This window comes from Schistocerca serialis, chromosome 3 (genome assembly GCF_023864345.2).
Source record: "Schistocerca serialis cubense isolate TAMUIC-IGC-003099 chromosome 3, iqSchSeri2.2, whole genome shotgun sequence".
Taxonomy (NCBI): Eukaryota; Metazoa; Arthropoda; class Insecta; order Orthoptera; family Acrididae; genus Schistocerca; species Schistocerca serialis.
In genome coordinates, this window is record NC_064640.1 from 22,075,998 (window position 1) to 22,148,086 (window position 72,089).

Below are 72,089 nucleotides of genomic sequence, written 5' to 3' on the forward strand. Positions count from 1 at the left end.
ATGCTGTTAATGAGGACGCAGCACGAGGTACATCACGATATTGAGATTATAGAGAATGTGCTATCCATCTGGATCGTGTAACAACTCTAGTCCATGATAATGTCCACATGATAACGTCAACACATCCCCTTTTTTAGAGTAGGTGCAACTGATACACGATACAGCTTTTCTAGGTTAGTAGCTCAATGAACAAAGATCAAAGAGGGTCAAATTGGGGAAAAAAACTTGTGTAGTAGTAAATTTTTGTACTGTGCTAGAAGGGAGTGCTATGATCAACATACTAAAAATCCTGATCGGTGGAGTGCGAGCGTGGAGATGAGGGGGCATTTAAAGGCCGCTTTTTATGTTTTTCTTGAATAACTCTTTAATGGTATAAAATTTATGATTGTTGTTAAATGAGGTGGATTAAATGTGTGTGTGTGTGTGTGTGTGTGTGTGTGTGTGTGTGTGTGTGTGTGTGTGTGTGTGTGCAGTAGAGGCGTTGTTGTTGTGGTCTTCAGTCCAGAGACTGGTTTGATGCAGCTCTACATGCTACTCTATCCTGTGCAAGCTTCTTCATGTCCCAGTACCTACTGCAACCTACATCCTTCTGAATCTGCTTAGTGTATTCATCTCTTGGTCTCCCTCTACGATTTTTAGCCACCACGCTTCCCTCCAGTACTAAATTGGTGATCCCTTGATGCCTCAGAACATGTCCTACCAACCAATCCCTTCTTCTAGGCAAGTTGTGCCACAAATTTCTCTTCTCCCCACTTCTATTCAATACCTCCTCATTAGTTATGTGATCTACCCATCTAATCTTCAGAATTATTCTGTAGCACCATATTTCGAAAGCTTCTATTTTCTTCATTTCTGAACTATTTATCGTCCACGTTTCACTTCCATACATGGCTACACTTCATACAAATACTTTCAGAAACGGCTTCCTGGCACTTAAATCTGTACTCAATATTAACAAACTTCTCTTCTTCAGAAACACTTTCCTTGTCATTGCCTTTCTACATTTTATATCCTCTCTGCTTCGACTATCGTCAGTTATTTTGCTCCCTAAATAGCAAAGCTCATTTACTACTTTAAGTATCTCATTTCCTAATCCAATTCCCTCAGCATCAACCGTTTTACTTGGACTACATTCCATTATCCTCGTTTTGCTTTTGATGGTGTTCATCTTATAGCCTCCTTTCAAGACGCTGTCCATTCCGTTCAACTACACTTCCAGGTCCTTTGCTGTCTCTGACAGAATTACAATATCATCGGCGAACCTCAAAGTTTTTGTTTCTTCTCCGTGGATTTTAATTCCTACTCCGAATTTTTCTTTTGTTTCCTTTACTGCTTGCTCAATATACAGTTTGAATAACATCGGGGATAGCCTACAACCATGTCTCACTCCCTTCCCAACCACAGCTTCCCTTTCATGCCCTTCGACTCTTATAACTGCCATCTGGTTTCTGTACAAATTGTAAATAGCCTTTCGCTCCCTGTACTTTACCCCTGCCACCTTAAGAATTTGAAAGAGAGTATTCCAGTCAACATTGTCAAAAGCTGTCTCTAAGTCTACAAATACTAGAAACATAGGTTTGCCTTTCCTTAATCTGTCTTCTAAGATAAGTCGTAGGGTCAGTAATGCTTCACGTGTTCCAACATTTCTATGGAATCCAAACTGATCTTCCGCGAGGTCAGATTCTACCAGTTTTTCCATTCGTCTGTAAAGAATTCGTGTCAGTATTTTGCAGCCATGACTTATTAAAGTGATATTTCAGAAATTTTCACATTTGTCGACACCTGCTTTCTTTGGGATTGGAATTACTGTATTCTTTCTGAAGTCTGAGGGTATTTCACCTGTCTGATACATCTTGCTCACCAGATGGTAGAATGCTGTCAGGGCTGTCTCTCCCAAGGCTACCAATAGTTCTAATGGAATGTGGTCTACTCCCAGGGCCTTTTCTCGACTTAGGTCTTTCAGTGCTCTGTAAAACTCTTCACGCAGTATCATATCTCCCATTTCATCTTCATCTACATCCTCTTCCATTTCCATAATATTGTCCTCAAGTACATCGCCCTTGTATAGACCCTCTATATACTCCTTCCACCTTTCTGCTTTCCCTTCTTTGCTTAGAACTAGGTTTCCATCTGAGCTCTTGATATTCATGCAAGTGGTTCTCTTTTCTCCAAAGGTCTCTTTAATTTTCCTGTAGGCAGTATCTATCTTACCCGTAGTGAGATAAGCCTCTACATCCTTACATTTGTCATCTAGCCATCCCTGCTTAGCCATTTTGCACTTCCTGTCGATCTCATTTTTGAGACGTTTGTATTGCTTTCTGCCTGCTTCATTTACTGCATTTTTATATTTTCTCCTTTCATCAATTAAATTCAATATTTCTTCTGTTACCCAAGGATTTCTACTAGCCCTCGTCTTTTTACATACTTGATCTTCTGCTGCCTTCACTACTTCATTCCTCAGAGGTAGCCATTCTTCTTCTACTGATGCTCTCCCTGAAACTCTGTACAACCTCTGGTTTAGTCAGTTTATCCAGGTCCCATCTCCTTAAATTCCCACCTTTTTGCAGTTTCTTCAGTTTTAATCTACAGTTCATAACCAGAGTCCACATCTGCCCCTGGAAGTGTCTTACAATTTAAATCCTGGTTCCTAAATCCCTGTCTTACCATTATATAATCTATCTGAAACCTTCCAGTATCTCCAGGCCTCGTTCATGTATAAAACCTTCTTTTGTGGCATATTAAGGGATAAATTGTGTATTGTGTTCTGGGGGCGTAACAGAGTAGAGCTAGGGGTGGGGGAGGGATGGATGGTATACGTTTGAGGGAAGGCAGGTCGTCTATCAATGGTCATGTTCTTCCTCCCTCCTGCAAACGGGAGCGTAAGCACGTGATAACCCTTTCTATCCCACTACGTCACAAAAAGCAACTAAACGGTTGTTTAACCAAGTTATACTGACTGCACAGCGCACCTTATGATTCACTGGCGACACGGTGCGCACACATGCCCAAGAGGTACTTCCCACGAAGTTTGTTAACATTATGTGAATAATGAAAGAAACGCATATGGATTGAATCTTTGCACACTGATGTACACTGCCAAGAGAGAAGTGATAGTCATCCTGAACGCCAACCGCAGCGTTCTTCTGGGAAAGGCAACCTCCATCACGATGAGCGCTGCTCGCTTTGCAATTTACAGACTACACGTACCCAGCATTTCCTGCCCAATTCTCATATGTGAGTAGATAAAGTAACTTTATTAAGCTCTTACTTACGTAGTGGAGCCCTTTTTCGTTTACTAATGAGTATTTATTTGCACTTGTTGTGTGAGTTCCTATAAGTAATGGCTTAGAAGTATTTAATCCGTGTGATGTCGTCAGAGATGTCCGTAGTGTTGGTGAGAAAGACATTGAATTGGTAGATGTGCCACGTTGCTACTGACTATCTTTGTCAGCGAACTGTAAAGAAGTGTAAATCTGTTGTAATGACTTGGTGGTGAATTAATGAATGACCAGAAAAGTTACTGCACTTCTCTCATATTAATTGTGTTACTGACGAACTGGATAAATCTCGTCCATTCAGGAATTTCTGGCAATTGTAGACTGAACTGCACTGACTAAAGCAACTTTCCACACATCCCCTTTATATTTTGCAAGCTGGATTTTAATATGTCTGACGGGATGGGAACTATCGTGTTCGAGTCTATAAAATAATCAGTTGTAACGCATTGCTTCACTTATCTCAAGTTGCGCAACACCTAGATGATTTGCTACTGTTATAGAGAGAGCCAATTTAAGCCTCTGGGCCTCTTCAGATGTTGGGACACCTGAAGCTGTGGTGATGTGTTTGACACATCCTACGCTGTGAAAAGTATTCCAGCCGTTGATAGTGGAGGCAATGAAATCGATATTGTTGAACACGTAATGGCAACATGTTAAACCCGGTGCAGGCTATTCAGTGCGGCAGGCAACTGACATCTCCAGCTGTTGACCTTTCTTGCATAATAGCTCACTTTAATACTGAAAATACGCATTATAAGAGAGCTAGACAGGAAATGCTGGGAAGTATTGTCTATGAACTGAAAAGCGAGCAGTGCTCGTGGTGGGGGAGGTTGCCTTTGGCAGAAAAACGCTACTGACCATCTTTGTCAGCGAACTGTAAAGAAGTGTAAATCTGTTGTAATGACTTGGTGGTGAATTAATGAATGACCAGAAAAGTTACTGCACTTCTCTCATATTAATTGTGTTACTGACGAACTGGATAAATCTCGTCCATTCAGGAATTTCTGGCAATTGTAGACTGAACTGCACTGACTAAAGCAACTTTCCACACATCCCCTTTATATTTTGCAAGCTGGATTTTAATATGTCTGACGGGATGGGAACTATCGTGTTCGAGTCTATAAAATAATCAGTTGTAACGCATTGCTTCACTTATCTCAAGTTGCGCAACACCTAGATGATTTGCTACTGTTATAGAGAGAGCCAATTTAAGCCTCTGGGCCTCTTCAGATGTTGGGACACCTGAAGCTGTGGTGATGTGTTTGACACATCCTACGCTGTGAAAAGTATTCCAGCCGTTGATAGTGGAGGCGATGAAATCGATATTGTTGAACACGTAATGGCAACATGTTAAACCCGGTGCAGGCTATTCAGCGCGGCAGGCAACTGACATCTCCAGCTGTTGACCTTTCTTGCATAATAGCTCACTTTAATACTGAAAATACGCATTATAAGAGAGCTAGACAGGAAATGCTGGGAAGTATTGTCTATGAACTGAAAAGCGAGCAGTGCTCGTGGTGGGGGAGGTTGCCTTTGGCAGAAAAACGCTGCCGCTGCAGTACAGGTTGAATAAGAATCAATTTCTCCCCCATCAGCGTACATCAGTGTGCAGAGATTTACATACATTCAGTCCATATGCGTTTCTTGCATTAATATTATTAGTAACGCGTACCTGTATTCCACGTAGTCTTCGCGGAAAATACCACCTGGGCTTGTTGAAGCTACCTCTTTAATTATTTTTATTAAACACTGACCTACAGAATTTTCTCTGACAAAGACAACTCACACTTAACCTATTCATTTATTACCCTCAATGTACAAGCTCAATGCAATCTGACTGCTATACGTTGACAACATGACTTCCAATAATTAACACAAAAGAATGACCCTGAATTGTAATAAATCCTAACAATAATACAAATCAAAAAAATATGAAATTAAAGAAATATGAAACTACCTCCAACTCTGTTAATTGCCTAAACTCATTTCAATCACAAATCCCAACAGTGCAAACCCCATTCATTTTTTATAAGTCACTTACCTCTCAGAAAATCTTCATAACAAGAACTACAGCAATTACAGCAAGTAGCAACTACATCCAGCTAAATAAAAAGATTCTAACTGCTATAGACTCTAACTACTAGGAAGCATATAATTACCGAAAGAAAGATTTTGTTGAAGAACAAACAATGCACTTAGAAAATTTTACGTTATTCTTGTGACATCCAGCTGCAAAAATTCCAATTGCTCAAACATTATCAACCAAACATCCATCATCGTACATTTCCTTGGGTATTTTCTTATAAATATATCATTTCATTCACTTTACAATGCATGTCCTACCAACCCAGAGTCTCCACTAAGAAATCATGTTCAATCACATCCCTATCCATTCGCTAACCACAAGTCCGTCCAACCACAGAATCTCTTGCTGAGGGCGCAGACCATTGTGAGCGCTATTAACACACTCTATAGTGCTGCCACCGTACAAACAGGCTATTTACACTGTATGCACAATGCATCACCAGTGATTCATAAGGCGCGCTGCGGAGAGTGGGTAGAGAGTGTAGAGAATTGCCTACTCACTCTTCTGTTTACAGACATTCTGAGGTGTGGGGTTAATCTGTTATTCTGCACAACGGATTAATCTGAGATGTACCCTTTACCCTGTGGCTCCTGCAAGATGCAATTTCCACCCCCACACTACTACAGAAGTCAGACAGACGCTCCTAACGTTGTAAAGAGAAATGCCTAAAAAAATTACAGCAATAAATATCTTCTGGAGTCGTCCGCTGTAAGGAAATGACACAAAAATTCACAAAATTTCTTATGTAACTAGTAGGATACTTGGGTACTGGAGTAGTGCTAGTTAGTGTAAGAGAAACATGAAACTAACGAAAGTTATTATTTATTTTGCAAAAATTCTGAAAAATCACAATGGCACTTTTAGTTATGAATTGAACAAGTTATATCCTGGTTCTTTTCGGAATGTGAAGTTACCTCTCAAGGATAGGATTCGCTAATGAAATTTCTATACGAAGTTTAAGATGGTTGTTGACGTGGCAGAATGGTTGAGAGGCGCACCCACTCAACTTGAATAATTGTCATTTAGAATGTTGCTAGGTACGGTCGAGACTGTCGTGTGTGAAATGCAGTGAAGTGTACTGTTGTGGAGGAAATATGGGGCTCGCAATAGCTGCAGCACACAATACCGTAAGCTGCGATGATTGCTGTCTGCACCGCTCGCTGCTGACAAATAAGATAACTCTCGTTCTATCTGGATTGAGCTTTGCCAATCAAACTCTCCCTATGCCTTGATGAAGTCAGGGATTCCTATTCGCCCATAGTCTAACTATTGGCGTGGTATACCAGTCAGAAAACCAGTCCACCGCGATGCCACTCAAAATTCGCTCCCAGGCGTTTAACCATGTCCGTCCGTTCACACAGCACAATAAGTGTGTCAGCCAACACAGTGAACAATGCTTAATCGCAAGGACTCAATATAGAGTAGCACTTCGATTCGCTCTCTACAGAGGTGCTCTCCCAGTGAAGTACTGAGGAGAGACTTGTTCCTCGCTCCAAGAGCGACAACGGAGTTACGCCTCTCCACGCCAGACATGAAGGGGTATATCTTTCGGTCTCTTCCATTATTCCTTCAGCTCAAGGCGTCAGAAATATCGTCTGCCAATCAGCATTGCTCTTCTAAAACGGGGGAATGACGTTTCGTTTAAAGCGACCAATCCGGAAACCTGTAACATTGGCGTTTGCTGTCTTCCTGTGAAAATCTCTGAAACTGCGTGCTACATGTAAAGAATGCGTAGGCTGGCCACTCCCACACAATGTAGCGGAATTTACTTTTAAGCCGAACACGAGGTCGTTCCCCCTTTTCAATTGGGCCCACGCTGTCCACTACACGGGCGGTCACCGGCCGAAATAGGCTGGGTCGTCCTCTGAAGGGACTGGTGTCCCATTGTGCGGTTTCTCTCCCGAACTAAAAGCTTCTGTGACCGTCATGTCTGGAATGTATGTGTGTATGCCAGCCTCGAGCATTTCAACCACGGTGTGCTTAAATTGTTAATTGCATATCGTTTATATGAATTCATACAACTTTGACTTTATCTTATCGAGTTTGGGTTTGAATGAAGTGTCTTGATCTGCGGAATATGATTGTGAGGGCAGAATATGTAAGCAATGAAGGTCAGGAGACCATGATGTCTTACAACATAAGAATGAAGGGAGAACACGACCACAATCTGATGGCCTGCCTTCCTTCAAGTATACATCTTCCACTCCCCAACCACGCTGTTGCACCCCCAGAACTGATTCCTCTACTGTACTTAGGTGTGGTACATACATTTAATGTTTGTTCTTAACCAACTTAGCTTAACAACAAACATTAATTTTATACTATTAAAAGAAATTTTTAATAATCTGCTATCTTTCATTCCCGCAACGTGGAAAATATTAGCCCTAGAGAAAAATGAACAGGGCTTTTTGGAGGAAATTTAATTTACGAGTCAGTGCTGGAAAGTAATGCCTCCAATTTTTATATGAAAACTCTTGAAGCTTTTTAAATAAAACAAACGTTTTTAAAATTGCAGATAGTTGTTCTTCATGTCTACATATTTGTTTCATAGTATGCACTACCAGTCAAAGTTTTCGATCACCTGTCACAACCGATTTTTGGTTAAACCATGAATTTTGATTTGAATATTCTATTATATCTCCATTCTGACAATAAAACACCTATAAACATGTAAAGACTGAGCACCTATGTTGTGTATTTGACTGGCTGTTTTGTATAGGGGCGCTAATGGGTCTCCACAACAGGACTGACATGTCTTTGCCTAAGACGGTTCTGTTCAAATAGGCATCATTCCTTCAGCTGTCTCTGTAGCAACCAGTCTTCATTAGTTTACAGTACATTGTGTGCATCTGATCAGTTTCATACCATATTACCGCGTATTGGGATGGAAGGAGGAAATTGGAATTGAAAAACGTGCTGTAATTGTATCTCGGCATGAGGGAGGATATTCTAGTAGGATAATAGCAACAAAGTTGGTTAGTTCAATTATAGTGGTGTATACATTACAGTGATTCAAGCAAACTGATGCCAATGGAAAAGTTTCGCAATCTGTAAGACCCAGAGTAACATTATACAGTGGCGACCAATCGATGAGTATTATGAATAAACATCAGAGGACGCGTACTGCACCTGAAATTCGCGAGGAAGTAAATAGTATGTGAGCTGATCCAATCTCTTTCTCAACAGAACAACGCTGTCTTCGTGAACGAGGTCTCAAGGGGTGCATAGCGACCAAAAAACCCTTATTACGCAAAGAAAATTGCAGTTGGCATTATAACATAAAAACTGGAGCGCATACCAATGGTCCAAAGTGTTACTCACAGATGAATCTAAGTCTGAAGTACCTGGAAGCAACCTTTGAATGTTTGTTCGTCGATGTCGTCAAGAACGTATGAAGAGCCAGGGTATGACGCCAACCGTGAAGCATGGTAGAGGGTCGATCATGGTGTGGGAATGTGTTGTGGGTGGTAGAGTCGGTGATCTAGTAAGAATTAACGGAACATTAAGGATATCATGGGGTACTGACCAGCAATACATTTAAGTCTGGAAGAGATTTATTGGTCGTGGGTTTGTTCTGCAGCAGAACAGTGATCCCAAACACGATTCTACACTGTGCAGAGAATATGTCAATAGAAAAGAGAAATATGGGGAACTGAAGAACATGATCTGGTAAACTCAGTCACCTCACTTAAATCTCATTGAATTATTCTGGTATGAACTTGACAGTGACGTCAGACAACTGAGATCATGTAATCATGAAGATCTATAGAACGATTTACAGACGCGTTGGACTGCTATATCTGCAAAAACACTACAAAATCTGGTCTCCAGAATGTCAAAGAGTTTGTGCAGCTGTTATGAGGGCAAATTTTGATTACTTTGAAGGGGCTAAAATCTAAACCATATTGTACTGACTTAATCATAGAGAAGCTATTTATTTTCTGGGACTATTTAGTTAGTATATGTTTGTACATTGAAATAAAATACATGATTTTTAAGCGTGGGTAATCGAAAACTTTTGCCCAGTAGTGGAGTCACCCTGACGATAAACACACTCGCATCTCCCAAAGAAAGAACAGTTTGTTGATACCATCAGTGTAGAATGTTTGACTTTACTGACGGAGCTACACCCTCACCTCTGCATGCACCGCTGCGCCACTGTCAAAGTAAAGTCCTCGAAAGTGTTCCTTAAGTTTGGAAACAGATGAAAATTGGATGAGGCCAAGTCGGGACTGTATGAGTACATCCCATCCTACCAACATTATAGAAGAATCTAAATAAAATACGAAGTAATGAGCAGCTAAAAGTTATCAGTAACACTTACTTTAACACGGAGGATTCCAATAACATATGGATGACTCAGAAACCGTTTTAAGTAGAAGTGAGAGGAGGTTTCTTTCATAAAATAATACGGATAGTTTAATTTTAGGCAGGTAAAAATTTTGTACACAGATCAAAAGCCTTTCTTACCCTCCCCCCCCCCAAAAAAAAGCATCTACAAAGGGAAAATTCAAGATTGTATATTTTTATAGTAGAAATTTTTTTAAATTATTGGTTTTCCCTTAATTTTGCCTTCAAATAGACTGTTTAACAAATTTTAACTGCATGGAACTAGCTAACAGCACACACAAAGTAGTGTAATAGGCCTCGGAGTTTAAAACTGAATTTCAAGTACAACAAAATTTAGAAGATCCCTTTATCGTAAATGTTGCCATCTCTGATTTTTAAAGTATAAAAAGAGGCTTAATAACCACGCCTGAACAGTCTCCTGTGGTAGTGGAAAGTGTCAACATGGATTCAAAAAATGGTTCAAATGGCTCTGAGCACTATGGGACTTAACATCTGAGGTCATCAGTCCCCTAGAACTTAGAACTACTTAAACCTAACTAACCTAAGGATGACACACACATCCATGCCCGAGGCAGGATTCGAACCTGCGGTCCTAGCGGTCGCGCGGTTCTAGACTGAAGCACCTAGAACCGCTCGGCCACTCCGGTCGGCAACAACATGGATTCCCTCAAAGTACTAAACATCTTTCAGGCATTAGGGGGGAAGACGAGACTAACCGACGAATGTTTTGTTTTGTGATTATTACTGGAGACCCTGTGCAATCTTGTTATTGAACTGCTAACGTAAATTACACCTAAAGTGGCAGGCTTCTCAGCTAGAAGAATTTAAATTTGCTTACATCCAGCACAGAACCGCTTTGGGATAACATAATCATGATTAAAATCTGTGAACAAGTAGATTGTCAAGAACAATTAGAAAATACCAAGCCTGTAAAGTTAAATTCGTGGGTTATTTCATATTAGCTACACAGAACGTTCTCTGAGTTCATCTCTGCAGTACACTGCAGCAAGGGGAAGTTATCATTTCTGCTACACGGGAACGACAATGCGACAGCAAGAGGTATATTGGAAAAAGTCAGCAAGGAAGAAATATAAAAATTCTGTGGCTATAGCTTGTAAAGTGGAATTGACTGACGCTAGAGTGGATGTACTAATGGAAGAGCTGCATGGTATACTGCAGCAGTTTCTTGTTGAGGACAGTTATCTTACGGATCTATCCCAACGTAGCGTGACAATTCGTTCACTATGATGCGTCTGTCAGCAGTCACCAATTCATGAACTCTCTGCACATTGTCTGGAGTGTGTGCAGTACGAGGCCTGCCGCTGTGAGGACAATCCTCAATATTGCTGCGCCTGCTTTCATCACGTAACCTGCTTGCCCACCGACTAACTGTACTGCGATCGACAGCAGCATCTCCATACACCTTTTTCAACCTCTTGTGGATGTTTCCTACTGTCTCGTTTTCACAGCACATGAATTCTACGACAGCACGTTGCTTTTGACGAATGTCAAGTGTAGCAGCCATCTTGAAGACACGCTGTGAAGGCGCCACTCACGGGAACAGGGTGAACTAAGTTTGAAAACAAGCGGGAAGAATGTATCTACACACTGTAAGACTTTCACACATGCAGAATGAAAACTGTATTTTTACAAAAATAGTGTGCATTTCTTTTGGAGCGACCCTCGTAAAACTTCCTCGCCAGAGTGATTTGTGGTGGTGTGATCACATTAATCCAGCCATGGGGAAGGCAATACCAGACATATGGCGAAAATACCAAGCAAATACCAAGCAATACCAAGCAATTCTTCAGTATTTTTCGTTGGTATACCACACTTATCAACTTGGAGTAATGAAAATGAGAGTAGATTCTAATATGAGCACGAGGATTCGTCAGGGGTTTGTAAAGTGACAGTAACAGTGTCACAGAAATGCTCGGCGAACTACAACGAGCGACATTGTGCATCGTGAAGAGACTTGCTCTAAAAATTCCAAGAGCGTACGTTCGATAATGATACAAGAAACTTAACACTTCCTCCAACGTACATGAGTTGCAGTGGTCACGTCGCAAAAATTAGGAACATTAGAAGTCAGACAGAAGGGCTCCAACAATTTTCTTCCCGCAAACTGGATGGGATGGGCTTAAAATGCTACTGCTACACATTTACACCCCCCCCCCCCCCCCGCTCCCTATTTTCCCCCCTTCACATCGACCGTAAGGTGCCCTGTAGAGCAAAGATATAGTAGATTTATGTGTTGATGCAAAGACACAGACCAGTATATGGTTTGACTGTTACTGTCTACTGTGGCACAAGTGATTGTTTGGTCACAGGTAATGCTCGGACCTCCATACAATTGGAAATCTGGACGCGCCAAATAACGAGCACATCGACCAGCAATGATTGACTGTTTCCATGTCATGGACTAGTCACCAGTGCTGGTAGTAACCTTAATGGACAGTGTATCAATAGTCCCCTTAAAAGAGCAAAGTGGTCGCTTTGGAGCAAGGGATGGGAAAAACCGACCGGTTAAAATCGATACTGATATTTTAATTCTGAATAACCGATATTTTTTCGGTGTTCGCTTTGTCTCAGCTATAAGACATGTTTTTTTATTTTTAATATTAAGCGCGTAAACTACCAAAATGTCAATTATCCGTAGCAGCAATGCCAAACAAAATTTAAATAAACCTTTTTTTTTAAATGAGTAATTTTTATTCGTAAAATTTGCATTGGTTTGAAATATTGCATAATTATAAAATTGGCTATTTTAGAAACAATGTCGACAAAAAGAAGCAACAAACAAATGGCGCAAGAATTGGTTCAGTGTTGCTGAGACAATAAGGTTCCTACTGCTGTGTGTGGCGGCTTCAGGTACGCGAGTACGTGCAGTGAGCAAAACTTGCCCCCACCTGGTCTATACGGTACTTTCTCGTTGCTGTCGTCAGACATGCATTGTATTGCAGAATGGCACCAACCCTAGTCTGGAAGTATTTTTACGATTTGACGTAGCAATGAAGTACAACGCTTCATTTGTTTTAAAAGATTAGAAGTTTGTCTGCCATTTCTGTGAAATAATAAACGAGGAAGGAAAGTAGGGCTACAGTAATAAATCAAAACTTAACAATAATTCATTCGTAGCATACAATAAAAATAGAAAGTAACTGATATGCCTTCATTTGCTTGTAGCCCTTGAAAACGGAGAAATTAATACGAAAAATAGAGTTCTTCAACCTCAGTTTTCACCCTTCAGCACTGACTATTCGTAGTGCCCAAGTGGAATGATCTCCTATTAAAACATGAAATTTAATCATAGTTTCAAAAAATTTGAATCAGTAGGAGAATACTGGTGATTTTTTGTAGTGTTCAGTCACCTATCATTTTTCGAGAAAAGCAGCGAATGGTTTTCTTCTATTTACCTATTTAATTTAATATTTTGGGTCATTTATCTTGAAACTGAGTGGGTAAACATTTTTCAGTCTTTATTCAATTTCTACGTTTATTGCAGGAAATAATATGAATAAAATACCGGAAATCGCTGATTTCAGAATCCGGTTATTATGAGCGATTTAACAATCAGGTCAAACTCGCGTGGAAAAAAAAAACCGAAATAATCGAAAGTCGCTTGTTTCGGCGATAATCGCTATCCCTATTTGGAGCGCTGCAGACATTGTAGAACTAATGGCGAAGTCTCGGCAGTGGAGTGGTGGGTATGTGCCAGTCGGTCGTATGGAATCCAGCAATAACATGGGTCGACATGGAGACGTGATAGAATGGCGGAAAGGAGCTACTGTATTTGGACGTGCCCATAAGCACATCGCGACGAAAGTTGGCCGATTTTTTGGTTATCAACGTCCAACGTAACTAGAAGGAATGGTGTACCACTCGCAGCCATGTAAAAGCACTCCGTCTTCAGGTCACAAGTGACCCATCGGGAGTATCCGACCGCCGTGTCATCCTCACGTGAGGATGCGGATACGAGGGGCGTGTGGTCAGCACACCGCTCTCCCAGTCGTTATGATAGTTTTCTTTGACCGGAGCCGCTACTATTCGGTCGAGTAGCTCCTCAATTGGCATCACGAGGCTGAGTGCACCCCTAAAAATGGCAGCAGCGCATGGCGGCCCGGATGGTCACTCCATCCAAGTGCCGGCAACGCCAGACAGCGCTTAGCTTCGGTGATCTGATGGGAACCGGTGCATTTACTGCGGCAAGGCTGTCGCCGCACTACTTGTCACTGTCAGTGAATGCAGGTCGATCTCATCCAGTTTACGAGCAAATGTTGCGAAGGAAACGGTATGAAATGGACATTTGGAGGCGGGTATCTCGTAAAAGGCCACAGCTCACTGCTGCTTGTTATCAGTATGCAAAACATACAAAATGGACAGCAGCTGATTCCAAACCTGTGTTGCTGTCACCCGAGTGGCTTTTTAGCGTATTCTCAAAGGATGCAAGCTGTCGAGGGCACCGATGGCCAAATGAGGATTTTAGTCCACAGTGTGTTGAGGGTGTAGTTGAGGCTGGATTTGGCTCCTTGAGCTTTTGGTGGTGTTTCTCGTACAGTGACATGGCTCATTCTTTTGGGTAACTGTGAACATGAACCAGGATGTTTACATCAACATTCTCAGTGACTAAATAATGCCCTTTCATCACTATCTTCACAATGAGTATGCTGTGGACACTGTGGTCTTCTAAAAAAACTGCGATGTTCGCATATGTTCTTGGTTTGACGAACACTCAGGCACCTTATCGCACCTAGAATGAGCCGCTAACTCACCCGATCTTCATCCCATATAAAATGTCTGAGACCATTTGGGACAGATGGTGAGATGCATCAGTTTTTTTCTCTGGTGTGCTTTTTCTTTCGTAAATTCTGGCCATGGTTTATTGACAACCATTTCGAGCTGCACCTTAACTGCCCGGGTCTCACTGACTGTAAATACAGTGAGTTTCATTATAATGTATTAACAAGCCCTAAAGAGATTTATGACACATGTACAGGGTGCCCCAGTATGAATGGTCAATAGTCAGGGATATGACAGGAACGATCATTCGAAGCGAAAAAGTCTAGAAAACATGGGCTCCAAAATCGGTACCTTAAGATACTGTGATACTGTGAAACAAATATCTTCCACTGCAACTCTTCGCTTTCCGTATTTTGAGAGGTGGTAGTATGGTCTAAAGTAGGAAAAAATGTCCAGTAAACATGGGCTCTAAAGTGCATAACTTAACACCTATTAGCCCTTGTACATCTTAGTTACTGTGTAATATATCTCTTCAAACTGCTCGTAGCTCTTAAGGCATGCAGTTTAGAGTCAAAGTACTCTCTCGGTCATCCTTGAATATTGTCCCTTCCACTTGTGACACCTTGTATACAGGAAAACAGCGTCCCTAACCTTACAAAGGAGCATACACTGAGGTGAAAACAATCATGGGATACCTACTAATGTCGTGTCGAGCCTCCTTTTGTCTAAAGTTCTGCAGAAACTCGACGTTGTGAGGAATCAACGGCTCATTGCAAGTCCCCTGAAGTGATACAGACCCATGCTGCGTGCACACTAGTTCATAATTGCGAAAGCGTTGCTGGTGCAGGAGTTTGTACAAGAAATTGCCATTTGATTATGTCCTATAAATGTTCGATGGGATTCATCTCGAGTTATCAGGATGGTCAAATCATTTGGTCGAGCAGTCCAGAATTTTCTTCAAACCTATGGCGAACAATTGGAGCTCGGTGACTTGGCACACTGTCATCCACAAAAATTCCATCATTGTTTGGGAACATGAAGTCCATCAATGGCTGCAGATGGTCTCCAGGTAGCTGAGCATAGCCATTTCCAGTCAATGATCGGTTCATTCGGACCAGAGGACTCAGTCCATTCCATGCAAACACAGCCCACAAAATTAAGCAGCCACCACCAGCTTGCACAGTGCCTTGTAGACAACTTGAGTCCATGGCTTCGTGGACTCTGCACCACACTCTAACCCTACCATCAGCTCTTACTAACTGAAATCTGGACTCATCTGACCAGGCCATGGTTTTCCAGCCATCTAACGTCCAACCGATACCGTCACCAGCCCAGGAGAGAGGCTGCAGACGATGAGCTGTTAGCGAAGATACTCGCATTGGTAGTCTGCTGCCATAGCGTGTCGGAAACGGGCGCGCTGGTGTGAGACTGCCAGGGAGTGCACCCTGATGCCATCTATTGGCGAAACTGGGAATTAGCGCTGCCTCTCAGACAATGCACTAAGCTCTCGGAGTCAAATGTATTCTTTTTCTTGGTAATTATAAGTTATTACTGTATGATTTAATGTTATAAAGCGCTAGTAGTAAATTATTATGACTGGTATGAACTCCAGGGTAATAAATATAAATATTCTTAAATACTAAATGATTTCGGTGAAAAGGTGGTAGGGGAACGCCCCCACTCTTGGTGATACGAGCGTAGCTAGAGGTAGCTAGAGACACAGGGACTGAACAATGGAATGGCCTGGGGAGGGTTGACGTGACCGGACGTGCGTAACTGTGCTCACGCAAAAGTGATTGTGCAACAGCGAAGAGGCGAATATCGTCGCCGTTTGTGGAGTGGAACGCGACGAATGGTTGTCGAAGCCGTCTCTATGCCACTGGTGCTGATTGTAAGAGTTCCTGCGCCCAGATTTTATGGCGGACGTGCAGTAGCTTATACGAGTGCTACAGCTCGTAGTTCCAGCCGCCATTAAGGGCATGAGGCGTGAAGAGCTGCGTTAGCCACATGCATCTCACCACCAGCACCGACACGTCTACCCAAGGCAAGACTGCTTGCAATTGTTAAGTCGAACTTTGTATACATGTAAAAGGAGAATACCAGTTTTCTTTTGTGGAAGTGCAGAGGACAGAATATAGTAATGAGTAAAATTACGACGCATGTTGTTCATTGTAAAGTGTAGTAACCTGAAACATAGTGTAGTGAAATCAGACTGAGGCCACCATCGCCTCTTTCATTTACAATTCTTTTGGTTGTAGAATACTTTAGCGTATAAGAATGTTGAAAAGAGCAATGGTCACACCAGAATGAGTCGCCTATTTATAGTTACTTAAATTTTTCTGAGTAACCTTTCAAGTAAAGTCACTTAACTAATTCTATAGCAATTGTCTAAAGAGTAATATCCCAAAATCATTAAATAAGTTGAAGGGTAGAAGTTTGTTAACCTAAGTTGCTTAAATTGTCTTGGTGGTAATTACCAAGCCAACTCACAGAAATTGAGAGAGTATTTGCTTTGTAGAATCACCTAGAATGATCAGAAATAGTAATATTCAGAATTAAGTTTAAATTCAACTCAAGCCGTTTCACTTTGAAACGAGCCAAAAAATTGATTTATTCTTTTGCTCCTTCAGAGCTGGCGACCGTAGTTATAAGTATTTTCAGGAGGATTCGACGGTAAGTCTGCTGCTCTCGTCATGCTGATAGCATTATCCACTGCTGCTAGCAGTGGTGATTGGATACATAAGCTCACTACCAAGTTAAGTGGGTCAGGTAGGCAGTGTTACCGTGTGAACTGTAGGGCACTGTAGGCCGTGGATCGAACCCGTTCAATCATCACAGCTCTTTGGGAAATAGTCCGGTTAGGAGTGTACTAATCATTAGCTAAATACTGGCGAGTAACGGTCAAAAATGTATACGCAAGTGAATTTAGCAAGGTCCATGTAGCACCTAATTAATGTGGTGCAATGGCGAGGGTAGGAGTGGAGTAAAAGTGAGCTGAGCTTGTGGCAGCTGTGCTGTATTCAAAGATTAACAACGTGAATTCACTACTACCTCTTACCATTAGGACTGAGCTATTTACGGTTAAAATACGTAGCAGTAAGCGCAAAGGCGTGACAGCTACAAGTCCGTATTGGCTTTATACATACGGAATTAGGAAGCGGGTCATTCCGTCAGTGGAGAGGGTTAAAACAACCGAGTCAGTTGAGAACATACCCCATTTACTGATGGAAAGATTTGGCGGTTCGGTCGCATGTGGCGACCGTGACAGGACTTACCAAGTTTGTAGAATAATGGCTGCAATAAAAATGTTTTATATAAACTTGTAGTTTCAAGAAAATTTTAAATTTAAAATTCTGTTGTAGACAAATATACCACAATTGGTAAGTTCAAGACGACAACCTGCAAAGCAGCAAAAGAAAGTCCAATAGTAGGAGTTTAACAAGTAATACTTGGCTTAATAAACATTTCTATTAGGCACGAAATACAGCAGCATAAGATGGAGTCGAATAGTAACAAGCAAGACGAAAACATTACAAGGTCAGACCCAGAATTAGGGACCATAGATACTGTTGTAGGGTTGGAAAATCTTATAGATGAATCCACACCCACAAGACAGGAGGAACGGGAAGTGAAACCAAAGGTAGTGAAAAGTGAACCCAATGTATCTGTGGATGCAAGTCACAAGGGAGAGGATATGGAATTATCAAGTTTGTTAAATAGGATGATGGCGCAAATTCGAGAAGGGAATGCTAGTTTGAAAGCAGAAATGGCTAGTCATATATCCCAATTGGATGAAAACCTATCTGGTAAAATAAAAGCCAATTTAGATATTTTGAATACGCAAAGCCAGCGTATCACAGAGGTAAACAAATCAGTAAATAGCATTAGGTCTGAAATAACAAATGTTCAGAGAAAAGTCACAGAAATAGAGAAAAGATTTGATACCGAAATTCAGAGAATAGAGAAATCAGTGGAACCTTTGGTTAGTGAAAAATTAGAACCGATAATTGAAAGTAAATTACAGGTGATAGTACCAGTTGTAAAGAAAGAGATTGTTAAAGAAACAGCAGCTGATATTGATACACTGCGCAATACCATGTTGAGTTTTGATGCATCTGTGCAGGAGCAGGAAAATACACTGCGTAATGAGATAAAATTGATACGTCAGCAAGTTCAGAATCAGACGTTTCTTAACTGTCGTGGTATCCCATTGGTAATGCAAAAATCGGAAATACTGAGTAGGGAGGAAAAATACGATCCTCAAAAGAAACAAGGTGGATGGCATCCAATGGATTTTATAAAAAATTGTGAACGTGTCTTACCAACAGACATGTCGGATAAAGAAAAAATTAATTTAGTGATAGACGCTTTAGCAGGTCATGCTAAACGTTGGGGACTGAATGTGGATATCGACAATTTGAAGTTTACAGACTTCAACGAAAAGTTCCTTGAGGAATTCTGGAGCACACAACAGAGAGATAGGTTGTGGAGAGAATTCGTTGTCGCCAGAATGCCAGAACATGGGCGTGGGCTCATGAAAGAATACTGTGAAGGATGGTTCAAGCGTTTGGAATATCTTAAAGATTGTAGATCAGAATCGGAGATAGTGTGGGAGCTGTGGAAAAAGCTACCTGACGATTCAAAGCGTTATGTAGGAGGCACTCATCGAACATTCGATGAATTTTTAGAAAAAATCGAGAATGAAGATAGGTGTCGTGAAACTAGAGAGTTTCGAGGTTTCAGAAATCAGAATGGAATAGGAAAAAGTGGTAGGAATGAACCGCAAATTAACATGATGAGAGGAAGAGGTCGAGGAGGTAACTCTCAGCGAGGGAGAGGACACTATCAGGGAAACGGGATGCATTATCAAAATCAGGAAAACTAAATACCGCGCAGGTCAAGGGCCTAACGCGCGCGGAAAGAAAGAAATGGCCCAAATATAGGGAAGATCGGAGTAGTCAGTACTATAGTAGGATAGTGCGTCGTTCGCCTGAAGAGCAGTTACATAAACGAAACTTTGCGAAGTATAATGCAGGGATACAAACAGAGGAGAGAGAGCAGGGAGGAATTATTAAGGGAAATGAAGTAGGCAAAGAATATCGGTCGGATGTGAAGGCTCATGTGAATGAAATAAGTACAATTCGAGGTCAGAGTGACGAATTGATGAAGGAAGAGTCAGAGAAGGCGTTGTTTGTCGGTAGGGATGGCAACTGTGCAGAGAGGCAGGGGCAAGGTAGGAGTGATGTGACTTATGGTAAAAGGTTCATACGAATAGTCGACGAATCGCATCGAGAAGTAATTAAAGAGGAAAGGGTGGATAAGAAAAAGGGGCATAGTGCAGAGACATATGCCGATTCAGAAATTACCTCGTATGCAGAATATGTACATCAGCTCAAAAGCCAGCCAGCACAATTAGAAAGATCTTTCACTCAAGTGATTAATTTGGACCCGAATATGACAGTGTTAGAGAGCCATACCGATTATGATGTGTACCTAGTGACAGCAAGAGTACATGACTGTGATGAAGATTCTTTTAAAGAAATTAGAGAAAGTGTATCTAACCAAGAGAAAGAGTGTTGTGATCCCTGTAGTACTGAAGCAAATGAGTTGAGTGAGACTGGAATTCCATTAGTAGGGGAAAATAATGAAAGTAAGAGTGGCGAATGTACTATCCAACAAAGGGAAAGTAGCGAAATGGATTATAATTTGCAAGAATTATTTGAATCCGAAGAAGGTCATATTTCTAAGGAGGGGGAATTATCGTCAGAATCATCAGAAAGCATCCAGGGAGAAAAAGAAGTAGAGGAAGTTTCCGATTCTGCAACCGAGAGTTCAGGCATGACAGATTCGAATGAGAACGAGATGGCATTAAAGAGCCTAGACGAAGGACTATTGGAAAAAGTGGTGAAAGAATTTAGGATGAAAAGGAGAAAGAAACCTCCAGATGGAATGGTCAGTATAAAAACCGGAAAAATAATATGGCAAGACTTGGCGGTGGAAAAGGATTTATTATGGGAAGATAAAGAAAGTATGAAAGAGGACTTTGTTCCTTCTATCGTAAGTATGTGGATGATCAGGTGTTCAATAGCCCACATCTGAACAACCTACTTAAGAAGAACAGTGTGTATATATGGACTGAGGAATGTGAAACAGCATTCAACCGGCTAAAAGACAATTTGGCTAAAAACATAAAGTTATGGCACCCTGACCTGTGTGAACCATTCCACATGGCAACAGATAGTTCAGATTATGGATTGGGAGTATCCATATTTCAGGAGGTAATGATAGATGGGGAAAAAAACTCATAGACAAATAGCATTTGCGAGTAGAACCATGTCTAAGTACGAAAGAAACTATACGGTTTCAGAGAAGGAGGCTTTAGCTATAGTATGGGGTTTTAGGAAATTTCAACTTTTCTTATGGGGACATAAGACTGTGGTCCATACAGACCACAAAGCTTTAATATTTTTGAAGGACTGCAGATTGTTACATAACAGGTTGACCAGATGGGCGCTGTTTTTACAACAATTTGATATAGAGATCAAGTATGTTAAAGGGAAAGAACATGCAGTACCGGATGCTTTGTCGAGATTACCGGAAGGAGGTGAGACACTAGAAAGTGTAAAGAATAGGGAAGATGTTTTTGAGGTGAATTACTTCAAAAAAGCGGAAGGAAGAGAAAAAATTAGGGAAATATGTCGGAATATGCGAAGTTATCAAAGTGATGATGATGCACTCAAGTCGGTAAAGGTCAAGTTTGACAATCCGGACGCAACTAACATAAGGGCTTCGTATAAAATACATAAAGGTGTACTGTATCTTCAAAGATTAAATAATCCAGGGAAGTGGAGAGTATGTTGGCCGGAACAACACACTGAAGTGCTGATAGATTATGTTCACTTGGCATATGGCCATTGTGGTGCACAGAAGTGTACCGATAAGTTAGATGAATGCATTACCTTTAACAACATGGCACAAAGGGTAGCACAGAGGATAAGATCTTGTGATCTATGCCAAAAGGCGAAAGTAACAAATGCAACTAATCAAGGGCCCATGCAATCAATAAAACCTGATGAAGTATTAGAAATAGTAGCAGTAGATATCTTTGGACCATTACCGAAAACCATGGGGGGTTTTGTGTACATATTTGTAGCAGTTGAACTTTTCTCAAAGTATATAAAGCTATATCTCTTAATAAAAGCTACTGCCAGAGCTGTGTATGATAAAATGGTGTGTGATTATTTTGTGAAAGTAGGGAAGCCAAAGAGAATACTATCAGATAATGGAGTTCAGTTTTGCTCAAAAATGTGGAAGGATGGGATAACTGAGAAACAGGTAGAAGTGGTACATATCTCAGCTTATCACCCATCAAGCAATCCGGCAGAAAGATATATGCGTGAGATAGGTCGGTTATTTAGGACGTACTGCCATAGTAACCACAAGAAGTGGGGCATGTATGTGAGTGAATTCGAAGAAATCATGAATTCATTAACAAACGAGAGCACTGGATTTACTCCAGAAGAAATCCTGAAAAAGACGAGAAGTAAAAGTCTAGTAGAAGACCTACTAGAATTTCCAGATAGAGTTGAATTAGATTATGATAGTAAAAAGAACTTAGTAAAAGACAAGATGAGAAAACAAGCAGATGCGAGAATTCGTCGTCATGACGAAAAAGTAAGGAATCCTAAATTCAAAATAGGTGATCTCGTTCTTGTAAAAACACATGAAAAGTCAAGTGAAATTAATAACGAGATCAGCAAATTTAGATATATATATATAATGGACCATTTAAAATAGTGTCCATACCCAATGTGAATGCTTATTATTTAGAGTACCCATTAACAGGCAAACGCCTGGGAGTAAGAAACATAGTGGATCTCAAAAGGTATGAACCACGAATTCTACCAGATTGAAAATAAATATATAAATAACTATTAAAGTAAACCAATATGTAAATAGTTTTGTTTCTTTTGTTCTATGTGAAAGGTAAATGTTCACTAAAATATGTTGCAGTATTCTAATGAAACTTCTAGTTTAAGTAGAGACTAAACAGACTGGGAAAGACTGAGCTTCTAAGAAAGCCTTAATAGATGTGTAAATAAGTGTTGTGGAAGAGGTAGAAAAGTGAGGAGGTAAAGTGAAAAGGACGGGCTATAAAGTAATAGGCGCATAACGTGTGTTTTACTTGCCTGAGATAAAAGAAGTGTATTTAAAATTTTTGTAAAAAAGACGTTTAAAGTGTACTGTGTTTAGAAGTAAGAAAATTGGGAAGAATATATGTAAATCATTTATGTAATGTTTAGCAGGAAAGAGAGAAAGAATTGGTGTTTAATTTTAAATATGTAATATAAGTATCGAGGTGTATCAGTAAGAAAGGGAAAACCCTTGGTAAAAAGCTTAATGAACATTTCAGATTCATTATAGGAGAGACTTCTTATGGAATTATCACTGTTAGATACTTGAATAAGAAGTGGGGCATGTGTAACGGAACTGAAATGATGGTGGGCTGACAGTAATTTGGAGCCCGCGTGTTGGAAACGGGCGCGCTGGTGTGAGACTGCCAGGGAGTGCACCCTGATGCCATCTATTGGCGAAACTGGGAATTAGCGCTGCCTCTCAGACAATGCACTAAGCTCTCGGAGTCAAATGTATTCTTTTTCTTGGTAATTATAAGTTATTAATGTATGATTTAATGTTATAAAGCGCTAGTAGTAAACTATTATGACTGGTATGAACTCCAGGGTAATAAATATAAATATTCTTAAATACTAAATGATTTCGGTGAAAAGGTGGTAGGGGAACGCCCCCACTCTTGGTGATACGAGCGTAGCTAGAGGTAGCTGGAGACACAGGGACTGAACAATGGAATGGCCTGGGGAGAGTTGACGTGACCGGACGTGCGTAACTGTGCTCACGCAAAAGTGATTGTGCAACAGCGAAGAGGCGAATATCGTCGCCGTTTGTGGAGTGGAACGCGACGAATGGTTGTCGAAGCCGTCTCTATGCCACTGGTGCTGATTGTAAGAGTTCCTGCGCCCAGATTTTATGGCGGACGTGCAGTAGCTTATACGAGTGCTACAGCTCGTAGTTCCAGCCGCCATTAAGGGCATGAGGCGTGAAGAGCTGCGTTAGCCACATGCATCTCACCACCAGCATCGACACGTCTACCCAAGGCAAGACTGCTTGCAATTGTTAAGTCGAACTTTGTATACATGTAAAAGGAGAATACCAGTTTTCTTTTGTGCAAGTGCAGAGGACAGAATATAGTAATGAGTAAAATTACGACGCATGTTGTTCATTGTAAAGTGTAGTAACCTGAAACATAGTGTAGTGAAATCAGACTGAGGCCACCATCGCCTCTTTCATTTACAATTCTTTTGGTTGTAGAATACTTTAGCGTATAAGAATGTTGAAAAGAGCAATGGTCACACCAGAATGAGTCGCCTATTTATAGTTACTTAAATTTTTCTGAGTAACCTTTCAAGTAAAGTCACTTAACTAATTCTATAGCAATTGTCTAAAGAGTAATATCCCAAAATCATTAAATAAGTTGAAGGGTAGAAGTTTGTTAACCTAAGTTGCTTAAATTGTCTTGGTGGTAATTACCAAGCCAACTCACAGAAATTGAGAGAGTATTTGCTTTGTAGAATCACCTAGAATGATCAGAAATAGTAATATTCAGAATTAAGTTTAAATTCAACTCAAGCCGTTTCACTTTGAAACGAGCCAAAAAATTGATTTATTCTTTTGCTCCTTCAGAGCTGGCGACCGTAGTTATAAGTATTTTCAGGAGGATTCGACGGTAAGTCTGCTGCTCTCGTCATGCTGATAGCATTATCCACTGCTGCTAGCAGTGGTGATTGGATACATAAGCTCACTACCAAGTTAAGTGGGTCAGGTAGGCAGTGTTACCGTGTGAACTGTAGGGCACTGTAGGCCGTGGATCGAACCCGTTCAATCAACACAGCTCTTTGGGAAATAGTCCGGTTAGGAGTGTACTAATCATTAGCTAAATACTGGCGAGTAACGGTCAAAAATGTATACGCAAGTGAATTTAGCAAGGTCCATGTAGCACCTAATTAATGTGGTGCAGTGGCGAGGGTAGGAGTGGAGTAAAAGTGAGCTGAGCTTGTGGCAGCTGTGCTGTATTCAAAGATTAACAACGTGAATTCACTACTACCTCTTACCATTAGGACTGAGCTATTTACGGTTAAAATACGTAGCAGTAAGCGCAAAGGCGTGACAGCTACAAGTCCGTATTGGCTTTATACATACGGAATTAGGAAGCGGGTCATTCCGTCAGTGGAGAGGGTTAAAACAACCGAGTCAGTTGAGAACATACCCCATTTACTGATGGAAAGATTTGGCGGTTCGGTCGCAGCCTGAGTACAAATGGCAGCTCCGGCAGTGCACTGCCCTTTTGTACTTTGTGTATGCGATATTACATCCATCTGTGTACATGCATATCGCCAGCCCAGAGCTGTTGTCACCTCAGTATAAAATGAATTCTGTGATATTACATAATGTGGGCTTGGATACTCAGAGAATGAGAGTAGAAGAGTAGATGCAGGAATCCTGTGTCGCCATGCAAGGTACGTGTTGTGTACATAGTTCCATGTAGTCAGCACGTACACAACTTTCCCACTAGAGCGTGCCCCATTAAGCACAACAGCGCAGGCACAGCGCTCGTCCGTCTCCGCATTACGAGATGGCGCCGCCATAGAGACGGACTAAATTCTGCTTCCGCCGATCTGCATATTAATATTTAAGGCAGCCAATGAGATTGCTGCTACCGTAGGAACCCTTTCTCCTTGCGGATCACACTCGCGCAGTGATACACGAATGCGCGAGGTATTATAACGAGTGTACAGACCTCCGATTAGTCAGTCGACGGCCGCGGTGGTCTAGTGGTTCTAGGCGCGCAGTCTGGAACCGCGCGACTGCTACCGTCACAGGTTCGAATCCTGCCTCGGGCATGGATGTGTGTGATGTCCTTAGGTTAGTTAGGTTTAAGTAGTTCTGAGTTCTAGGGGACTGATGACCTCAGATGTTCAGTCCCATAGTGCTCAGAGCCATTTGAACCATTTGATTAGTCAGTCTGCATTTGTCTGCACCAGTCTACAGTCAAGTTTCAGTCTGTGCCTAATAAGATTACCATATTCCTGAACATAGCCATGAAGATAAATGTATAGACACTTTTGTGTATCAGGGATATATGTGAGAATAAGATTAACATACCTATACCAAAGGAACTTCAGATTGTCAATTGTAAATAGCATCCAGAACCAAGTTAAGTAATTTTTATGCTTGTTATTATTTTAATAAATGTGTGTGAAAATTAATCAAGTTCTGTTTAAAGTTGGTCACGGTCAATCTGCTATTCTGAGCGTGCAAGTGGCATTTCTATCGTCTGACCTAATGGCAGAAGACAAACACGCCATGATAAGACCACGAGACATATTGCTGACACGCACCTACTTCGTTAGAGCGACAAGTCAAATAATCTGATGGTGTGTGTACTGAAGGTCTTACAGTTCACACACCACAGTAACGTCCCAGTGGAGGTCGTTTGCCATTCCCTTCCTCCGACCCTTCATGAAGTACGAAGTATGTACATGCCTCGTGTGGGTGACTGTGATGAGTGTTAGTACAGCGTACTGCTGGCTTTGTGTTGTCGTGGATGAAGTGAAGGGTGAAGGTGAAAGCCAGAGGTATCACATAGCCTACTCCACCCGAACAGCAATAGGCGAGTCGTGACGAACGAATCACATGCCCTCACTTCATGAGACAGTGCGGACAGACTTGTAATTTAATTCAGGAAATTGTCGTAAAGACTGGAGATCTGGAACTTCACACCCTTCATCCCGTCTGCTTGCTGGCCAAATACTGGTAGTGAAAATTTTATGACATCATGATTCGAACCAGATAACCACCGAGGTGAGTGCCATAGAGTAAGCTAGGGTTAGCGACCTCCGCTACGGAGGCGGATGCTATGAAAGTGGTTCAGTGCAAATAATCATTACGCAAAAGGGATACCAAATGCAGCCTGACATAAAAAATGGGTAATATCAAATTGAGATAAGGAACTAATGAAGATTGGTTCTAAGCACTATGTGACTTAACATCTGAGGTCATCAGTCCCCTAGAGTTAGAACTACTTAAACCTAACTAACCTAAGGACATCACACACATCCATGCCCGAGGCAGGATTCGAATCTGCGACCGTAGCAACAGCGTGGTTCCGGACTGAAGCGCCTAGAGCCGCTCGGCCACAGCGGCCGGCGGACTAATGATCGTAAATGAGTATTTATTACTGAGAAACAACTTACGCTCATAGCATCTATTTAACGTCATTACCGGAAGAATGAAAACATACATTACAACAGTACATAAAATTCTGCTACGATGTCCCTGTTTTCTGTTGTACAGTGAGACATGCAGTTCCTCTTCAGATTCTGCTCAACATTCATCCACCGACTTCATGCGAACAAATTCACCATGGTCACAGATACATTGTGAACTATTTTTCGAGATGGAGTCACAAAACATACGCAGTTTACGAAAACGTGCGTCACACCCATTGCTTATTCGAGGTGATGTACAGCAAGAGATTTTCATTTCCGACCCTTGGTTCCCCCTCTCAAAATAGTCTTCTGTGGATTGTCGATCACCAGCGTAGTTGAAACGTCCCCTTAGAAAAATTATACATCACTGTGCTTAAACTGACACACAATATTTTTCAGCGCAACGCAATCTGACTTTCAATAATCCTTACAAAAGAATGACCCTGACTAACATTAACCTATACCTTTCACAAATCACTTACCTCACAAAAATCTTCGTTACTCGAACTACTGCAATACAGCGAGCGCCACTACTGTCAGCTAAATAAAAGATTCAAACTACTGAAGGCACTAACTACTAATAGGCATAGTTAGCAAATGAAAGATTTTGATAGAGAACAAAGAATGAATTTACCTTAATAGTGTTCAAAAGTCATAATATATATAGCAGTTCATGACATCCATTCTTACAAATGTACTGTTTCTGATGGACACACGTCCAGATCATCTGCTCTCAAAAATCCGACATCTCACTTCCCCACATCCACCACTGCTGGCGGCTCACCTCCAACTGCGCAACGCTACACGCTGTTAACATCCAGCTGCCCAACACTACAATAGCCAACAACAATGCAAACCAACCACAGACTGCACACAGCACAGCCAGTGATTTTCATATAGAGCGCAGCGTGGCGTTACCAATAAAAAAAACCTACACAGCCTACTTACATAGCCCCCATGCTCCCCACAAAAAAATTTACAAATTGTTTTGGGCAGTGGACAATAATAATTTGATAAAATTTTTCATAATTACAATAACAAAGATATCAAATGCACACACTTATTGATACAATGTTGGTCAAAAGCCAAAATTTTCTCACAGTCCATAAAGACAGTCCTGATCGTTCATCACAGTAAAATTGCAGTGTTTTTCTCAAAGTCTGAGCAGTAAAAGAAAATGCACATGGAAGTAGTGGATTTCCATGCAGTCTTGAAGAATAAGTGTTGTCCTTCCAATGGAAAGGCAGTGCTCTCTCTTAACATGCAGACAGGTAATGGGCCACAACAGAGCAAACCTACTGCAGAGTCATTCGAAGTTTTGAAGAATACTGGTAGGTAGGTCATCACAGAGAAGACCTGCTGTAGTCCTAGTAGAGATTACGGTATTGGTGGGCCATCAGAGGTGCAGACCCACTGCAGTCCTTGTAGAAATAATGGTATGGGTGGGTCATCAAAGGTGCAGACCCACTGCAGTCCTTGTGGAAATAATGGTATTGGTAGGTCATCAAAGGTGCAGACCCACTGTAGTCCTTGTAGAGACGCCAGCAGCCATCTGTTGCGACTGTGCAGGTGCACAATCACCATCAAAGAGTCTTGCGGAGAATATAGCAAGTCCATAACCACCACTTGTGCACTCACAAAGTTTTTTGAATTGTCCTTAGAACCAGCAATGCTGTTATCCAGTCCCTTGCTGAATTATTAACACACGTCCAAACACTAACAGTCCCAACTTCTCACATATTGTGCATTACTATGACCAACAGAAACAAGTGCAGTGAAATGTAACTTAATTTGAAGAACTGGTGTCTATACAATTATAAATTTACAACACAAGAATACAATTACAAAGGTACAAAATACATCATTAAAGAACATAATAGTACAGACAACATTTGTAGTAATACAGGCTTTACAAAAGAATAGAAATAGACATATACATCAGTGTTACAGGAATTATGACATAAGTAAATAAATAAAATAATGAGAATTTCACACATGATCATTAAAACAAAACAGAATAAATAATGTCTAAGCATCTTTACAAAGAAAATAACATATTATTAGAAAAATTCCACAACATAACTCATATCAGCTAAACACATAAAGACAGGAAAAACACAAATATACAAGAGCACACAAACACATAGCAGAATAACACAAGAGGAAAGGGCAGGGTTTGTTTTCAGTGTAACATTTGGTACTGCAGTCCAACTCAAAACTTCATTACATAGATTTTTTCTCTTATTTCAACATTTGTTTCCACCAAAAAAATCCTATCCAAGCATGCTTTCTGTATTTATATGTTCACATATTTCTTACCTCATTGTTTATTTTCCATTATCTTACCTCATCATTTATTTCCGAAAAAATCCTACCTAAACCTGTTGTCCCTAAACCCTACTTTTTTGTTCATATCCACTTTCAAAATACTTTTTTGGCCAAACCATTTTCTTATAGCTTCTCAAAGCATTTCATCCAATTCATCACAACTCGTTCTCTCATATAACCTACCCCATCTTAAGCTAACTTAAACCTACTGAGCTCAGATGCTAAACTAAGGAACGAGGCAATGCAGCAGCATAAAACAATTAACACAAACAGCAATGACAAAACAATGGAAATTGGCAAAGCAAGCAGCAGCAAATGCAATAAATTATATCTAAACATGACAAAGCTCAAGCAGAAAAAATATTACAGTAAAAATGGCCATGTTTAATACCTATGTCACATCTTAACACTAGGGTGATGCATCACGAGAACTTACGCTAGCAGATAAGTTACCAAATCGTAAAAAAATTATTTATGCAATTCCTGTGAAGGGAAATGTCTATTTGTGCTCTCTTTTCTAAGAAAGTACATCATAAACGTATTCTTTACTGGGTCTGTAGACAGAAAATAGTGATATTAGTACATCTATTAAATTTTATAATAACCAATGCTGCAGTGCAGCTAGAAACTAGATATTAAAGAAAATGAGCAAATATGTACAAAGGAAGGTATGAAACATCATTCATTAGCCATATGGCATTTCATAAGGTAGTAAAAAATTCTCTCAACTGGAAAGACAGTAGTCATAATCAGGTGTATAGACATAAAAATATTTCTCATCATTTCATTAGCCATTTCAGTACATATCATAAATTAAGAGCTCCACAGTGTTATCATATGTTTTCAAGTTTGCGCGTGTCGTATTTGCGATGCTTTCTACAAAAGAATGTCAATAGCGAGGATAATGCCCTCTTTTTTTTTCTCCACCTGTGCCTCTGAAAGGCACACACTAATGCTTTTTTCCAGGCGACTGTCGCGCAGCTGGTTGCCCACGACGCATTACGTGCAGGTGGTCACTTAACTTTCTTACCGAAATATTTACGACACCAGTTTGCACTACAGTGACAGTCTCATATAAAAATTTCACAGGTCGAGAATTTGTGTTTCAAATCTGTAGAAACAAAATCCTAAAATATAACAGTGTCCAAAAAATTTTCGCCAGCATAGTAATACATTCACATATATACACACATTTCATAACTCTTAAAGTACGATTCTCGGTTTCCAACATCCTTTTTCACAAACCAGAGTCCCTAACCACTACTCATTATTCCTTGCTTTATTACACATATACATATTTGTAGACACTTCTTCAATATTTCATCATTATAAATATGTAGCATAATCAAATTCCTCATATAGCTTCAGCTTATTGATCATAAACATACCTCAACAGCATAATACACATCATCGTCATAAAAATAACATCATAACACCTCAGTCAAATCTCAAAAACGTCGTAACTTTCTGCAATAATTTCAAAACCTAAAAAAAATTCTCTCCTCATTTCAATAGTGTCATCTACCTCAAACGCACTTTAAAATCATGATCCCATACCAAATACATCATTCAAAGCTCTCATAGTATCACAGTGGTTCTGAAAAAGTATGAACAGTTCACAAAGTACAGACAAAATACAATTTCGTAAGTGTGAAGTTATCCAACGGTGTAATTGCATAAACATGTATCACTGACATAGTAAAAAAACTGTTTGTCTCTCTCAGTTAAATGATCAGATAGCAGTGTAATTCTGTGTTAGAGAAATATGGTACCAATGTGTAAAGCTGTTTAAGCAAATACCATATTAGCTAGGGCTACTTGTGCTTGCCAGACACATGGTACACAAAGTAGGTGTGTACCCCCTTGAGGATTAATGTAATTATACCCTCAGGTCTTACAGATTACAGCAATGCAATGAAATGTATCACGGAAAACCTTTGTATCATTGTACTTCAAACATCTTTAAAAATAAATGTTTTAAGTATAAAATTAATCACTCAAATACGTGTACTGTAGCGCTAAACTGTGCGTATTGTTGTAAGATAATCTCTGTGGAAGTGTCGTAGTTATCGTCCTCCAAAAGCTAAGTTTTGCAGAAGTCAGTGTACTTACCTCATGATAAATAAAAGTGAAATGCTTTGCGTATAGATATCTTCGTTATTACGCTTATTGCCGTGATGAAGAAAGTACTGTGCTGTATCGTATTGTTGTGCTACGGAAAAGGCTGTCTCATTGTAGCTATACCACAAAAGTTACTACTAAAACATATTTTACCTTCCAGAATAATACAGAAAAACTGTGCAGATATAAAACAGATACACCGCAAAAGCAACATTGTAAATTGTCACTCATTAGTAGCGTCGTGATATAATTGTGTAGCTGTCACATAAACTAACCACTGTGCCATCTGGTATCTCACAGAAAGTACTTTAAATCCAGAATGTATTTTCAAGTAAATCAAAATGTTGCATTAAAATCTCATTAGCAGTACTGGTAAATGTTCTAAGTATGTGAGCCTTATAGTCGTTACGTAATCGTGCAACTAACAAGCAAGATTGTACACACACAATAACACTGGGTCATCTGTTCACTATAACAATGCATTCGTAATTACTGTCTAAATATGTTCCCTAGATTCTATTCTGGATAGTTAACTTTAAAACATAGTTGCATGTTGACAGTTGCTAAGTCTGACGAAGCGTACTAGTAACGTGAAGTGAAAAATTTTATAGTGAAGACTAAGTTAAAAAGCACATTATCTTTCAATAAACGGTTTTACATGCGAAATGTGGTGCAATCCTTTACTCTTCCTAGTACGCAGAGTTTCAACTTGAACGCAATTATCATGCGGTACACATCGGTAAAGAATACTGGAATTTTTCTTAAGGTTAGCGTCTATGTTATTTTTCTCTGAGCCAGCGGCGCACGCGGCTGCCTGCGGTGCGAGTCATTGTCTGTCTCTTTGTTGGCGCGTATCGTTATTGGGATTAGGAGGCCTAACTTCAACAAATTCACCTTGCCGAGAGGGTCCAGTACTGTTCGAATCCCGCCAGTTCTGACGAAATTCAGGTCTGTCGTTACGATTATATCGTCTGTCGTCAAGTCGGTAGTTTCCATAGTTTCTTTTTTGTCGGTCATGTGGTGGAGAATTTCTCCTGGAATCGTAACTGCGCACTGAACTGTTGCGTCTGAAGTCATTCCGTCTCCCTTGATAATAATTGTTTTGGTTCCGATATTGTCTGTTTCTATGGTTATCTCTGTCATATTCATTACTACGGAAATGCGATCTTTCTCTGTAACTATTATTATGCCAACGGTTGTCATAAGGGCGGTGTCTGTTTTCGTCACGATTTACGTTGTAAGAATAGCCTTGTCGTGTACAGTTATTGCTTCTGTCGTCACGGATTTGTGACGGGTGTGACCTGTAACGATTGTTTTCCTGTTTTCGCATCCCGCGACAGTCTGCGTCAAATTCTAATTCTTGTAAGAGTCCCTGAAAAGCTTCAATGTCGTCTTTGCAACGTCCTGCCAAAATAATATGTCGTAAATGTTCAGGTAATTTGATTAAGCAAATGCGGATGAGTTTTGAGGGGCTGTATGGGTTTGACAGGTACTGATTCTTGTGCAACATGTCTTCAAAATATTTCACAAGACTGGAAAATTCAGATTGTTCGAAATGTTTCATCATTATGATGCTATGTTTTACTCGATCTTGTGTAGCTTGAGACCAATATGCTGAGAGGAAGGCATGATAAAATTCTCCTTCACTGTGGCAATCGTGAATGACCGATCGCATTCTTACAGCTGGTTCATTCTCTAAATAGCCACACATAAATTCTAATCTGTGCTCTAATGACCCGTTGGGAGGAAAAGAATGAGAGAATCGATGAAGCCACGCTTGTGGATGAATGTCGTTGCCAGAATTCTTAAATGTTTTAAATTTACGTGAAGTAATGAACAGCTTATAGTCAAAATCATCGTGTCGGCGAGTCGCATGTCGGTCATTGTTACGTCGTTTCGGCGGTTCAAATTTCAAAATTCGGTGCACCTTGCCCATTTCTTTCATAATTTCCGAAATGCGCTGTGTTATTATTTTGTGGCTGTTCCGTATTTCTATGTCCCTTTTCCTGTATTGGAGCGCGAGTGTCCTCTGAAATATGTAATTCTTGTATTACTTGTGCCAACTGATCTTGTACTTCCCGGATTTCTCTTTTGTGTTGCGTATTAATTTGATTCTGATTTTGTTTGAATTTTCTAATTTGTTCATACTCTTTTGTGTCAGTGAAGGCTACAGGTCTTGTGTCACTCATATCATCATCCATCACCGGCCGGAGTGGCCGTGCTGTTCTAGGCGCTACAGTCTGGAGCCGCGTGACCGCTACGGTCGCAGGTTCGGCTCCTGCCTCGGGCATGGATGTGTGTGATGTCCTTAGGTTAGTTAGGTTTAAGTAGTTCTAAGTTCTAGGGGACTGATGACCACAGCAGTTAAGTCCCATAGTGCTCAGACCCATTTGAACCATTTGAACCATCATCCACCCAAAGATAAGTTAGTGAACTGATCCGAAAGTTCGGCTACTTTCTCCGATAGTGAACTGATTTCCTCATTGTGTTTTTCTCAACCAAGTTTCAGAGTGTCCATTTGTGTTGAAATCGTATCTACTGTGTCCTTTAAGTTTTCCTTAGTTTTTGCAAGTTGCGTAACCGAATCGGTAGATGCAACTGAGTCAATTTTAGCTTGCAAGGTGTCGTGATTTTCATGAACAATAGTTTGCAGTTCCTTTATGGCTGCTTCGTGATTCTGTAATGCATTTTCATGACGCAAAAAATAGGTTGGAAATGCTCACAAATTTGTGTTTTTACGTGATTAAAGACTTTTTGACATTTCGATTCGATTTTATGTAACTCAGTAGTTAAATCTTCACGTGTTTCTTCAAGTGTGGTTTCTAACTTTCGAAAATTTTGTTCCATTGCGTCTAACTGTTGCTGTGTTTGTCTCTGGTGTTGTTCCATTGTGCCTAACTTTTGAAGATTTTGTTCCACTGTGTCTAACTTTTGAAGATTTTCTTCCATTGTGTCTAACTGTTGCTGTGTTTGTCTCTGATTTTGTTTCATTTGTTGCATTAATTGCAATAATAATGTATTCGTGTCTGGAATCTGTTCCTATATGCTTTTCGGCAGTGCATTTGCACCGGCAACATTCACATTTTGACGAGCAGAAAATGTGTCTTGACTTATTTGAGAATACGGTGAAGATGCAAAACCTGAATCTACAGTATTTGCAAGATTGTGTACCGTCATTTCGGATTCCTGAGGCGAACTGTTGCCGACCTGTTCACTAATTGTTTCACTGCCTACACCATTATTTGCAGCCTGCTCCATTTCCCTATGCACAATTACCAAATTACTGCTTTGAACATTAGTTAATTCATTACTCGGCGGCTCTAACACACTGCTTTTGTCTTCACTGTCCTTTCTCAATTTACTTTGGAGCCCAGTATTACGTTTTTCACACGCCATTATTGTCACAATATTTCACACGACAACACAGAAAAGCACAATTTGAAGAGCAAAGTAATAAAACACATTAACATAGCACTGAAAATAATATCTAGTTAATTGCAAGCGCAGCTGCCAAATACTTGGTACAAATCTACATGCATGTCACAACTGTTTTACTGTACAACAATGAAAAACAGAAGAGCACAATTTGAAGAGCAAAATAAGAAAACACATTAACATAGCACTGAAAATAATATCTAGTTAATTGCAAGCGCAGCTGCCAAATACTTGGTACAAATCTACATGCATGTCACAACTGTTTTACTGTACAACAATGAAAAACTACAACTACAAAGGAAATTCTCTCTATAATTACACACTAGCAATAAACAATAGCTACACTAATTACACAAACTACAAGAAAAAATCTGAAGATTCCAGTGAGGTATCCTGGCAGGGTCGCCATATGAAATGTCCCCTTAGAAAAATTATACATGATTGTGCTTAAACTGACACACAATATTTTTTAGCGCAACGCAATCTGACTTTCAATAATCCTTACAAAAGAATGGCCCTGACTAACATTAACCTATACCGTTCACAAATCACTTACCTCACAAAAATCTTCGTTACTCGAACTACTGCAACACAGCAAGCGCCACTACTGCCAGCTAAATAAAAGATTCAAACTACTGAAGGCACTAACTACTGATAGGCATAGTTAACAAATGAAAGATTTTGATAGAGAACAAACAATGTATTTACCTTAATTGTGTTCAAAAATCATAATATATGTAGCAGTTCATGACATCCATTCTTACAAATGTACTGTTTCCGATGGACACACGTCCAGATCATCTGCTCTCAAAAGTCCGCCATCTCACTTCCCCACATCCACCACTGCTGGCGGCTCACCTCCAACTGCGCAACGCTACGCGCTGTTAACATCCAGCTGCCCAACACTGCAATAGCCAACAACAATGCAAACCAGCCACAGACTGCACACAGCACAGCCAGTGATTTTCATATAGAGCCCTACGTGGCGTTACCAATAAAAAACCTACACAGCCTACTTACATAGTGTTGACCTTAAAGGTTAGGTGCACCGTGTGTACACTATATGGTCTAAAGAGATTTTGGAGGGCTAAACGTCTGACTTAACATGTGTAGCTTAACGATAATAGGGAAACCTCTTTCGATAAAGTAACAAGCACTTGCAAACAGGCAATATTTCACAAGACACGCTGCCACAAAATTCTCTATGGCCCTTCATGCATGAAACAAGAGCTCACACACGTAAATTGCATAGAACTTCGCAGCCATGGACGTGAAACAAGTATACACTACTTGTCGAGACACAGCTTACAAAAAGCAATAATAAAGGCCATCTTCCTGGTAAGCGTGCTAATTCTCACCGTTAATTCAGTAATTAGTATTAGGTGGAAAGCGAATAGTCGAGTTTCTCTCGATTAGACAGATGTAACTTCCTTTTATCGTTGAATAGCTAATTTAAACTGGAGAGTCTGGCTCCCTAAAAATCACTTTACACCTTATATTATATACACGATTCCTTGTTGGTTTATTGCAATGAATCTCCCTGCAGCATGCGAAAGTAACTAACGGTTCCTGCTAATTCCGAACACCATCCCATACTAGCAGACCAATTGCATCTTTACCTATGGTTACTCGTACTTAAGGTACTTGCACTATGCTAGGCTCTGTTTAAAAGCAATAGCCCGATTAGTCATAGGGTCGAGCCGCGCCTTACACCCAGCAACTAACTCGCTGCAAATAGTAGCCTGAAGCTGTTATCTTGCAGTCATATAGCATAATTATTCGCTGGAATTGCGAGTTAAAATACACGTAAATACAAAATAAAAGTTAAATGAATGATTTAATAATAAGGGATCTACTCTAACATCTGTTATTAATGTAGCCGACAGAGAATTATGATGTTGTTGTTGTGGTCTTCAGTCCTGAGACTGGTTTGATGCAGCTCTATATGCTACTCTATCCGGTGCAAGCTGCTTCATCTCCCAGTAGGTACTGCAGCCTACATCCTTCTGAATCTGCTTAGTTTATTCACCTCTTGGTCTCCCTCTACGATTTTTACCCTCCACGCTGCCCTCCAATACTAAATTGGTGATCCCTTGATGCCTCCGAAGATGTCCTACCAACCGATCCCTTCTTCTAGTCAAGTTCTGCCACAAACTCCTCTTCTCCCCAATTCTATTCAATACCTCTTCATTAGTTATGTGATCTACCCATCTAATCTTCAGCATTCTTCTGTAGCACCACATTTCGAAAGCTTCTATTCTTTTCTTGTCCGAACTATTTATCGTCCCCACTTCCATACATGGCTACACTCCGTACAAATACTTTCAGAAACGACTTCCTGACACTTAAATCTATATTCGATGTTAACAAATTCCTCTTCTTCAGAAACGCTTTCCTTGCCATTGCCAGTCTACATTTTATATCCTCTCTACTTCGACCATCATCAGTTATTTTGCTCCCTAAATAGCAAAACTCTTTTCCTACTTTAAGTGTCTCATTTCCTAATCTAATTCCCTCAGCATCACCCGAGTTAACTCGACTACATTCCATTATCCTAGTTTTGCTTTTGTTGATGTTCATCTTATATCCTCCTTTCAAGACACTGTCCGTTCCGAATTATGATGAATAATATTTATTCAAGAAAGCACATCTCAAATAAACGGGAAATGGTCCTACGTTATCAAATAAAATACAGACAGAAAATGTCCTTATCAAATGCAGTAAGGCACGTTGAGAACGCTAAAAGAATGATAGCAAAATCCCCAAACTAAATAGTCATTAAAAGAACGCAAAAATTAAGTCAATTTCGTAATAGCAAAACACGAAATATTCAACAGCTCAAAACAGTTCAGAGCTTAACATGATGATTTTCAAATTACCACACGCTAGATGACGAGTAGAAACTCATACTCTGTCTGTCCTCAGTTCCGTAATACAAGCGAAACGAGCTAAGAGTCCTACACTGGAGCATGTTCAGACCTCTTCAAATATAAAGTCCGCTGACTGCCCAGAATCCATCACCTAAACGATGGAATACAGCTCGTTCCCACAGGCAGTTCTGCCTCGTTCAGTTACAAACGTAAAACTTTCCAGGACTGCTCCCTCGAGCTCTTCACTCAGAAACTCCCCTGCCGGCCGGTGTGGCCGTGCGGTTAAAGGCGCTTCAGTCTGGAACCGCGTGACCGCTAAGGTCGCAGGTTCGAATCCTGCCTCGGGCATGGATGTGTGTGATGTCCTTAGGTTAGTTAGGTTTAATTAGTTCTAAGTTCTAGGCGACTGATGACCTCAGAAGTTAAGTCGCATAGTGCTCAGAGCCATTTGAACCATTTTTGAACTCCCGGTCTCCACATGACTTCTGTAGTCTTCCACTACTGTCTGCTTTTCTGTTGGCTACTCTAGTCTCGTAAAATTACTTTATCTCTGTATTAATCTTCGATAATTTCCCACGTATTGTAATTACAACTCGATACTCTACCACATACTCTTCTGGAATAATTTTCTTGTCATACCTAGCTTTTTAAGGTTCACCTTCTTCTATCAGCGTTTTCAAAGCTAATTTTTTTTTCTCCTCCAAACTCAGATCTGTTCTATTTGAGAATTGCAGTAAACACTCAATCAAAGGTTTAGGCGTATCACCAGTTAGCAATTCATATTGTGAAATTTCTGAAATATGGTAACTTGTTAGGTATGTATTCAAAATCTTTAATGTAAAGTCCCCAAGCAGTATGCTGATCATGGCAGAAAGCCCTGCATAGTCGACCCAATTCTCTTATTATTCTTTCCCCTATGTTTGAAGCAGGTGTTGTCTCGATTTGTATATGACTCTCACATCTAATCTTTCCCTGTCTTTCTAATGGTACTATTTCCCTGTGGCTGTCCGCTGTAGCGGCCAGCGGATATCTGCCAACCGTAACCGCCGACTGTCACTGGGTATTTCGTTGAAACTGCACACCGCCGAGGCCACGCCACACAGTTTTGCCTCCGTGAAAGGAACACACACTCGAGATCGCAACATGGATGCTAATATCATTCTAGATTTTTTGGTGTACGAAGAAGAAGAGGAAGAGGAAATTATGGTAATGCTTACAAGAACTTGCCGTCACAGCATTTTCCAAAACGTGTTAAAGTGAAGGAATTTATGGTAACTTAATAAGCGGCCACTTGCGAAACGATGAAGAGAGGTTCAGATTTTTTTAGGCTTGATCCATCTCAGTTCGATGTTGTTTTAAGCCTAGTGAAAGAAGATATAGCAAGAAGAGCTGCCAGTGCAGTGCAAACACAAATAGAAGCTAACGAAAAAACTGCAGTGACTTTACGGTAAGTAGCTGTATAAAGACGTTCGTGTTCATCAGCATCGGTTTAAAATGGGTGATTTTGCATTTCTATGAAATAAAATAAAATTCCATGAAGATGGTAGGTTTGTACTGAAATGACTCAGTACTTACACAGTTAGTTGCTTATTTTTACATTATCTTTACATTGTATTTACATCATTGTTAGTAATTATCTTCAAAAGTAGAAACAGTATCACCTGCCTATGGTTCGACGTTTATTAATGGGGTGAAAGTGTACCCATCGTCTCCAACCGACGAAACATCTAATGGCTGTGAAGTTCGTTCGGGTGTAGATGGGAGCACTGATGTTGGCAGCTGGTGGCACAGAATGTGATTCCGTAGAATATTCAAGTCCCACAACATAGCTTAAAATATCAATTTCCGCTTTGTTAATTAGGTGATGTGGCACTTTCCTAACGGACGCTGCGACGCTTCTCATGAATAGCCCCACGTCATCTTGGGGCTCCTGCTTAACAGCCAAGCGCTGCAGCAATTCTAACCATTGTTGGCCCCTTTGTTGACTGAATCTCAGTGGGTTTTCCGCGATCTGTCAACTGAGTAGGAGGAGTTGGCAGTAGAGGACAAGGAAGGAATGGTTCGTGGAGTTTGACGCCCTGTTTCTTCAGCATTTTGTCCGTCTTCATCAGATGGCAGTCCTTCAACATTTGCCGGGTCCTGTAGCGGAAAACTACAAAAAGAAAACCGCATCCTTTTTATATCTCTCAAGAAAGTTAGTCTCTTGAACACTACTCATTTTCTGATGAACTTGCTGCTGCAGAACTTGTTTGCAATTGTTCTTTTCAAAATGTTTTCCAGTAGTTGTCTCTGCTGTTTTTCGACCGTTTCTTATTCTTGTTATCGAAAACAAAAAAAAATAGTTCAAATGGCTCTGAGCACTGTGGGACTTAACATATATGGTCATCAGTCCCCTAGAACTTAGAACTACTTAAACCTAACTAACCTAAGGACATCACAAACATCCATGCCCGAGGCAGGATTCGAACCTGCGACCGTAGCAGTCACGCGGCACCGGATTGAGCGCCTATAATCGCGAGACCACCGCGGATCGAAAACAGAAATACATTTTTTGTTGCATCATTAGTACAACACATGTTATTTACGTTTCATGTATTAATAATAATAATAATAAAGGATTGTGTTGCAGGTTTCTAGCTATTGGGGAGAATTTCGTGTCCTTTCGGTATGGTTTTCGGATGTCACCAAGCTACGTGAGCATCGTAGTTCGTGAAATATTAGAAGATATGTGCAAATACTTGGTACATATCTTCCATCTCGAGAATCTTTCCGGAAAAAGTACGAAATAATTCTACACTCTTTGGGGTGTCCCTAACTGTTGTGCTGCTATTGATGGAAAACATATTAGGGGACGGTGTCCTGGAAAAAGTGGCTCTCTTTTCTGAAATTACAAATGTTACTTCTGCACAGTACTTTTGGCATTAGTTGATACGAATTGTAAACTCGTTGCGACACACGTCGGTTCATATTGGAACGAAGGAGACAGTGGCATATTTAATAAGTCGGTAGTGGTGAAAACGATCTTGAACAGAGACCTCTTTCCAGCAGATGAAGAGCTTTCATTGTCTGAAATCAAGAAGCCATTTGCTACACTTCGTGACGAGCCATTCCGCTTTCGAGAGCGTATTCTCAAGCCTTACACTCGCTTGGTTGTCGGCAAGATAAATCAAAAGCTACCTTCAACTACAAATTGTCACGAGCACGCCGAGTTTCTGAATATGCTCTTCCACTTTTGTTTCAGGTACTTCGTTTTTTACGCAAATCTGAACCACCTACGTAACACAGCTTGCTGCTGTCTACAGCGATACCTTGTGAAACTCCCCAAGAATAAATTTGAGAGGAACAGGGAGATTGTGAGAGTCGGCAGGGCACTCTCACTTTTGATATGGTGTCTTGCTGCTTAATATTCTTAGGGAAGAGGATCTTTATTATTTGGTTGCTATATTTGATACTATCTGACTTCATATGATGAAATGATTGACGGTAGTTAATGCTATTGCATGTGTGCTCTAGTGAAGCCATAGCACCAGGCTTTACCTGTGTCCGAAGGAAGAGGGTGCGAAGTTAACTGACTGCAGTAAATGCGTACGGCGGCTGAGGGCCAAGGGGAGCTTTTTTTCTGTGGAACCTGATGAAAACATGTGCGGACAGCTAAGTCCCTTGGTCTCATTGCGCAGACATATTGGGTGGCTGTGTCCAGGTAGGCTGACTAGTACCGACAAGTCGCTGCAGCTATGAGCAGAGCTTTGTACGATCTAATTACTGGCAATGAAGCAGAGGATGGGCCCTTGATAGGTGGAAAGTGGATGAGGTGGCTGCGAGTTTCTGCGAATATCCGTGCGACAGGGCAGTGGCTCCCAGGCGTCCAGACTCTGCTACAAAACATATCTGTGAAGTCACAGGCTTTTAGCTAGTTTATGGCCGTTCTGTGGAAAGTTCAAAATGAACACAACAGGACAGATAACGATCTTTTCATGGAGGGCTGTGGTTCCATGCAAGTCATGCTTTTAGCAAAGACAGCGTAAACATGTGGGAAAGAGACCCCGAAGCTGAATCTTTTTTCCTTTTCTCCCAGTTAATTTTTAAAGTCGCTGGTTGGTCAAATCTGTGTATGCGAAGCAGGGACGCGGTCTCCCAGCATCGAATGCCGAGCTCCAGCTCGTAATTGGCTTGTGCTAAAGTGGGTGTAGTACAAGGATGTAAATGTACTATACTACCGAGCTGCGGAAGAAAGCTGGTTTGAAAGAGAAAAAACACTCTTGTACTGGCGCTTCGCTAGTAAAGAATGGCAGGTCTTTACCTAGACGGTGAGACTTGTGTCCTTTGATAGTGTGCCACTTAGAGCCTGTGCCAGTCAGAAGTAGTGCTTCTTGTATCACGCACACAACGAGTTATGCGTGGGTGTACTTATTTGTTTTGAGTCGGCTGTCTAAACGTTTTACATATTCCACCATGCATAGTCGTGCCACGGAGTCAAATTGGTTTGGCAGACCAGCAAACGGGTCCACCTGCACACTGGAATCCACAGGGGTTTCAGAGGCACATAGGGAAGTATCTGTGTTCCGAATCAGCCGAACGCGAGACCGCATACTTGCATATTTCCGGGCGCACGCCGTTACTAACAGATTGCCGGTGTCCGTGACTGCACTCGGCTAGTGTCGTGCTGTGAGGCCCTCGCCTGCAGAAGTGTAAAGTATTCGCTGCTACAGCGTAGGGCTCCAATGTATGCTTCTCAACACCATGTTCAACGGAACCATATTTTTCTTTATGGAGTAGTATAGATGCTTGATAGTAGGGTAGTTTTTGGGCCACGCCACGGATTCACATTTATGAAGTCAGATAAAGCGATTGGTTCTGCTTAGTGTGGTGTGTTGATCCCCAGCTGATCACTTTCTTAACCATAGACAACATATTATTGAAAGCATTTGTCAAATAAAAATGTTTGTGTGGCGCTTCTTTAGCCATCTTTTGTCATGTGATGTTAAGAGTGAATAAATCTGTTGTTATTTAGACTACAACTCCTCCCAGTGTTATGATTAACGTGTTTCCGGTACGAGATACATTCAAAAATTACGTCTGTGAAACCGCAATCCAGGTATTACGGTCAGGAAAAGAACTAAGGATCAAATAAAGGAAATAATTTATTGTTACTTCTCATAACTACTACTATTGTAATTGTTTGGCGACAAAATGAGGGAAGGCATTGTTCTAACTTCAATATTGTACAATTACATCTCACAGCAGGGAAAAAACATAAATAATTAACATCTACATCTACATTTATACTCCGCAAGCCACCCAACGGTGTGTGGCGGAGGGCACTTTACGTGCCACTGTCATTACCTCCCTTTTCTGTTCCAGTCGCGTATGGTTCGCGGGAAGAACGACTGTCTGAAAGCCTCCGTGCGCGCTCGAATCTCTCTAATTTTACATTCGTGACCTCCTCGGGAGGTACAAGTAGGGGGAAGCAATATATTCCATACCTCATCCAGAAACGCACCCTCTCGAAACCTCGACAGCAAGCTACACCGCGATGCAGAGCGCCCCTCTTGCAGAGTCTGCCACTTGAGTTTGCTAAACATCTCCGTAACGCTATCACGGTTACCAAATAACCCTGTGACGAAACGCGCCGCTCTTCTTTGGATCTTCTCTATCTCCTCCGTCAACCCGATCTGGTACGGATCCCACACTGACGAGCAATACTCAAGTATAGGTCGAACGAGTGTTTTGTAAGCCACCTCCTTTGTTGAGGGACTACATTTTCTAAGGACTCTCCCAATTAATCTCAACCTGGTACCCGCCTTACCAACAATTAATTTTATATGATCATTCCACTTCAAATCGTTCCGCACGCATACTCCCAGATATTTTACAGAAGTAACTGCTACCAGTGTTTGTTCCGCTATCATATAATCATACAATAAAGGATCCTTATTTCTATGTATTCGCAATACATTACATTTGTTAAGGGTCAGTTGCCACTCCCTGCACCAAGTGCCTATCCGCTGCAGATCTTCCTGCATTTCGCTACAGTGTTCTAATGCTGCAACTTCTCTGTATACTACAGCATCATCCGCGAAAAGCCGCATGGAACTTCCGACACTATCTACTAGATCATTGTGAAAAGCAATGGTCCCATAACACTCCCCTGTGGCACGTCAGAAGTTACTTTAACGTCTGTAGACGCCTCTCCATTGATAACAACATGCTGTGTTCTGTTTGCTAAAAACTCTTCAATCCAGCCACACAGCTGGTCTGATATTACGTAGGCTCTTACTTTGTTTATCAGGCGACAGTGCGGAACTGTATCGAACCTTCCGGAAGTCAAGGAAAATGGCATCTACCTGGGAGCCTGCATCTAATATTTTCTGGGTCTCATGAACAAATAAAGCGAGTTGGGTCTCACACGATCGCTGTTTCCGGAATCCATGTTGATTCCTACAGAGTAGATTCTGGGTTTCCAAAAACGACATGATACTCGAGCAAAACACATGTTCTAAAATTCTACAACAGATCGACGTCAGAGATATAGGTCTATAGTTTTGCGCATCTGCTCGACGACCCTTGTTGAAGACTGGGACTACCTGTGCTCTTTTCCAATCATTTGGAACCTTCCGTTCCTCTAAAGACTTGCGGTACACGGCTGTTAGAAGGGGGGCAAGTTCTTTCGCGTACTCTGTGTAGAATCGAATTTGTATCCCGTCAGGTCCAGTGGACTTTCCTCTGTTGAGTGATTCCAGTTGTTTTTCTATTCCTTGGACACTTATTGCGATGTCAGGCATTTTTTCGTTTGTGCGAGGATTTAGAGAAGGAACTGCAGTGCGGTCTTCCTCTGTGAAACAGCTTTGGAAAAAGGTGTTTAGTATTTCAGCTTTACGCGTGTCATCTTCTGTTTCAATGCCATCATCCCGGAGTATCTGGATGTGCTGTTTCGAGCCACTTACTGATTTAACGTAAGACCAGAACTTCCTAGGATTTTCTGGCAAGTCGGTGCATAGAATTTTACTTTCGAATTCACTGAACGCTTCACGCATAGCCCTCCTTACGCTAACTTTGACATCGTTTAGCTTCTGTTTGTCTGAGAGATTTTGGCTGCGTTTAAACTTGGAGTGAAGCTCTCTTTGCTTTCGCAGTAGTTTCCTAACTTTGTTGTTGAACCACGGTGGGTTTTTCCCGTCCCTCACAGTTTTACTCGGCACGTACCTGTCTAAAACGCATTTTACGATTGCCTTGAACTTTTTCCATAAACACCCAACATTGTCAGTGTCGGAACAGAAATTTTCGTTTTGATCTGTTAGGTAGTCTGAATGTGTAATGTGTAATGTAAAAATCTTACCATCTTTTTTCATTGCTTCTCCTTATCTTCTTCAACACCTAATCCTTTGCCACCAGATTTCTGAAATCTGTATGCTTATGATCATACAATATAGAATATCTGCTCACATACTCCACTAACTGGTCGTGTGTGTATGTATTGAACCAGTGATCTAGAAACGACGGAGAGGCTTCGTTCCGCCATAGTCCCCAGTGTCTCACAACCCCACAACAGGCCACAGCAGTCCGCCCACCCCACCGCCGCCCCACACTCAACCCAGGGGTATTGTGCGGTTCGGCCCCCATTGCACCCCCCCCCCCCCCCTGCCGCTCCCCGTCCCCCCGGGAACGCCTCATACCAGGCGAGTGCGTAACCCCAAATGTTTGGGTGGCAGAGTAATTATGGAATTATGGTATACGCATACGTGGAGACAGTGTTTGTGCAGCAATCGCCGACATAGCTTAACTGAGGCAGAATAAGGGGAACCAGCCCGTATTCACCGAGGCAGATGGAAAACCGCCTTAAAAACCATCCACAGGCTGGCCGGCACACCTGACCTCGACACTAATCCACCGGGCGGATTCGTGCCGGGGACCAGCACGTCTTCCCACTCGGGAAGCAACGTGTTAGACCGCGCGGCTAATTGGGCGGGCAACTGGTCATCGTCGCCATCGCAAAAACGTTTCTTGGGCAATGCACGTCGTAGCTTACTGCAGTTGTCACAGGCCCGGCAGTCGCTGCCTTACTGCCAGACTACTTCTGCAGCGGCCGAGACGCGGCAGTCGCGATGACGTCACGACCGTTGGCTGCCGAGAAGTTAACAGTAGCATACGGGCCATTGCTTAAGAACAGTAGTCAACCGCCCGCAGTCGCTGCCGGCAGCTACAGGCGCCATCACAGCGAAATAGTTCCTGAATGTTTTGACAAAAGCTGACGACAGTTATCGCTGAGTATTTTGCTAGGTTTACCTACAGTGGATATATAATCTTTGCTCAGTTTATTGGCCACTGCCTTTCCAGTATATTTCCTTAATGGACACACATCTAAAAATTTCGAAAATGTCCATTATCACTTACACGTAATTAAGAGCAATTCTGGTTGTTGGAAGTGATTCAAATAAATCTGTCGTGACAAACTCTCCGACATCTTTAGGAGTAATATAACATATCGGACCTCTATTGCTAACTGTAGATATTTCCGTCTTACACTGGACCATTACTCTAAATGTAGCTATTTTCGTCAGCTGACACGTTTCACAGCGTTCAATAATCTTCCTGGACATCTTTACCATGTTTTTAAAGACGCATTTTCCTTTAATTTATCTGCACACTTTTTTGCACTGAAATGGCTGTAGCTGAGACATGTATACCATATAAGTTGTCTTTCACGTGTTTAGGCACACAACGTTTCCAGTCTTCCAAAATCAGTTTAACCCTATAGTGTAATACTACTTTTCCTACTAAATAATATTTCCTTATTTTGTTTCTTCGTTCTCCTCCAGAGTTACCTTAATCACTGCTAATACTGGTCTTCTTCCTGTTCTCTTTTGATATTTCTTATAGTTTCCTTAACAGAACCTTCAGGATCTACATTTTTCATTTAGAATAAATGGATCTTTCTTGGTTCAAAACTTACCTGATCTCCATTACTCATTCCCATACGTAGGCGAGATAACATGTCTGCTCTAACATTATCTTTGTCTGGTCCATATTATATGTCTAACTGGTATTCTTGTTGTGCTATGGCTCACCTGTTAAGTATGTCAGTCTACGATTCTTTATCAAAGCAAAAGTTTTATGATCAGTGTACATGATCAGTTTTCTACCCTTTAGATGACAGTGAAATTTTCGGAAAGCCCATGCAATGGCTAACTCTTCCTTCTGAGTGACTGTATAGTTTTGCTCACATTTAGTCGAAATTCTACTGACAAAACTGTTCTATGTTCTATCCACTTTATTGTCTCTATTAATTGAAACAGATGTGCCGTGATCTCATATTCTCAACTGTCAACTTACGCACAAAATTCTTTGCCTAATTTCAGATGAAATACCATATTTTCTTCATATGGGGCTTCTTTAATTTTTTCAAATTATTTGTGACCCTGCCCCATCTGAACCCATAGGGCATTCTTTTTTGTTAAGTTTAGCAAAGCAGCAGCATCCATAACTTTTTCATTTATGAACTTTCTATAAAAATTACGCATGACCTCCAGTTTTTCGTTACTTGGAGAGATACCTATTTCGGAAATTATGTGTTCTAGGAATTGGATCTCACGTTTTCCAAATTCTGTTTTGGCTAGACTGAGTCTAACATTACCATTTTGCAAATCTGTCAATACTTCACACAGAATCCTGTTATTCTCTTGCCAGTCACTACCAACTATTAAAATGTCATCTCCATAAACTGTAATTCTATCCAACAGCTCTTTCCTCACCGACGTACATCGGGAGAAACGAACACCACTATAAAATATGGGAAATCAGAGCTCGTACGGAAAGATATAGGTGTTCGTTCTTTCTGCACGCTATACGAGATTGGAATAATAGAGAATTGTGAAGGTGATTGATCTTCAAAGACTGCTGTAGAGTTCATGAAACCTGTCTATGTGGGAATGTGCATACTAGACCTATCCAAATTGCACATGTACTGATTCCATTATGAGTTTGCGAAACCTCATTTCGCTGATCCTACGTTGCTTTATATGGATAAAGGGAGCTTAATCTATTGGGTGAAGGACTACAATCCATATGAAGTAAAGAGGTGCTATGGTGAAAAATTCGACACGTCTTCATAGACAGCTGATAATTCTTACAGTATTGTTCCACATAACAGGAAGGTTATAGGCCTAATGAAAGACAAGACGAATGGGTCACTAATTGTGGAGTTTGTGGGTCTAAGATCCAAGATGTATGCATATCATACACTCGAAGTTGCCACCCAGAGCCGGAAAAGAGCGTGCATCATGCGGCATCAAGAGCCCTCCAGATTGAAAACTACTTACAGTGCCTGTACAGCGACTTTTGCGGTGCTCCACCACAGCTGCCACAGATTATGCAGCAAATTAGTATTCGGTCTCGAGGGCATGAGGTGCCCTGTGCCGTAGTCTAAAATCGGTTTGTCTGCTCATCAAGATAAGCAAGTCATTTGTGATGATGGGATTGAAACTCACCCTGCTCACACAATTCACTTGATGAGAGTGGTGGGTGAATGAGAGAGTGTGAGAGTATGTATGTAAGTATATGGAATGGCATGGCTCGTTTATCATAGTATGAATATTTTTTATTATTTACTCTAAATATGTGTGTGTGTGTAAATAAATATATCCACACCACGTATGGGTTTTGTCAGTGGGTAAATATTCGTGTACCTTGTGTGCATGTGTGTGCATGTATAGCGCGAATAGTTCCTGTAAATAGTCTAGTGTTTCACATCCTGCCAGTCATCCAGTCTTATTCGTTTTTAGTGTAGATAGTGCCCACTCCATCTAGAGAATATTCTCTACCTGTGTAACTACGCCCTGAAAAAATGTAAAAATATTCTCAACCAGTGCTTCTGTGCCTGGAAAATTGGAAAACGTGTTCTCAAGCATTGCTACTGCAAATTGTAAATATTCTCAAACCGTGCCACTGTTGGGTGGACAGTGGAAGGTTTTTCCTAGTCATAGTTATTAGTAACAGTAATAGCATGTACATCTGAAGTACATTAGAAACAAATTCTGTTGAGTCGTAGTTATATGTATCTCTGCATTGAAATATTAGAACCAAATTGTATCTCAAGATCAAAATTCTATCTCAAAGCCTAAATTGTCCCTGAAGAAACAAATTATACCTGAAGGATCAAACTGTATCTGTGAACTGAATAAACGAAAAATTCGTTACCATACGTATTTGTCGTTATTATCTACAGAAAATCTATCTTGACTGTAGACCGTGGCATTAGTTAACCTGCAGTTGTCAAATTTGGGGAAATCATTTGCTATACTCTCCCTTCTATTGGTCTGAAGGCACAAGTTACTTTACTTGCAAACATGAGTGTTGTTAAGAAGGTAAAGTTTAAGATGAAGAATAGCAAAATATATGTAATGGTTGCGTGGTGTTACGCTTATCATGCAGTATACGTTTCGTTGTGGTAGCAGGTAGCACGTGACTGTGTCTGCTTCCAGAGGAATATTACACACATGCCTAAAATTATATCTTCTGTGCTTGTGGAGAACCACAGGCGTGATATCTGGGCAAAGTTACATACGAAAAAAGTGTGAAAAACGCTTTTTTCACACATTTTGTTCTTCTTTAGTCGATGGAGAGCAGGACACCTGTAGAATTCCGTGTCTTGAACAACAGCAAACTTGAAGATTCGACACATCCATGTGATCTTCTCCTCATCTTTGACATAAGAAGATGGTATCCGTGATGTTAAATAATCGAAACGATGTCATCATATCTTTATAGGGTATAGCAGGATCATCCCCGCGAATTTCATGGTAGAAACATGCTAACCAATTCGCACTCATTGTTTCAACACACTTCACATCCTTGAAAGACTCCAGCGATGCAGTGCTTGCTGAGAATTCAAAATGGTTCAAATGGCTCTGAGCACTATGGGACTTAATATCTGTGGTCATCAGTCCCCTAGAACTTAGAACTACTTAAACCTAACTAACCTAAGGACATGACACAAATCCATGCCCGAGGCAGGATTCGAACCTGCGACCGTAGCGGTCACGCGGTTCCAGACTGAAGCGCCTAGAACCGCACGGCCACACCGGCCGGCTGCTGAGAATTCCTTTATTATACCGCCATCTTATGTGTATGCTATGAATGCTACATCTTTAAATATGATCTGTCTATACTATCATCACAGAAACCGGGAGCATCTGCAATGATGTCCACACCTCATTGTGGAATGCTCTGTGTATGACGCAGCACATCTTCATTTATACAGCCTGTTGCACAACACCAGTCTGTGGCAATAGTTAATCACTCAGTCATGTAACATAATATGTACACTGCAGTGTGTTCTGGGAAATTTGCTGATGATTCGGATTCATTTCGTACATATATAGGTCCAGATTTAATTAGCTTGTTCTGTTTTGAGCACTCTATTATGATGATTGGCGCCAGCTCATTGAATTTCATGGGATTAGTAGACATCCTTCCTTTTCATAGTAAGAAGCATGGAACCTCCTATATATATCAAATGCTAGACTGTATACATTTTCATCCAGTGCGGCAGTAAATTATCGTGCAGGTAGAATTCGGAGTTCAGGTAGACCCCGGTATTAGTTAACCTGCAATTGTCAAATTTGGTGGAATCATTTGCTGTATTCTCTCTTCTATTGGTCTGAAATGCAGATATGATGAATCTAAGTGTCTTCAACTGAACAGAAGCTTTAGTAGTCCACGTTTGTGTTCTTGCAGTCAGTAGTACTGGATACTCGAGAAGTTCCCATGCACAGAAAGTTAATGGCAGAAATACACTGGCATTCAGAACTTTTAAAAGATTCAATCACTGCTTATCCGAAACAGCGATGCCCGGCATTTCCCATATTATTTTATTGATGGTGGCCTCGTTCTCTTCTTGAGCTATTTGAATGTACGAATTTTTAACCGTTGCACTCTGTACCAGAATAAGTTCCTGTTTAGTATTTACAACAGATCACCACCTGTCTTCAAAGTATCCCATAAGCAGTTTTAGAAGTATACATGCTGAAAATCTCCAGTACTCTTCCACTGTTGTATCCACTGACTCGTCTATGAATCATCCAACATTTTCTAAATCGTTCAAATCCGAGGGAGAAACAGAGACATATATTTTAAGAGTTGATTCTATGTCTACATTGCGTGTGCAGTCAGTCTCGAGCCTCTTAAGTTCATTTCGTATCTCATAAAACAGAAATACTAAAGCGTTACGTGTAAGATCCGACACGACTGTAGCAGTACCATCCCTTTTCGTAAATGATCCATCACGATATATGAAACTGTTGCATGGGACGGTTAAAGAATCTTTGTGTTGGACATCCATCCTAATTTCGTCATTCTTGTTAAATGTGGTTAAGGCAAAAGGTTTATCCGAGACGTAATCCTGATGTGTATTGTGCTTGTCATTTAGTTATATCGAACTATGTCATTCCAAGGTTTCAGACAGATTTAAGAAACTCGTAGTTTACACGTGTTATCATCTTGCTGTTCTTTTGTGAAGTGCCATGCTGTGAGTTGTGTTGTAGTTTTATACGTTACGCCCATCCTGTCTTTGTTGACAACATGCGGACATTTGGAAGCTGGAGGCTGCTGCGAGTCTCGGCTGGTTGAAGGCCACCCTCACTTTTGGTACCAGTAAGTTGAAGGGTGTCATCGCCGCTTCCGCCTTCGACAGATCCTGGCTGGTCGATGGTCACCGCCGCTTCTGGTCCAGCAAGATGTAGGTCGTCGTCGTCGTCGCTGACAGGTCTCTGCACGTTCGAGATCAGTGCTGATTCCACTTTAGATGTAGTCGTATAATGATTTCCTCACCATAAACTTCGAGAAGTTCATTATCCTGGTCCACAATACGCAGCACACATAGTCCAATGTCTGAACTGTTACTGGGAGGTATGTAGCGTTGGTAGGGGTCTCAACGATCTTATATACCAATCCAATTGATGGGAAGAATCAGTAAATTGTATGAATCAGTCTGTTGTTGAGATAGGAGTTTGTTTCAGTGTTACACAAGACACTGATTGTACTAACAAAGTATATCCAGTGACTGGTTACATCTGCAAAATTTATTAGTGTCCCGTCATTTAAATCGTCAATATCGTATACGCCAGGCTCTATTTCCACAATTTCCGCAGTACTCCACTCTCCGTTGCTCGAATCAGGCGGTGGGAAGTAATTCACATGTAATGCTGATGATCGTTCTTTTAAAGTCAAAGAATACGACTTTGCATCTGCCCCTCAACTGACTAGTGGATGCTTAATGTAGCTCCTTATTTATACATACGCTTCTTCGTAAACGTCAGGAGGAACATGATGCACAGATGCCCACACAGGTGAGTCAAAGTCTTGGTAGCGATGAAAACAGTAGAGCACAGGTCTTCTGTCAGTGAGGTATCGTCGTAGCTGTAGGTCTCCGAAAGAGTCGAAACAGTAATGTTATTTGTATATTTCTTAACAAACGCCCCCAGTCGGTTTCTGGTACCCAAACAACACTTAAACTGACAATCCCACATTCTCTGACGTATTCCCTTGGCTTTATCACCTAAAATTAGATCTACAGTAAGACATCCTGGGAGATATTTATGTTCTGCGTACACAATGTTGTGTTCCAAACAGGCCTCGTCAAGCAAGTTAATCCCCTTATCGCCACGAACCAAATATTTTTGGAGCTTTGTACCTGGTCCTCAGTAATTATACCTTGGCATGTGTAATTCGACAAGAAGTTTGTCGAGAACATCCCCGCCTCCTATAATGTGTCTCCTATCATGCATGTTATGCCACTGTGCTGGTTGTGCTCTGTGCACCCCATTATACGGCAAATCTTAAGTGTCAATCGAGCTGTATTGTGCTGCAGGAAAACCAAACCATTTAATAATGTATATGAAGGTACACGACACAATCATATATAAGAGAAGTTGTAACAATGGAAAATTGTACTGAAATGCAGGAAGATCTGCAGCAAATTGACGCATGGTGCAGGGAATGGCAATTGAATCTCATTGTAGACAAGTGTAACGTGCTGCGAATACGTAGAAAGAAAGATCCCTTATCATTTAGCTACAATATAGCAGGTCAGCAACTGGAAGCAGTTAATTCCATAAATTACCTGGGAGTGCGCATTAGGAGTGATTTAAAATGGAATGATCATATAAATTTGATCGTCGGTAAAGCAGATGCCAGACTGAGATTCACTGGAAAAATCCTAAGGAAATGCAATCCGAAAACAAAGGAAGTAGGTTACAGTACGCTCGTTCGCCCACTGCTTGACTACTGCTCAGCAGTGTGGGATCCGTACCAGATAGGGTTGATAGAAGAGATAGAGAAGATCCAACGGAGAGCAGCGCGCTTCGTTACAGGATCATTTAGTAATCGCGAAAGCGTTACCGTGATGATAGATAAACTCCAGTGGAAGACTCTGCAGGAGAGAAGCTCAGTAGCTCGGTACGGGCTTTTGTTGAAGTTTCGAGAACATACCCTCACCGAGGAGTCAAGCAGTATATTGCTCCCTCCTACGTATATCTCGCGAAGAGACCATGAGGATAAAATCAGAAAGATTAGAGCCCACACAGAAGCATACCGACAATCCTTCTTTGCATGAACAATACGAGACTGGAATAGAAGGGACAACGGATAGAGGTACTCAAGGTACACTCCGCCACACACCGTCAGATGGCTTGCGGAGTATGGATGTAGATGTAGGTGTAGAATTTGATGGGCCTAGCTGTGCACTGGATCTATCATTTTCAGTGTGGATGCACAAATACGTCTGACCTCCTGTGGAAATCTCAGAAAGCGAACATTGAGGAAATGGACAAGGATTGCAGATGGGTGGCGTTCAGTGGGAGTGTAGATAGGCGTGCCGAGATAGCTCGTGTAGTTGCAATAACGCTGTGTCCCGGATGGCAGGCTTATTACCGCACATGCCTAGTAAGCAGGAGATTCTGGGTTCCAATCCCAGTCCAGTATACATTCTCACTCGTTGCCGCTGATCCCGCGTAATGTCCCAATGCAGCTGACAGCAGCGATCCCTTACCCTTCGTTTCCTTTCTTCCCCTCTCTACCTCCAATTATCATACAAGCCATTGAACGTGTTCTCTGTTCCTTTGACATATTATGGTACTCTCTATGAGACACACATGTGGTTCTAAGCTCTTCTGCAATTCTTCAGTGTAAAATTGGGTGTCACTTGTGTCATACCTCTGTACGCTAGATTTCCACACTCATAAACATCCCACTGTTTCCGATGTGACAGTGAAGAGGAAACATGAAGGGATACATACAGCACAAAAGCGTACAGGCCAACCTCATCTGTTGGCTGACACAGGCCGCCGACAGTTTAAGAGGATCGTAATGTGTAATAGTCAGACATCTATCAGTAGTGGTGTAACCTCCCCCTCACTTATCGACCTTAATGACACTGAAAAATTAAACCGCGTGCACCTAATGGAAATTTGGGAAAAGCAATCGTCACCGAAGTCAATTTGTCGGTAAAGAGGGAGGAAGTGGTTAAATCTAAATGAAAGGAAAAATGCAAATGAAATTGGTGGAAATTAATATTGAGAAAAGGGTAAAATTAATAAAGAAAGTAAATGTGCAGTCGTTACGTTAACAATTAATTGGCGTTAATTAGATATTTGAGATTTGGGGAAAATTACGGTCGCCAGTCCTATGGACACCTACTATAATAACTGAAAATGAAAGATTAATGCACATATAATTAACACTAAAAGCGTGGCAACTGAAGGTTGACACGTGTTGCATGAAAACTGAATGTTTGACAGAAGTAATAAATTTCGCTACACTCTGACTTAATTTAGCAAAAGAGTTAATAAAACCGGAAAATTGAAAGTTAATTTAGTGACTGAAATTAATAGTGAACTTTGTTTCTGAAGCACAACGAAATTCAATAAAATAAGGTTAGTCTCGGGCTACCTCAACAATCATTTCAAAAGCTACTTGAATCTACGCAATTTAGAAATAAGAGATTTAACTTTGAACTTGAATTAAATGATTCTGAACAATCAACAATAGTAAAATTTAGTGCGTACCAAGTTGAGCTGCAGTCACAGGTAACAAAACTCGCACTCTTAACTTGTACTTGTGTAATCTAAATATCCTCCCCCCTATGAACCATGGACCTTGCCGTTGGTGGAGAGGCTTCCATGCCTCAACGGTACAGATAGCCGAACCGTAGGTGCAACCACAACGGAGGGGTATCTGTTGAGAGGCCAGATAAACGCGTGGTTCCTGAAGAGGGGCAGCAGCCTTTTCAGTAGTTGCAGGGGCAGCAGTCTGGATGATTGACTGATCTGGCCTTGTAACACTAACCAAAACGCCCTTGCTGTGCTGGTACAGCGAACGCTTGAAAGCAAGGGGAAACTACAGCCGTAATTTTTCCCGAGGGCATGCAGCTTTACTGCATGGTTAATGATGATGGTGCCCTCTTGGGTAAAATATTCCGGAGGTAAAATAGTCCCTCATTCGGATCTCCGGGCGGGGACTACTCACGAGGACGTCGTTATCAGGAGAAAGAAAACTGGCGTTCTACGGATCGGAGCGTGGACTGTCAGATCCCTTAATCGGGCGGGTAGGTTAGAAAATTTAAAAAGGGAAACGGATACGTTAAAGTTAGATATAGTGGGAATTAGTGAAGTTCGGTGGCAGGAGGAACAAGACTTTTAGTCAGGCGAATACAGGGTTATAAATACAAAGTCAAATAGGGGTAATGCAGGAGTAGGTTTAATAATGAATTAAAAAAATAGGAATGCGGGTAAGCTACTACAAACAGCATAGTGAACGCATTATTGTGGCCAAGATAGGCACGAAGGCCACGCCTACTACAGTAGTACAAGTTTATATGCCAACTAGCTCTGCAGATGACGAAGAAATTGAAGAAATGTATGATAAAATAAATTATTCAGATAGTGAAGGGAGACGAAAATTTAATAGTCATGGGTGACTGGAATTCGGTAGTAGGAAAAGGAAGAGAAAGAAACATAGTAGGTGAATATGGATTGGGGCTAAGAAATGAAAGAGGAAGCCGCCTGGTAGAATTTTGCACAGAGCACAACTTAATCATAGCTAACACTTGGTTCAAGAATCATAAAAGAAGGTTGTCAAGTAGCTAAAAAGACGAGGACTAGTAGAAATCCTTGGGTAACAGAAGAAACATTGAATTTAATTGATAAAAGGAGAAAATATAAAAATGCATTAAATGAAGCAGGCAAAAAGAAATACCATCGTCTCAAAAATGAGATCGACAGGAAGTGCAAAATGGCTAAGCAGGGATGGCTAGAGGATAAATGTAAGGATATAGAGGCTTATCTCACTAGGGGTAAGATAGATACTGCCTACAGGAAAATTAAAGAGACCTTTGGAGAAAGGAGAACCACTTGTATGAATATCAAGAGCTCAGATAGAAACCCAGTTCTAAGCAAAGAAGGGAAAGCAGAAATATGGAAGAAGCATATAGAGAGCCTATACAAGGGCGATGTACTTGAAGACAATTTTATGGAAATGGAAGAGGATGTAGATGAAGATGAAATGGGAGATATGATGCTGCGTGAAGAGTTTGACAGAGCACTGAAAGACCTGAGTCGAAACAAGGCCCCGGGAGTAGACAGCATTCCATTATAACTACTGACGGCCTTGGGAGAGCCAGTCCTGACAAAACTCTACCATCTGGTGAGCAAGATGTATGAGACAGGCGAAATACCCTCAGACATAAAGAAGAATATAATAATTCCAATCCCAAAGAAAGCAGGTGTTGACAGATGTGAAAATTACCGAACTATCAGTTTAATAAGTCACGGCTGCCAAATACTAACGCGAACTCTTTACAGACGAATGGAAAAACTAGTAGAAGCCGACCTTGGGGAAGATCAGTTTGGATTCCGTAGAAATATTGGAACACGTGAGGCAATACTGACCTTACGATTTATCTTAGAAGCTAGATTAAGGAAAGGCAAACCTACGTTTATAGCATTTGTAGACTTAGAGAAAGCTTTTGACAATGTTGCCTGGAATACTCTCTTTCAAATTATGAAGGTGGCAGGGGTAAAACATAGGGAGCGAAAGGCTATTTACAATATGTATAGAAACCGAATGGCAGTTATAAGAGTCGAGGGGCATGAAAGGGAAGCAATGGTTGGGAAGGGAGTGAGACAGGGTTGTAGCCTCTCCCCGATGTTATTCAGTCTGTATATTGAACAAGCAGTGAAGGAAACAAAAGAAAAATCCGGAGTACGTATTAAAATTCATGGAGAAGAAATAAAAACTTTGAGGTTCGCCGATGACATTGTAATTCTGTCAGAGACAGCAAAGGACTTGGAAGAGTAGTTGAACGGAACGGATAGTGTCTTGAAAGGAGGATATAAGATGAACATCAACAAAAGCAAAACGACGATAATGGAATGTAGTCGAATTAAGTCGGGTGATGCTGAGGGTATTAGATTAGGAAATGAGACACTTAAAGTGGTAAAGGAGTTTTGCTATTTGGGGAGCAAAATAACTGATGATGGTCGAAGTAGAGAGGATATAAAATGTAGGCTGGCAATGTGAAGGAAAGCGTTTCTTAAGAAGAGAACTTTGTCAACATCGAGTATAGATTTAAGTGTCAGGAAGTCGTTTCTGAAAGTATTTGTATGGAGTGTAGCCACGTATGGAAGTGGGGACGATAAACAGTTCGGACAAGAAAAGAATAGAAGCTTTCGAAATGTTGTGCTACAGTAACTAATGAGGAGGTATTGAATGGAATTGGAGAGAAGAGAAGTTTGTGGCACAACTTGACTAGAAGAAGGGATCGATTGGTAGAACATGTTCTGAGGCATCAAGGGATCACCAATTTCGTATTGGAGGGCAGCGTGGAAGGTAAAAATCGTAGAGGGAGACCAAGAGATGAATACACCAAGCAGATTCAGAAGGATGTAGGTTGCAGTAGGTACTGGGAGATGAAGAAGCTTGCACAGGATAGAGTAGCATGGAGAGCTGCATCAAACCAGTCTCAGCACCAAAGACCACAACAACAACAACATAATCTAAATATTGTAGCCAGCTATGAATACTTTTACTGAACTTTGAAATTAAAGCTGTGAAATGGAATGATACGAGGGGTGTTCAGAAAGTAAATTACGATCGGTCGCGAAATGGAAACGACTATGAAAATCCGATAAAGCTTTGCACAGGTGTGTTGGGCAGTGTCTCTAGTATGACCCTAGATAGCATCACGTCGCTCATCTCATTTCTGATCTCACAGGGAGCACATAAAGACACCTAGAACAATAGTGTCTCCCGCCAAGTAAGAGGGCCTGATGAGAAATTTCGCCTGAAGCTATGCAGCCAACATTACATAACTGCCATGCGGTTTCTTCTTAAATTCAATTCTCAGCCACATTCTGCAGGGGCAATGAAGATGCTCCTGCATCGTTTTCAATTGCAAATGTTTGATTACCCACAATACAGCCCGTAATTGTCTCACTCTGAGCTTCATCTCTGATCACATGAACCGCTGGCTATGCATACAACAGTTTGGCACAAACAAAGAGCTGTAGGCCAGCGTAGAGAATTGGCAGAAAGCACCGGCGGCTGCCTTCTATGAGGAGGGTATTGGAAAGTTGGTACAACGCTACGACAAATGTCTAAGTCAGAACGGCGATTATGTAGAGAAGGTGTACCTAACTGTTACAAGTAAAACATTTCTGATTTTTACTACGATTCCCGTTTCGCGATCAATCGGAACTTACTTTCTGGACATCCCTCGTAGTACTTTAATGCTGGCGTTTGAATTTCAACGACACTCGGGGGTCTTTCGTAATACCAGCAGTGGTAATTACATGCCCTAAAAATTTCAGTTCCTGCTTCACAAATTCGCATTTCTTTAGCTTTAGAGTCATTCCGCCACGGCGCAATGCTCTAAAAACTTCATCTAACAGGTCACAATGGTCATACCAAGTGGCATTGGCCAACAATAGGTCGTCAACATATACAGTTCATCTTGAACTCAAAGCCGGGCCCAGATGAATACGGACACAGATATATAAGTCCAAACGGCAGTACTCTATACTGATAACACCTGCCCGGTGTATGGCCTAGATTCTTCTTCGAGTTCTATTTGCCAGTAACAAATCGTCAGATCGAGGCTAGTCATGAACATAACGTCATGAAAACGTTGCAAAATCTCCTCCATACTCTCTGGCCTGTCTGTTTCGCGTTGAACGACCCTATTCAACGTGCGTGCGTCAATCACAATACGCACACTACCATCCCGTTTTGCTACAATGACCAAACCGTTATTGTATGGACTCGTACTTCTTTCAATCACTCCCCGTTCGATCATCTTATCTATCTCCCGTTGCACTGCTTCCTTTTTGGACAGCGGTATAGCATACGGTCTCACGAAGAATGGTTCGTGCGGAATTACATGCAACTTGCATTTATATCCTTCCACAAGTCCCGGTTTGTCTGAAAACACACTCTTATTCCTCATTATTACTTCATACAGACCTCGTCTTTGTTCGTGTGTTACGTTTGACACACCGTCTACAATACTTTCCAATTCACTTTCTACACTATTGTCAACGCCGAGATTCCTCACGTTACAGTACTTCAAATTCATACCTACGTCAATGGCATCCGGCCAGTTAACAATGTGTGTAGGCTGGTATTGCCTATGCACACCATCTCCTGCCTCGTCAAAACTAACTACTGTTGTTTTATCTTGTGACGTACATGTCAAAATTTTGCTTTCGCAATTAATCACTGCACGGTACTTTAATAGCCAATATAACCCGATAATTACTTCCGTAGTTAAGTCTGGCACGACGACAAACTCTTGTTCAAATCGTGCCCGACATATCTCGAAGTTGACAAAAATCTGTTTTGTGACCGGTTTACTGGCCTTCCCAGTAAGACCGATAATTTTCACTCCTGTTACTGGTATAACTACGATACCAGGTCTGTCTTTCAGTAACTGAAATATTTTCCCAGACACAGCACTCAATTCTGCACCGGTGTCAATCAACACGTTTGGTTGTAGGCCGTGCATATTAACAGACACTACTATCTGTCTACACTTATCCTCGACTGTTTCTTTATTTTTCCACAATAAATCCTCGTCTATATCCAGGTCATTCCACAAAAAAACCATCCGGCTTTGATCCTAAATCCGGCTTATCTGGTTGCTTTTTCAGCCTCTGTTCACATACAGTTTTAATTTCAACACGTTTGTCCGGAGGCTTAGTCTGTAGCTTCGCGTCCAATACCGAAACCTTTTCCTGTAACTCGTCAACTAGTGAGTGTTGCTTTGCTATCAATTCACTAATTGTCACCTTCGTTGATTCCTCTTTGGCCAGATTGATCTCATCTGCCAAACTACCTGGAGGAATGTGCCCAGTAGTATCTGCAATTACTTCCTCTGGATCTGCGCAACCCACACTGCTATCGTCCGATCGTATAACGTCAGCTCTAACCTCATACACACTGTAATCTACGTGCTTTTCTACCAATCGTGTCCGGCTATCACTAAAATTCTCGTAATCTTTCTCCTTAATACTCTCGCAATGTTTAAACTGGAGTCTTGCGTCGGATGGGTCGGATACTTCTACCACTATAACTTTCGGTAAGGTCTGCCGGTTAGGGACAGAACTTTCCGTTACTATTTCAACGTCCAACTCCTGCGGGACGAAACACGACGAATCTTGCTCGTGCTCCCCATTAACATTAACTATTTCTGGTAAAGTCTGCCGGTTAGGGCCAGAACTTTCTATCACTTCACAAACATTATCTTCCTGCGGGACGGGACGCGGAAAATCCTGCCCGTACTCCCCATAAACACTTCTCCCGTACAGGCCCCTATAATCTCTTAGTTCGTCGTATAAGCGACCGAACTGCCTTAACTAGACCTCATCCCTCTCGGCATCCCCTCGCTCGATGACGGACGTGTTATCCGACATCTGATCTTCTCTCAACAGTTGCGAATCATTCTTAAACTCAATCTCCAGATCCGCTGTGGGTGTTACAACTGCCACTTTATAATCGATTTCCGGAACACTATTTAAATTGTCTCACTGACAGTGAATGTATTTTCTGCTGCCGAGTCTACAGCTGATCTACTTGTGGGCGCACTCCTTTCTCCTAACACTGGCACACTCTCCCGCCGTTGATTATTCCATACGGAATTTTCATAACGACGACAGCTGGGTTTTCTCCTGTTATTGGGCCGCCAAAATTTCTTCACGCTCGGTCGGCCCCTCACCAGCGCGGCTAATGGTTTCCCTGTCTCGTCCCAGCAGATCTGCTCCCTGGATGCGGCTGAGGCGGCTTAACACACCCTCTGGCGTTATTACTATTCTGTGAAGCCCGTATCACGTTTGTATGATACTGGTTTCCGTCATTCCTGTTATTATTTGAATTGAACCGATTGTCATTACAGTCCGAACCATTATTGTTATTGCTGCCATGGTTGTGGTATGCATTATTCCCATGGTTATCGTTGTTGTGGTTGTTGTGGTACCCGTTGTTGTTACCACGGCCTCTACCACTATCGCGATTATTGCACCAACTGTCCTCGTCCTCAACTCTTTCCAGGAAATCATTGATTGTCTTGTAATTGCTTCCTACATAGCGTTTCGTATCATCTGGAAGCTTCTTGTAGAGTTCCCAGACTATTTCGGATTCCATGCGGCGATCACGCAAATATTCCAACTTGCGGATCCAGCCCTCGCAAAACTCCTTCATCGAGCCGCGCGAATTCGCATCGAAAGGCCTCGATACGACAAATTCGCGCCAGACGCTTTGTTGTTTTTGCTCTGACCAGTATTCAGCCAGAAACAAATTTTTAAACTCGTCAAAAGTCAGATTCGTGATGTTGAGGTTTAAGCGCCAACGCTTGGCATCAGCAGCCAACACGTCAATAACTGCATTAATTTTTCTCTCATTATTCCATGATCTGGGTAAAACTCTTTCACAATTTTTAATGAAATCCGTCGCGTGTATACCGCCTTTTTTCAAGGGGTCGAACCGCTCCTCTTTCGTCAACAATTCCGAACTATGTGCACAGATTGGCACATAGCTCTGTTTTTCGTCAAGTTTCTTTTATAATTCCGACACTCTCGTAATTACTTGGCAAGCGGTTGACGCAAGCGTTTCCACTTCCCTCTTTTTCTCTTCGCAGGTATTAGCCTGCTTCCTCGCTTTAGTATCTACTTCGGATACTAAAGCCTTTAAAGTTTCCACCTTCTGTTGATCTTCTTTTTTCACTAATTGAATTTGTTCCGTCACCTTATTCTCGATGATCGGAGCAACTGCTCCTCCTACATTTTTCTCGATTCTGCTAGTTTCGGAATCAAAACGAGTATTTGTGCTCGCAACTTCCGCCTGAACGCCTATCATTTCCTGTTTAAGATTACCGATTTCGGTGTTAATCACAACAATATCTTCTTTGATTTTATCAACTTTTGTGTTAACAACTCCAACATTGTTGTTAACAACATTAATAGATTTGTTCTGATTGTCTAGCTTCCTGTCAATTTCTTGAGACTGAGCTTATTGCTTGGCAGACTGAGCTTTAATTTCTGCCGATTGAGTTTCTATCTTGCTAGATTGAGCCTTGATTTCGTTAATCAAAACATTCAATTTCATATCAGCGCACACTCTGCTGCCGAGTGAAAATCTCATTCTGGATTCAATAAATCAGTTAAATTCCCGGAAACCAGCGGTTTTACTTCCGTAGGGGGTGCCTCTTTAATTGTCCCCCCGTATTCGTCATCAAGGGGTTCAGATTTGATTTTCACTTCCGATTCCGAAACATTTTCTAAAGTTTGGAATTCCATTTCTGCTCTTTGTTGCGTTTCGGCGGTCGCGTATTTCATGCTAGCCGCCTGCCCCTGAACAATGGGTTCCGCGGTGCGCGTTTCCCACTGTTCGACCGATTGTTCCGTACCCAAGTCTACCAAATTTTGGTAACTGTTGCCTTCACTCATTTTTACTAATTTTCAATATAAATGCCAAATCTCAAATCTAATTAGGATTCCTCCCACTACTTATTCTAGCTGACGTAACGACCTGTTCGTAACCACTACTTTCTTACGAGATTTGCACAAGTCAAAATTCGTGTCTAGAACAACCTCAGATCTGAAGATTGTCCTGTCACCAGGTCGCCACGTGTAACCTCCCCCTCACTTATCGACCTTAATGACAGTGAAAAATTAAACCGCGTGCACCTAATGGAAATTTGGGAAAAGCAATCGTCACCGAAGTCAATTTGTCGGTAAGAGAGGGAAGAAAGGGTTACATCTAAATGAAAGGAAAAATGCAAATGAAATTGGTGGAAATTAATTTTGAGAAAAGGGTAAAATTAATAAAGAAAGTAAATGTGCGGTCATTACGCTAACAATTAATTGGCGTTAATAAAGAAAGTAAATGTGCGGTCATTACGCTAACAATTAATTGGCGTTAATTTGCGATTTGGGGAAAATTACGGTAGCCAGTCCTATGGACAACTATTATAATAACTGAAAATGAAAGATTAATGCACATATAATTAGCACTAAAAGCAAAGCAACTAAAGGTTGACACATGCTGTGTGAAAACTGAATGTTTGTCAGAAGTAATAAATTTCGCTACACTCTGACTTAATTTAGCAAAAGAGTTAATAAAACCTGAAAATTTAAAGTTAATTTAGTGACTGAAATTAATAGTGAACTTTGTTTCTGAAGCACAACGAAATTCAATAAAATAAGGTTAGTCTTGGGCTACCTCAACAATCATTTCAAAAGCTACTTGAATCTACGCAATTTAGAAATAAGAGATTTAACTTTGAACTTGCATTAAATGATTCTGAACAATTAACAACAGTAAAATTTAGTACGTACCAAACTGAGCTGCAGTCACGGGTAAGCCAAAATATGGTAACAAAACTCGCACTCTTAATTTGTGCTTGTGTAATCTAAATATTGTAGCCAGCTATGAATACTTTAACTGAACTTTGGATTAAAGCAGTGAAATCGAATGATATTACTTTAATGCTGGTGTTTGAATTTCAACGACACTCGGGTTCATTCCAGAAAAGGAAGGGACCCTGCTTGCTAATGCAATTGGCACAATGAGCAACAAAGGTTCATGCTACGTCGCTGTAATTTTGTGAGACAAATTGAACAGTTTGAAAAGCTGAGGTCTGCCATACAGTTCTAAAACTTTAAGTGCTTCCAGTCTTCCTTGTTGGTTGATTGAAGGTTTGAAGTCATCGATCGAGGAGGTCGCGACAGTCACTCATTGTCGGCCGTCGCTGTTGCAGAAGCTGGATGTTGGCGCGCCTTCTTCTCGACACGGTCACCGGGCGAAATGGGCTCTTGATGTGCGCCAGCTAATGTTTCCCGTCCGCGACACCGTGTCAGAAACTATCATAGCAAGTCGAGCGCAATTACATGCTGCCAAACCCCGAAAGCGCGGCAACTCGCAGGAGCGTCACACAACACACCTGCTCCACCACCCTACTCCCGCCAGACTCCCTCTGCCCGCGCTCCATGTGGCAGAGTGAACACTACCAAAGATCCTAAACACTTTGGTTCTCCACACGACCTATCGATGTAATCGTTCGGTAGCATAGCTTTCCCTAGGCCAGACCCAGCGTGAAAATACAAATAATATTTACAAAACAAACCAATTATACATCGACATAAATGCATATATATATATATATATATACAAATAGTAAAACAATTACAATATATAAAGACACAGAAATGCCATATCTTCAGGTAACGAAATAAGAAAAAAATTTATAGTACAATATATGGAAATAGGAGGATATGCATTTCCGGCGTTACAGTGGGACAACCTATGTGTCACCCCAAGTACCATTATCCAAGATGCCGGAATGGCGGTGTCACCCCAGGGGGACATCACCCAGGGGAGGAAATCATCCCAAAGTAACATTATTCAAGATGGCGGCAGTAACGCAAGTACGTGACGTCACGTGACGTCAGCTGATGACGCGATAGACCTCATTCAATATGGCCCGAAGTTTGAATTTTTGGAGGGAAGATAGCACAGTTGGGCTGCCTCTACTAACCTAAGAAAGTGCCACGCCCCCTGGCGGCAACTTTGAATTTTGGAGGGAAGATAGCTCAATTGGGTTACCTCTACTAACCTAAGAAAATCGAGGGAAAGAAAGGGCACTTGGGCTACCTCCACTAACCTAAAGAAATTATGGGAAAAACAGGTCAGTTGGGCTACCTTCACTAACCTATGCCACCTCTTCCTAGGAAATGGACATAAGTCTTTATTTAAACAATTAAAACCAGTACCACCATCAAGTGTGTTCACCTTTCTCTTGGAAAATGGGCGTGAATTTTGCACTAAGGGCTTACTCCTGCAGTTATTTTTTGAACAATTTATTTAGCCACGGATTTCACCTAATTTATTTATTTATTATGCTGATGCGAAACACAAAAACTGATGTGCTGGGAGTCACAATATACAGTTTACAGACCTGGAAATTACTTGTAAATATGGCATTTACCTGATGTCCAGAGACGCGAACAACTCGTATATTACTAAAGTAATCCAGTACACACCATGCAGACGTGCAAACTACTTGTAGATCACCGAAATAATTCATCAAACACGCTCACAACGCTTAAACAGCCGAAAATAATTCAATCCACATCAGTGCAAGTAAAAAAACGCCACTTATCAGCCACTCGAACCCTGATTCTACTGGATGTAAATCCTAAGTCCACCCCATAACACATGGAAACTGTCCACATGCGGTAGAGGAAGGTTAAGTTAGTGTACTTTACGAGGGGCGTTTGAAAAGTCCGTACCTAGTCCGAGAGATGGCACCACAGGAGCGTGTCGAGGTCATGTTTAGTTAGTAGCATCTTTGGAAAGAGCGCACACCAAGTTTCAGCCATATTGGTCTATTTCTTTGTGTTTGGCATTCGTGTGAATCAAGGAAGTTGAGTGATTGTCAAAAAATGGACGAAAAAGAATTTCGTGTGGTGATTAAACATTACTTTATGAAAAGCAAAACGCCTCAGGAGACTAAAGAGAAGCTTGATAAAGATATTAGAAAAGTTTGTAAATGGTCACTCGGTTCCAGACTGAAGTGCCTAGAACCGCACGGCCACACCGGCCGGCATTTTGAACAAAACATGGATACATTACTATACTCCTGAGACCAAACAACAATATAAACAATGGGTTACCAAGGGAGAATCTGTGCCAAAAAAGGCAAAGACCATTCCTTCGGCCGGAAAGTTTATGGCGACTGTCCTTTGGGATTCGCAAGATATAATCCTCATTGACTATCTGGAAAAGGGTAAAACTATTACAGGTGCATATTATTCATCGTTATTGGACCGCTTGAAAACCGAGATGAAAGAAAAACGCCGGCGATTGGACCGCAAAAAAGTCCTTTTCCATCACGACAATGCACCAGCACACACCTCAGTAGTTGTGGTCGCAAAACTAACGGAAATAGGATTTCAACTCGTTTCACATCCCCCCATTCTCCAGACGTGGCTCCCTCGGACTACTATTTGTTCCCCAGTTTGAGGAAATGGCTGGTGGGACAAAGATTTTATTCAAATGACGAGGTGATTGCCACAAATACTATCTATTTTGCAGGCTTGGACAATTCCTATTATTCGGAAGGAATCAACTAATTAGAACAGCGTTGGACGAAGTGTATAAGTCTAAAAGGAGTCTATGTCGAAAAATAAAAAAGGTTTACCCCAAGCACGTAAGTAGTTTTTATTTTTGCACAGACTTTTCAAACGCCCCTCGTATTTATTTTGCTCTGGAAACTGACTAAATTATCCATCTTAATTACTTCATTAATCACAATGATCGGCCCTAATTTCGCAACTATATGCATAGCGCTGCACAAGAATGGCTTGAAATCGCAAAAACTAACTACACCATACAACTCGCCCTATCTTGCCTGCAAAAAACATTAACCAATACCACTGGAAACTGACGAAAATATCCATCCTAATTACATAATTAATCACAAAGATCGGTCCTAATTACACAACTATACGCATAGCGCTGCACAGGTACGGCTTAAAATCGCAGAAACTAACATACCACGCAACTTGTGTTATCGTGCTGGGAAAAAACCTACGCATATACCTATCCTAATTACGTAATTAATCACAAAGATCCGCCCTAATTACACAACTATATTAATAACACTGCACAAGAACGGCAATACTCCGCAAAAACCGGTAACTAGTTTCATTCTGCTGGGGAAAAAAAAATTATACCACTCGAAATAAACGACAGAAACACTCAAACTGTACCCTACACCTACAAGCTAGGGGGGAAAACGTCAGCCGACTAGATCCCGGTGTTGGACAGAGATGAGTTAAAAAAATGTATTACCTACAAGGATATAGCATCTATCCCTTTTTGACGTCAGAGTTCACTACACACGCCTACTAAAAAAGTCGCCCTAACCGAAGCCAATACATGCTATCACAGCTGATGGAAAAAAAGCATCACAGTACTGGGCGGAAATCCTCGCCCTAAAATACTGCCTTCTCATCCATATACAATCAAAAACTATGAGATGGAGCTACTACGCCGACAGTCTTGCGGCCCGTACGGCCATCAGCCCAAAGCTTCTCCGAAATGCCTTGCGCCGCCAAGGTAAAGTCCCACTTTCCCCCAAAATGCATCCTGTTCGTCTGAAAGTATACTGACGCAGCCATCTCTAATGGCTATGAAGCACCGCTGTCACAGAACCCCAACGCCTCTTCCGACCATAATAAATGTCCTCTTTCCAAGAAAATAGACAAAGTCCATATTGATTTAGTTTTATGAGCAAAATCGGTATACTTTTTTCACGTTAGACTGAGAAACTTGTCTCGTCTGTGAAGACATTTACGTGGAAACCGTATTTCCACTCGGGAATACAGATGTTGGTGATTTAGCAGATTCCAAATCACCCCCTATAATTTACAAAGTCAAATAAGGTCTTTCTCATATCTAGACAACCGGCAAACGTGTCTTCCACCTGTTACGTGCACACACCACAATCGATCTCCTGTCAACCAAATAAAGAAGCAGTGAACCGAAAAATTTACTTGATAGGGGAATAATGGCCCAGCACAAACAGACGTCCATATTGAATCTAGTCAAATGTCCACTTAATCACGAAAGCTGTCCAACACATACTAAGTACTAGTTCGCTATTCGGTCATCTAGAGGACTACACGGTTAAATCAACAATATTCCCGCTTTGCAACAGCCCTCCCCATTCGGACTGTCCCTGCCATTAGTGGGAAACATGCCTCATACGCACACAGGCCATGCATAGACAGAATCATCCTACGAAATTGGCCATATATATATATATATATATATATGTATATATGATCACTATACTTACAATTAAAACATTACTGAAATATTACGAATGCGGTTTCAGTTGATTCACATTCGACAATGAGCGAACTATCGGAAATACACCCTGCTGACGGCTGTGGCTCTGAAACTAGAAATATCTCTACCATTCTTATGAGTTGACATACTCTTCCCTTTGCTATCACAGTATTACACGCCAAATCCATACCTTCCTTACGACCGGACATAGTCATTTCCTTTACACATGTTGGAACACAAACACATACTTTATAAACCTGATGCTCATGGCGAACCTACCACTAAGTATAATACGTTGTCAATAACTGATTGATAATACTGACCGAAAATCAACGATTGGTGGGCATGTCTGATAGGTTTTTTCTTGCGAGTGATACCACTGTGTCTTAGAAAAAGGCGCATAAATGTCTTACAAAATGTCAAACGTTAAAAAACACACGACCATATTACCATCACAAGTGGTCTTGGTTCTACAGGTGCATACAAGTATCCATGTTGAAAGCCATACTCGCTTCATAAATCGAGGTACGACATTACCTCTGAATGAAGTGTTTTTTTTCCCAGACAAATACCATGACACTGAATATGGGTGGTGATCGCTGAAGTATACTGGGATTTGGAATCAAGTCCTTCCATTTAAGCACATACCTGCTTAGGATCCTATGGAGAAATCCTTTATTGATTACAGCCACTAGTGAATCATATTTATAGCACTCTCATATTTCGAAACGAGTCACCTTTCTCGAACCTATCTGCTACAGTAAAATTCGAACCTCGTTTTAGGTAGCCTCCCATGCATCTTGCAACTGCTGCCATTTTTCTAGCTTTATGCATGTTATCGTTGCAATTTAAGTCGGAACCGAGTAGGAGTCAGGGAAAATATATCTACAACCTTCTGCAACCTCTCTAGAATCAGGCTAAGCTGCATTACTGTGACATGACTGTGTTTTGACCATTTGATGGAAACAGCAAGTGCAAGAAGAACAACCATTTTAGCTACTGCACCAATATGCGTTCCCAAACTACATACAAGTACTAAAGGTCCGCATCCATTCACATCTATCTTCCCAACAAGCTACCTTCATTATTTTGTACCATCCAACAGAGAAAAATAACATACTATAAAAGCTCCACTAACTTCATCCGATACAGAACTCGATAAGATTTTTACCGAAACTCTCACCTCCCATATATGGAAAACAAATACTGCATGCATGCAGACATCGAGCACATGTGACGATCCTACTAAATGTAAAGGTTTTTATCGGCTGCACAGAGCAGTTTAAAGTTTCATCACCCGCACTGTAGGAGGATGATCGTATCCTGAGGACTTTACTGTAAGTCGCAAGAGATGCGCCCTGTGACCCAGTCTTGCTGTTTGAAACTTTGTTTTTTTTTCTGCTCTATCACACTCTGTACACCGCCAGACATTTTGTTTTTCTGCCACAACTTCTGTGTCAGGTTCTAAACTGACATTAACACGTTCTGATCCAAGTCCTCTCGCAGAAAACTAGACCTTGCACGATTGACGTCAACTGATGACAATATCGTTGTCATTCAAGATGGCTGCCATGACGTCAGGTGATGACGCGATTGACGTCATTCAAGATGGCGGGTAAGTGCCACGCCCCCCTTCCAAGCTCCACCCTGGGGTAAGTTTGAACTTTGGAGGGACGGTGGGTCAATTGGACTACCTCGAGATGTCGCACAGTGAAAATCATGTTGTTACTGCTGTTGCCATAACACACCACACACATTGGATGATTTTAAATAAAAGTCAGTTACAACATAAGGAAATCTGAAGAATTTTGCGGCGTTGGCGTCGGTTTCCAAACTACAGTCCGAATGTGATTCACGAGATCTACATTTAAACTCTTCTGTCACAGTGACGGGAAAGCTGATGGCTCTGCATTCAGTTTCGACTGATTCCTCATATGGCAGTAATGTATGCGATCAGAAGGTGCCACCCCTCCACAAAACTCCTTCTCCAACTCCAACAAGCATTGTCAGTCAGTCACTATGTGGCAACTAACAGTGTACCAGTGGACAGATGGGATGGAAAAGACACCCCCAATGTACGCAAATAATAAGCATTACAGTTGATTGTATGAACAATTTCACCAATTTTACAGTAATTTCAACATAGACCAATGATGTGACAGCACGTTTCCTAATTCCACTTTCATAGGTAAACCACCCCTTCTCCACTTTTCAATTATCATTGCAAATGTGGATAGATGGCTGTGCAGTACATCCATTCATTGCTAATTCTCGAACACATACATCATAAAAGTATCAGACAGCGCTCTAGATGTTTAACACCTCGAGCATAGTGCTTAATTTACGATCTATCTCCATTCCAGTGGGAGTCAAAGAGCATTCTCGCAGTCTAGGGTAAAATTAGAGACTGAAAGACCCCCCTCACACTGTCACTGACTAACTGGCCCTGCAGCACCAGCACCTATTTGATCTGCAACCGAACAGAAGTAGATCACTACATATAATGTCTTGTGAATGGATGGAGCTTGCAGAGTCCTTGCCCATCCAAGTGAACAAGATGTCTCGAGATGCGCCCACATCGAGTAGGTTAGCACTCATCAATGTATAGTAACAGATTTTAAACTGTAATTTAATAGCATCATGGATTGTGCGGCTGGCCCCGGCAGAGGTTCGAGTCCTTCCTCGGGCATGTGTGTGTGTGTTTGTCCTTAGGATAATTTGCGTTAAGTAGTGTGTAAGCTAAGGGACTGATGACCTTAGCAGTTAAGTCCCATAAGATTTCACACACATTTTTTTTTAATAGCACACTGTTAAGACGAACAAGAAACGGGTGATTTTTATGCGTGATGGAGCTCCAGATGGATGGAGTTAGAAGCATTTTTATGTAATTCAACCAAGCTATCAATTTTAAAGTATTATTGCACAGTCTAGAATCAGTACCTGGAAGGTACTGGTAAGAGATAACATAAACACACGCACTCCTAAGGTTACAACGTTCCGCACATAAAAACAGTCTATAATGTTACATCACTTGAGTTTCCGACGAACTAGTTGTACAGAATGTAGTGCTGTTAATATTACAATGTAAGAAATATATTTCTAGCACATGACATACATCCCCCTTCCTGGTTTCTCTACGATAAACTATGTTCTCGAACGGTAAAACGAAAAAAACTGCTTTCTAAAAACATTCGCTCTGTGTGATACGAGCACAATATAGCTTTCCAGAGATGTATAGCATCCACTGGTGTCATCGGATCATGGTTGAGAAACTATACTATGCCTCCGTCAGCCCTATGTAAAATGATCGTTAGTAACAGCGAATACCTCTTACAAGGAAACAGATAAATGCATAGCACCAGTGTCCGACATGTGAAAATTACAAGTCATTCCGTCACTAACGGTGTAAACAGTACATCTGTCAGGCAAATGTATACACGGGGATTGCAGTGCCTCAAAAGCAGCTATCGCTAACTTGGTTACGAAGCTGAAGTTTCGATTTTACACCCAAGATACGACAGGAGGGAGATTGAGTACATCGCATAAATCATAGTTCGTTTAGTTGTGATGACTGACTGGTTTACCATTAACGATCAAAGCTAAACAGTACTTTAAATCATATACAGAACACGTAGCTGAATACAAGTCGAAAGCAGACTATGTCATGTGAGTGATGCATCCTGACAGTAGAAAAATTGACCAGCAGCAACTTCTCCCTCTCCAGAATGCATCATCAGGCCACCATTAAATCGTACCTCGTTACAGCTCCATCCCAATCGATCACCCTGTCCACTCTCTGTTATCCTTTAACGCAGATGCATGTAAGTTTAAAGGCAGATGGTTCTCTGTCTTCCTGAATAGCGTCAATTATAGCAGTCAGCTCACGTGCATCACTGATACCTCAATAGACATACAGTATAATGCTACCTTCATGGAAAAAAAATTGACTGCTTCCCTGATTTCCCGGAATCGCGGGACTGCTACGGTCGCAGGTTTGAATCCTGCCTCGGGCATGGATGTGTGTGATGTCCTTAGGTTAGTTAGGTTTAAGTAGTTCTAAGTTCTAGGGGACTGATGACCACAGATGTCAAGTCCCATAGTGCTCAGAGCCATTTGAACCATTTCAACCCTGATTTCCTTC

At 41.2% G+C, this 72,089-nt stretch overlaps 1 protein-coding gene across 1 annotated transcript; it reads left to right on the forward strand.

The window, feature by feature from the left end:
• The first annotated feature begins 12,164 nt into the window (after nt 1–12,164).
• LOC126469652 (uncharacterized) lies at nt 12,165–36,098 on the forward strand. The gene is made up of 7 exons (XM_050096776.1): nt 12,165–12,239; nt 15,088–15,128; nt 17,817–17,834; nt 17,929–18,667; nt 19,351–20,511; nt 25,989–26,097; nt 35,830–36,098. Exons 1-7 carry the CDS (start codon nt 12,165–12,167, stop codon nt 36,096–36,098), a joined length of 2,412 nt encoding a protein of 803 aa, XP_049952733.1.
• The last annotated feature ends 35,991 nt before the right edge of the window (nt 36,099–72,089 follow it).

What these genes read in the sequence shown, in the direction of transcription:
- LOC126469652 (XM_050096776.1), top strand. Translation starts at nt 12,165, where the DNA reads ATGGACAGTGTATCAATAGTCCCCTTAAAAGAGCAAAGTGGTCGCTTT. An exon ending in GGGATGGGAAAAACCGACCG is followed by an intron (nt 12,240 to 15,087) that starts GTTAAAATCGAT and finishes CCTTGTATACAG; the next exon opens with GAAAACAGCGTCCCTAACCT. An exon ending in TGTGGGTGACTGTGATGAGT is followed by an intron (nt 26,098 to 35,829) that starts GTTAGTACAGCG and finishes CTTTCGATAAAG; the next exon opens with TAACAAGCACTTGCAAACAG.